Consider the following 72089-nt stretch of genomic DNA (forward strand, 5'->3'; position numbering starts at 1 on the left):
AGGCTCTAGCCTGGCCCTGGCCCGAGACGCTCAGGCCCTAACCCGACCCGTGTCCGACAGCTCATCAGGATTCTCAGCCTGAATCTGACTGGAGCCCTTTTTTTTCTTCCATTACACAGCCTACCCTATGTTCCACCCCAGTAAACTATGACGTGAAAATTGGCCCGAAGCCCGGCCCTAGGAGCGTAAATAAGTCGGGGCCCGTCAGGCTCGGGCTGAAATGTAGGGCTTTAGTACTTCCCCTTTTCTTCTGCCTCATCCACCCACCTCTGATTTTCTGATGGGTTTGTGAGATAGTTGTGAAGGATGCAGGATGCAGGCTGCAGTGACTATAGAGTCGGCATTCTCTGACTTCACATTCATCCTTGTATGGAGTACCCTCCACCTGGATGACAGAATACCAAAGGCACATTCCACCACCATCCTTGCCCGTGACAGTCTGTATAGTCCAGTCATTTTAAGCTAAAATGGGGGTCAACCTAGAGCAAATTGCAACAGAAGCAAACTCAACTGATTTTGTATCCTCAATATGTCCTGAGTAAGGAAAAACAAAACCCAGAAGAATCCCATAAGGGGAAAGTTTCGAAAAAGACACAAATATAGCCTATTCATACACCTATTCATTTTTTTTTTCTCACGTAAATAGGGTAGATATCACCATGAAAATTACTGACTTGATTACTTGCATCAAGACAAACAAAAATGTATTAAAAGTTTTTATTTTTTATTGTTTGTTAACATGGACAAACAGAGCATAATCTAATTAAGTATGTGCTAATTTGCATGAATACCACTACAGATCTAAACATTGGGTATAACCAGGTGAAAATGTCTGCTGCTCAATTGCTCTACAGGTCATGTGGACAGACTCAGCAACCGTGCGTGCTTATCCCTAGACGGTACTGGAAGGCCAGGCTCGTGAAGCTCTCTCCAGTTCCCAGAAATCTGTTGAAAACATAAATAAATATAACATATGTTTTTTTTTCTATATAACATATATATGGGTAAATTCACATATGTATATACATATTTATAATTTATTTTACAGTGAGTGAATGCAAGCGAAGATGGAAGTTGTTGAGAGATGCTTTTGTCAGAAACAAGAAGCAAAATAATAATAATTTGCCCAGTGGTTCTGCAGGTGGCACAGTCAGGGAATGGAAGTACGACAGAGTAATGTCATTTCTGTTGCCGTACATGCAGCCTAGAAAGTTAGTATGACATTGTTGTTGACCTCATGTTTTACCTTGCTATTTAGTTTCTTATTTTCTTTTATAGACAATTAGTACAAAATATTGTTTCACTGAGCATGAGTATAATATTACTTGTGTGTAATGCACAGCAATACTTATGTATTGGTGCCATATATATTGATATCATATATTGATTAATTTAATTGTAGTTCCAGACACACTTTCCAGAGTGAGCTGGAACCTCTGGACATGACTGTGGCTGAGGAGGAAGTGGAGCCAGAGTTGTCTGAACTCACTACACCTTTCAGTCCCCTTCCTGCCATACAGAGACCTGCAGCACCCTTACTGGCAGACGAAAGATCGGCTACCCTCACACCACTGCCTAGCACCTCCACACTACAAATAGCAGCTCACAGAGCTGACACCCCTACCCCCACCATACATCCCAGGGTTCAGGCACTGATGACTGACAGTCAACAACACAGACTAAAGCGGAGAAGAACTACTCGGTTACTATCGTAACCTCGGTTCCCTGAGATAGGGAACGAGTATTGCGTTGCTATACGCAGTGGGGAAACTCATTTCCTCAGATTTACTGAAGCTTAAAATGTAAAGCGCATTGCAGCTCCACAGCTAGCACAGTGAGAGACTGGCTCACTCATTGGCTGTGCTGCAGCAACTGCACATCCAATGGCGAAGGCGCCTCCAACATATGCACCAATCAGCTAACAACGCTGTTTGCCCCTTCCTTTTGACATTTCAAAAGTGATTGAAGTCACGAAACAGTTAATAAACAAATGCTGTCAGATGCCAACGAAAATGCTGAGGTTTAAATTAGTAAAAACTGAAGAGTTTCTTGAGTGGAGCGTTTGCTTATGCCATGAGGCTTATGCATGTGCTTAACCGTCTCAGAGATTACGGACTGAAGTTGTCTCCCAACAAGTGAATTTTTTTAGAATTTTTCAGACATCTGTCCGTTACCTGTCTCTAGAGAAGGCGTAAGAACAGATCCTGAGAAAATTTGAGCAATTACAACCTGGCCGAGACCCCAGAATTTAAAGGAACTTAGATCATTCCTGGGATTCTCAGGATATTATAGACGCTTCAAAAAAATATTACTCAAAAGTTGTCAAGCCCCTGACTAACCTCATAGCTGGATATCCTCCTCAGCAGAAAGGGGGAATGGTAACAGCTAAAGACAACAAGTATTTAAACACAAAAGAGCCTTTTGCAGAACGCTGGAGCCATGTGTGTCAGACAGCATTCAAAGAGATCCTCAACAAGTTAGTAAGTTGCTTATGCGAGCCAAGAGCTGACTCAGAGGTAATCTAAATACCCTGCCCACAAGCTCGAATTTATGGCTCTTAAGTGGGCCATCATCAGGGAATTCCATGATTATCTATATGGTAGATAACTGATAACAATCCATTAACTTACCGGCTCACGACTGCCAAGCTGCCAACCGTTTGCCTGCTGCTCTATCTACTTTCACATTTTACATCAAGTATAGGGCAGGTAAATGAAGACCCATGGTAACTTAGAAGTTGTTATAGAAAATTAATAATTTTACTTCCAACCCAGGCTCATTAGAAAAACATATTTGTGGCAAAATTTTTGCAAAATGCAAAATACGTTGCATCGTCCACGTTTCGTGACAGTTTCAAAGTAAAATGTCCAGTGAATGGCGCTAAAAGCGCGTTTTTAGAATCCCTCACAACATCACAAATCTGCATAACAGGGCTTCATTAGTTGCACAAGATTTGCTTGAGCTAGAACACATGAAATATCTGAACTGGCTAGGTTTATTGAGTGTCATATTTGACTGCATGTTAGAAATATGGCTAAGTCAAAAGAATGGTCCAAAAAGTTAAGAGAAGATATCATCGCCCTTCACAAACAAGGAACAGGATACAAAAAGATATAAAAGGCGCTAAATATTTCTAGAGACACCATAGGAAGCATATTTTGTTGCATAGGTGGTCCTGGAAGATTCTACAGTGGCCATCAGTCACCTGACTTGAACCCCATAGAAAATCTCTGGTGGGATTCGAAGAAGGCGTTTGCAGCAAGCAAACCCAAGAATATTACTGAACTGGAGGCTATTGCTCATGAGGAATGGGCTCAGATTCCTCAGAAGCTGGTGCCTGGTTATACATCATGTTTGCAGCAGGTCATAAAAGCAAAAAGGTGTTCTACTAAGTACTAAAGATGCTTGTCATGAAGGGGTTGAATAAATTTGAGACTGCATAAGTCATTAAAATGTACATTTTCAGATGAATTTGGGGAAACCACTTTGTAACATTTGTTGTGTTAAGCTATTTGATTTGATACACTGATTGTGCAACACACTTTATTGATGTTCTTGCTGTAACAATTGTGTTTAAGTGAAATATCTGGTTACATTTAATTACAGTTCATAGTAATCGATTTGTGTGTTTACCAGTGTTTACCAGTTTACCAGTGTGTTTACCAGGTCCGGGACCCCCCCATAAGCATCAAGGGACCCCCCATAAGGCCAAAAAAAATTACCTTGGGGGGTACCCTGGTTTTTCATGAAAACTAAAATAATAGAAACATAATTTATTAGGTAATATATATATATTTTTTAATCAAAGTATTGCGCTGCCGCTCCCATTAGAAAGTAATTCAAATTAGATTTGCGTCTGAAAAGACGCTCAAGTGCGCCACACGCTGTTTTCTGAAGGAATTTACAGACTGTTGAATATATAAACAGATACATTTTATTTATCGTGCCATTTATACACCAAAAATAGTTTTTTTTTTTTTTTTTTTTTTTTTTTGCGTGTAAATGATACGCACTGCAAACCCCTTGGGTAGGATTAGGGGTTTGGAGTACGTGCGTATTACACGCCATAAATCATATCCTGGCTATTTTTGGCGAATAAATGGTACGAGAAATATATTTCGTGCTATAGATAAGCACTTTCACGAGAGTCTGGCAGAGTGGATCCTCATTTTCACCTCACGATGATGGTAATATAAATATAAACAATCATATTTCTTTCTTTTATGATTGTTTGGTAATTTACTGATCTGAATAGAATTTCGACATTAACGCTTGTCCGGGACACGTGCGTGTTTTTTAAGGGACAAGTGAAAGAGAATTGTACTTGCCCAACCGGAGAAATGCCCTGATTAAAACAATTTTCAATATCAAAAAAATTAAATAAGAAATAACGTACTCGGTTACTAACGTAACCTCAGTTCCCTGAGAGTAGGGAAAGAGTATTGGGAGTAAAAATTAGGGAAAGAAATGCCCTTTATAAAGCTAAAAAAATTATTCTGATAAGAGTGCTTTCCAACAGTAATGAAACATTGACAATTTAAGTTTGAAGGGAGTAAAGCCTAGCCTGGTTCTACCAGACTCTCGTACATTTCATTTGTACAGAGAGTCTGGCCTCTCTCCATTGAGAAACGTTTACTTCCTTGTAGGCGGGTTCTCTGTTAAAGTTCAAAACTATTGGATCTGCCCAGAGTCACTCAGGATCTGCCATAGCCAATCGCTAACGTGTGGTCGTGACGTATGTCATGCGCCGAAACTGGCCGGAAACATTTACAAATTCTAAATGTATATTTGACACTAAGGACAGTGATGTATTCAGTCAACTGTCGAAGCTGGGTCTAATCATTAACAATACGCTGCTGCGGTCGTTTTGGATCTGCCGCAAATCCTGTACAGTGATCACCAGGCTACTGCGCGATACGGAAACAACTTTTCTGCCTCCTTCACTTGGTCCTCCGTTAGTGCAACAAGAGGGGAGACGACAACAACTATCGGCTTTGCATCCCTATCGTTCGCCTTAGCTAACTCATTCACCACTAGAACTGCCATATGGCGGTCATTTTGACTGTTTTGAATTTTATATCTGCAATAACTTTGTTGAAAAAATAAATACAATCCTGCTGGTACCTGACTTTTCCTAAAAGTGTCTGTATTTTCATTTAAAATGTTTTTCATATAAATTACACATAAGGCAAAAAAACCAAATTAACATATTTACCTATTTCGGCCATAAACGGTCATATTGACCGCACTGAATTTTGCGGTATTATTATACCAATATACGCAACAATAAAATGTGGTAAAAAATACACTAAACATATTCAACAACAAATCATTTAAATGTAATGATATTAAGAACAGAACAAGAATGAAAAAATAACTAAAGCCAAAATGAAATGCTTTATAAGCGAAAGTGAAAGTAAGCGGCGTTGGGCTCACGTAACTCTCTAATTAGAATCAAAATGTTTCAACATTTGCGATGTATTTGGATGCTAAACTATTCTTTATCATAGGCTTTGAACTTCACTCACGTTCCAATATCGACGTAAAAAATCATCCTCTTCACACGCATAAAATGGTACGAATTGTAGCCTACCAATACTGAGAAACAGAGCAGTGGAATTTTTATATGTTAGCTTGACTATTTTATTATTATATTTTATTATGGCTATAATGAACAGGCTGCAATGCTGGAATATGGTGTGTGTGTGTGTGTGTGTGTGTGTGTGTGTGTGTGTGTGTGTGTGTGTCGGCGGGCGCGATCAAACAGTGGAAACATGAAAACATAGGCTACTATTTTGTTCAGGGCATCTACGAATATTATTTATTTATAAATTATAATTAAACTTGTTTAAATGTACAGTTTGGTGTTGTTTTGTTTTTAAAAGACATCCTAATACAATAAATGCATTAATCTCTTGTAAGAACTGATTTTCCTGTTAAAACAAAACTCACCCTGCAATAACGCTATAAAATGCACCCTGGACAGCAGATAACAAAGGCAGAGCACAGAACCTTGTCCTGCCCAAACTTATCTCATTGTCCCCTTGTTTGACTTCAACTCATCCCCCCTCTCCCTCCTCAAGGAATGTCTATTTAACACATATGGTGTATCTTATGAATATGTTGTTTTTCCTTTTCATGTTTGGTGTCATTTTAATGGTCGCAGTGCGATTGGTAAAATGGTCTTAATTTCATTGCAGTCATTGGTTTAATGAGAAAGATTGAGAACTTAGGAGAATCCTGTATCTCCTCTCTGGCTGATATCTCTTTAAGATATCTCAAGAAACCAGGTGCTACCCCCCTGGGGTACATGGATTGGCCCAACCAACTCTAAACAACATTTGTTTAACCCCTTTTGTTCTGGTGTGGTATTTAAGGCGAGGGAATAGAACACACTTTGGGACTCTTTACCAGGATCATCCCCCATAGTGATGTTTCAGTGCTTTTCATTTGGAAAGCCCTGACACATTACTATGTCTTTGTCAGGGAAACATTACTTACTTTTAGAGTCATCTTTGAGTAAATGATGTTATGTATTTTCTGAATTGGCTTTTAATCATTTACTTCTGTAATTGGCATGATACATTTTTACCTGACAAATAAATGTTACATCTTGAATTATTCTGAAGTTTTAGAAATCATTCATTTTAGTAGATTAATGTGTAGTCTGGTGTTTCCGCAAATCTTTGTCCAGGATAGATCAAACTGAAGGCACTTTGAATGGACCATGGGGCACATCTTAGAAAAACCTTCTGATTTCTGACTATCTCCTGACTTAGCATGTTGTACGCTGCAAGTATTATAAAAAAATTACACCTATGGGTCTGTAGTGCGCGACTGCATAGGGTAAAATACTTGCACTGCACCCTCTGACTATTTCAGGACTGGCTAGTTTGTGATCGTGAGCGCGCAGTCGCGACGTGACGTCTCAAAGCGACACTAGGTCCGTAATGAACGAATATTGAAAGTATGGGATAATCAGAATAATCAAAGATCTAAATTAATTCATAATCAATATTTATGATTATTTTCTAATCAGAAATACGATCTAAATTTGATTATCATTTGAAATTGGAATCAGATTAAGCGTAGAGCTGAAGTAATACTAAAACTAAATTCCAATAAATTAAGTGAACTTCACTGGATCGCTGAAAAGACATACATGCTTTAAACCTTCGCCAGGCCGTTGGATTCCGTCATTGGGCCAATGGGTGGTCCTTACACTCTCAATTGGGGATTTATCATTAAAGATATAGAGTTTTGAATAGCGATCAAAATGACCGCTTGCGGCAGTTCTAGTAGTTATGGAATTCTGGCACTTCTAGTGCTAGCGGAGTGAGCTGGAAAATCAAACTTTTTCCGAACCCCGTGGGGAGGAGGGCCACAACATCATGGCCACCAACAAAACTTAGCAAACATTGTTCTTGCTCCGGCTTTAACTTCTGTATATTCGGCAGTTTTGCAACAACGGACCGAATAGCTTTTCTCACATCTTTCTCCGCTGCCATTACTCCAACTCAAACTGAGGCACTACATCAACGTCATCGTTCTCAGCCACTCCCTCTGTTCGCTGATTGGTCCTACAAAAAATTGGTTTCTGGAAACCTAAGAATATACAGCAGTCCCAGACGTAGTACTGAAGGAAAATGAAATTGAGCGGAAGTACGTAGGAGGGCGGAGCCAGGCTAAGTAAAGCCTCTGTTTAGGCTGGAAATGTAATTTTGACAAAAGAAGAACTTTTATTTTACATAAATCTTAATTTTAAATCAGCCTACTTCAGTTTGATATTTTATCATATTATCATGCTTAACACTGAGAATTTGAATAATTGAAATGTGATGATCAGATGCAGATATCTAAATCAGAGAATATCATATAGGTTCGGGAGGTTGGCGGGTGGGTTATTTATTTTTATCAGCAGATTCGGGTGACTCAAAGTGCACCAGATTAATGAATTTATCTTTAAAATGTAAAAAAAATTCTTCCGGGGGGGGGGGGGGGTCGGGGGAAGAATTTTTTTTACATTTTACGTTTTGGCACATTTTACGTTTTGGCATGCCCCCGGACCCCCCTAGACCCCCCACAATTGCGAGCTTTGACACAATTCGAACACTGTCCACTGGCCTTTAGAGGAGGGTTACTTTATAATATAATATAATATATTCATTTATTTTTATAATATAATAATACTATTTATTTATTTATTTATTTATTTCTCTCTCTCTCTCTTATACACACATGTGTGATCCCAATATAGGCCTAGTTTTTGGGAAAATAAAAAACTGAGTGACGACTAGCCTAATAATTAGCCTATGTAGCTCAACTTCTGCAATCATGTTACAGTGCATAATAAACACCAAATGAGATGATATTTTTTTCTGGTAAACTTACCTGACATGTTGACCAGTTGCAGATTTTCTTAGAGGAAACACTGGTGTGGTTTCTTTGCTCTTTAATGTTTTTTTTAGAGTATAAAGATGTGAATTAATGTAGTGATTAAATATTCATTTTCAATAGCAAAACATATCCAAGTTGTCAAGACCCAAGTCTTGTGGTCATTCTGTCATGATGACAATTCTATCAATTCATTCTAATAGTGCTTTTATTTGGAAGTGTAGCACCACAGGATGGATTTGGGGAGGGAAATGGGTGTAATCGCAAATCTTTTAATTGAATTAGAGAGCTCTGCAGAGGTCTGCCATTGCAATCTACTTGTAAGAATTAAATCGTAGAGCTCCGTATCTGGAATTCTTACAAGTAAGAATCGAATTAAAGAGCTCTCCAATTCAATTGTTGCTTGTAGGAACTGATTTAGAGAGCTCTAATTTAATTCTTACGAGTAAGAATGCAATTGCAGAGCTCTCTAATTCAATTATTATTAAGGCCATGTGTCCAAAGCGCTTAGCACTCAGCGTGAAATAGACGCTCAGCACCTCGTCAAGCTGCTGCAGTTTTAAAAATGTGGCGCTCCCATTAAAAACTTTCTTTTCTTTTTTTTAAACGCTTTGGTAGACACATTGTTACGGTATGGAGACACAGGAGAGGAAGAATTGATAATGAACAGTGATTTATTGAAATACAAAGGTGCAGGGATGAGGTGAGCAGGGTAGTGGAGTCCAAAGGGTGATCTTGGTGGAGACACAGAGGGAAGACGCTGGAGATAGTCCACATACAACAAACAAGGTTGGACAATGAACTGTGGTGAGGAGTGTGGCTTTGTAGTGGCAGTGATGAGGGTGATGATGACGTGCAGATGTGTGTGATTGGAAATGACGTGCAGCTGGGAACCAAGGAGAGTGGGGGGGGGGGGGGGGTTATATTCTTATTATAGGATTTAAAGTATTACAATTCACTGTAGTAATGTTTCCAATGAGACAAACAACCTCCTGGCATTTGGATTGAGAAGCTCCCATTACGCCCCTTGGCAGAAGACTACTCCTTGGCTTTGCCATCCAGTTACACTACTTGACCACACGAGGGAGCACACCAAGATTTCTAAATAAAGAAAGGTTATATTTGATTCTCTTTTACAGTTCCAGCCAAAAGTTCTGATACACTGCATGTTTCTAATAATCTGACCCTTTGATCTAAAGATGTATACCTGAGTGCTTGAAATTTAGACTATTTAGATATTACAAATTTAGATATTACAAATTTCAAATTAATTTAAGTAATATTTAAATAGTTAATTTGGACAAGAGTGAAGAAAAAGCACTCATAACAGACCCATTACTTTAAAGAATCTAGTTTTGTGATTTTAATACACTGCATAATAGCTATTTTTTTGTCTTTACTATTATACTAAAGTGTGGTCTAAATGTATCATTCAACAGGATGACTGGTTTTTGTTTCCCATTGGAGTCTACCATTAACATTTCTTTAACATTTTCATGTTAAAGTGAAAAAATAAAAATTGCATTCAAAATATAGAATAATAGTCTAAAATATAGACTGACATTTGTTAGGAATTCATTCACCCTTGTTATATAAAAAATCAAATGACCCATGAGTCCTAATCAGTAATTAATTAACACTGCAGGATAGATATAGAAACTATGAAAAGAAGAGTGATCTTTAAAGTCCTCCACTAGAGAGGTTTACTCTTAAGCAATTCAGCAACATATGATTCTGATTAATTCAATACACAAACAAGAAGCTACCATTCAATTAAACTATACGTTACCTTTAGGTTGGTTATCAAGAAAGTGAATTTATGAAGGCCTCAGACCTAATTTGTCATTACATGTGTTGCTATAATTAATTAATTTGAAATAAATAATTTAATATACAAATATACAAAGCTCAGGACTGCAGTTAACTAAATTATGCCAGGGAATTAGTTGGTGCTGATCTAAGCTTGCAGCTGTTTGCTCAAACTCCATATGGTCCGTGTTAGCAGTTGGCATGGTCAGAAATAAATGTAGCTTTGACAGCAGAAACCAGATAGATGAATGTGGGTGTCCGGTTCAGACGCTTTTCACGTGTCAGGACAGGAGTCGTATGATTGGGGTCACTGTACCCAAGTGTCATAATTCAGGACCTTGTATGGAACACGACCAATAAAAGAAAACTTTGGATGTCTTGATAAAAAGGCATTAAACATTTTTTGTAGATAATTTAAAATGTTAACTTTGATTAAAAAAGTTAGAAATGTTAACAAAGCAAAATAATGTATACGTATCAACTCTAAATGAGGGAGGTTCAGTGAGTTTTTACATTTCATGTGTTAAAACATTTAATGCACTTTTCTTTAATTTGCAAAAAAATAAATAAATTTGGACCTCAAAACACAATATGTGACCCTGGATCACAAAACCAGTCACAAGTCGCACGGGTATATTTGTGGCAATAGCCAACAATACATTGTATGGGTCAAAATTATCGATTGTCAAAAATCATTAGGACATTAAGTAAAAATCATGTTCCATGAAGATATTTTATAAATTTCCTACTGTAAATATATACAACATTTATTTTTGTGAGTGAATGCAGCACAATCATGAACATAAATGGACAACTTTAAAGGAGATTTTCTCAATGTTTCGATTTTTTTGCACCCTCAAATTCCAGATTTTCAAATAGTTGTATCTCGGCCAAATATTGTCCTATCATAGCAAACCACACATCAATGTAAAGCGTATTTATTAAGCTTTCAGATGATGTATAAATCTTAATTTAAAAAAAATGACCCATGTGACTGGTTTTGTGGTCCAGGGTCACATATATGCTGTGTGTAAATCATGTTCTGCTTTATCTGTTTATTTCTGAGCTAAACTCTATATCCCCTGAAGGTATTTAGGGTTGTGAGTGATGAGAAGCTTGATAGTTGTTGGCTGTTAGTGGCTGTAGAGAAGCCTCGATGAACTGCTGAACTCAGACTATTTACACAATGAGAACTATTCCAAAACAGTTAAGTTTTAAATGTTAAAGAGTCTATGAAGCCAAGCTGCCTGACTGCATACTTCTCTGATACGTTTTGGCATGTTACTTGTAGTACTTTCATACAGTTCATTACAGTAGACTGTGAACACACTCTGAGGACATTGAAATTCAGGCCTGAATGTACTTTACATACACATCTATGTGATGGTCATTCAAAATACTGCCCCTTACAAACATCTTGCCACTACCATACCTTGAAAATGTTGTATATACAGTGCCCGACCAAAAAAAGTCGCTGGTGTCCTGGAGTGCAGAGTGCTTGACTCTTGCGTTGTCAATACAAGATCTTGACCAAAAATGTTTGCACCTCTTGATGGAAATAAATGTTGTGTTATTTCCATCAAGAGGTGCATCAATACTCCAGCACATCCCAGAGACTTTCAATGAATTTAGGTCTGGACTCAGAGATGCCAATTCATGTGTGAAAATTATTGTTCATGCGCCCTTCCAACCATTTTGTTACAGGTTGAGCTTGATGAATCTTGGCATCGTCATCCTGGAATACGGCCATGATGTGTCTTCCTATATGGTTGTTTGAGAAATTAAAAGTTATACACTCCATCAATTAGGGTTAGAAGAACTGTTGCCAAACATGTAACATGCTAGAAACATTATAAATCACTGCAATAATGATTCAACTATAGACTCTTAAGCATTTGCCTATTTAAATCCAAACAGCGACTCTTTTTTATTTTTTTGGCCCGGCAGTGTATTTTTCCACTTTTTTGTCTCAGATATATTTAAAAAAAAAAAAAATGTTTTATTTAGTTTCAGGCAAGGTTGTAACCATCAATGACATTGACAACATTCTGAATAGAAGTTGATTTTTAAATGGATGTTTTTCTTATATATATATTTTTTATAGGATTTTTTACCATAATTGAACAAGTATTGACCCCACCCTCTGATTTTTTTTGAGCCACTTGCATCACACAGGCACATATTATGTCCTTTAAGAGAAATGCCCAAGAGAGCAAGTATATATATATATATATATATATATATATATATATATATATATATATATATGTATATATATAGTACATGTTTCTGTAGACTGTTTGGCTCGTACAAGACTGAGCTGCAGGGCACAACAGGGCAGTCGTCACCGTTGGCATTTGGCAACATTTGCAGGAACAGGCAAATAGGATGCAAAGCAAGTTTTGAAACATTAAGGAAATGGCTTTGAATGCGGTAAAGACCTTAATATATATATAGATATATTATTATTATTTTATTATTGTACTAATTGGAAGTCAATTTTGAATATTTATCTAACTCTACTTACTGGGGTGGACTTCCATTAATATGTCTTGTCTCAGTCCTTACTGGTTGTACATAGGGCCTACATTATGTAGGAATTATTATAGGATTTAAAGTATTACAATTCACGGTAGTAATGTTTCCAATGAGACAAACAACCTCCTGATATTTGGATCGAGAATGTTGCTATTTAAGCTCCCATTACGCCCCTTGGCAGAAGACTACTCTGTCTTCCCATTAGAAATGGTTGCTAGCGAGTAACATTCGCCATCCAGTTACACTACTTGACCACACGAAGGAGCACGCTAAGATTTCTAAATAAAGAAAGGTTATATTTGATTCTCTTTTACAGTTCCAGCCAAAAGTTCTGATACACGGAATGTTCCTAATAATCTGACGCTTTAATAATCTGCTTGAAATTTAGACTTATTACAAATATAAAATTAATTTAAGAAATAATTAAATAGTTAATTTGGACAAGAGAGAAGAAAAATCACTCATAACGGACCCATTACTTTAAATAATCTAGTTTTGTGATTTTAATACACTGCATAATAGACATACTTCTATTTTTTTTGTCTTTACCATTATCCTAAAATGTGGTCTAAATGTATCATTCAACAGGATGACTGGTTTTTGTTTCCCCTTGGAGTCTACCATTAATATTTCTGTAACATTTTCATGTTAAAGTGAAAAAATAAAAATTGCATTCAAAATATAGAATAATAGTCTAAAATATAGACTGACATTTGTTAGGAATTCATTCACCCTTGTTATATAAAAAATCGCATGACCCATGAGTCCTAATCAGTAATTCATTTACACTGCAGGATAGATATAGAAACTATGAAAAGAAGAGTGATCTTTAAAGTCCTCCACTAGAGAGGTTTACTCTTAAGCAATTCAGCAACATATGTTTCTGATTAATTCAATACACAAAAAAGAAGCTACCATTAAATTAAACTATACGTTACCTTTAGGTTGGTTATCAAGAAAGTGAATTTATGAAGGACTCAGACCTAATTTGTCATAACATGTGTTACTATTAATAATTTATTTGAAATAAATGATTTAATACAAATGTACAAAGCTCAGGACTGCAGTTAACTAAATTATGCCAGGGAATTAGTTGGTGCTGATCTAAGCTTGCAGCTGTTTGCTCAAACTCCATATGGTCCATGTTAGCAGTTGGCATGGTCAGAAATAAATGTAGCTTTGACAGCAGAAACCAGATAGAGGAATGTGGGTGTCCGGTTCAGACGCTTTTCACGTGTCAGGACAGGAGTCGTATGATTGGGGTCACTGTACCCAAGTGTCATAATTCAGGACCTTGAATGGAACACGACCAATAAAAGAAAACTGTTGATGTCTTGATGACTGTCTTGATAAAAAGGTATTAAACATCTTTCCTTCAAACATAATAAACTAAATATTCAAACATTTAAGCCTTAAAGAAAATGTAGATTGCAAAGATTGTTCTTTCTACTGCAACCTTATGCAGCTGAATTATTTAGTTTATGGATAATTTAAAATGTTAACTTTGATTTAAAACGTTAGAAATGATAACAAAGCAAAATAATTTATATGTATCAACTCTAAATGAGGGCGGTTCAGTGAGTTTTGACATTTCACGTGTTAAACATTTAATGCACTTTTCTTTAATTTGCACAAAAACAAAATGTGGACCTCAAAACACAGTATATGCTGTGTGTAAATCATGTTCTGCTTTATCCGTTTATTTCTGAGCTAAACACTATATCCCCTGAAGGTATTTAGGGTTGTGAGTGATGAGAAGCTTGATAGTTGTTGGCTGTTAGTGGCTGTAGAGAAGTCTTGTTGAGCTGCTGAACTCAGACTATTTACACAATGAGAACTATTCCAAAACAATTAAAAACACAGCAGGTGTGAAGTTGTCAACCTCTCATCTTAATGTGTTTAAAATTTTATAGAGTCTATGAAGCCAAGCTGACTGCATACTTCTCTGATATGTTTTGGCATGTTACTGACAGTACTTTCATACAGTTCATTCACTCTGAGGGCATTGCAATTTAGGCCTGAATGTACTTTACATGCACATCATAACACAGGTCATTCCCAATTCAGTCCCTTACAAACATCTTGCCACTACCATACCTTGAAAATGTCTCACATATTTCTCCACTTTTTGTCTCAGATGAAGAAAAAAAGTGACTACATTTTAATTTAGTTTCAGGCAGGGTTGGAACCATCACTGAGATTGACAACATTCAAAATAGCGTTTAATTTTTAAACCTATGTTTTCCCTTATATTTTTTTATACGATTATTTACCATAATTGAACAAGGATTGACCCCACCTTCTGAATTCCTTTTGAGCCACTTGCATCACACAGGGACATATTACACGTCCTTTAAGAGAAATGACCAAGACAGCAAGTTTATATATATAAGTACATGTTTCTGTAGACTGTTTGGCTCGTACAAGACTGAGCTGCAGGGCTCAACAGGGCAGTCGTCACCGTTGGCATTTGGCAACATTTTCAGGAACGTGCAAACAGGATGCCAAGCAAGTTTTGAAAAACATTAAGGAAATGGCTTTGAATGCGGTAAAGACCTTAACACATAGCAGATTTAATTTCTTCAATAACATCTGACTTTTGCATGGAATGACAAATGTAATTTATTACTCAAAGCCAATTAGTATTTAATGCATGATGGTAAAAAATATATTTTTTTGACTACTAATTGGGAGTAAACATATTGAACATTTATCTAACTGTACTAATATATATATATTCTTATTTTTCTATTTCTTTATAGAAACATAACATTGAATACAAACATCATTACTGACCAAGAAAAAAATGTTAATTGTTAATTTTAATTTACAGTTATTTTTTTAAAAATGTTTTTTATTTATAAAATGTTTTAGCAATATTTTAAGCAAGTAAGTTAATTGTGGAAACACATTTTTGCTCAAAAATGGAAAAAGTAACATGCTACTAGAATTTAGGGGAAAAATGTCAGTTGTGCATTCGAAATTGTTCTGTAAAAAATCCAACTTGCAAATTGTTAACTCAGTTTAAAATTTTAAGTTGAGTGGGCACATTTTTGAGTGCAATGCTGACTTTACTTATAAAAACTATTTAACTGCAAGTGTACTAATATTTTTTCCAATGAACACAAGCAATTAAGTTGAGCAAACGTATTATTCTGATTTTATAGTTTAACTTCCCGTCATCGCGCATGCGCAGTCTGTCTCGCTGTACGTTACTCGGGGTTTCCTCCTTCAACCACGCTATGGAAGGGACTTGATTTCATCTGATTGCGGTAAGTTTTCTTTAAGCTTTATGAATGAAAATAGGCTTTAAATCGCACACATATGTTGATAAAATATTGTATCATGATATATTTCGTGGTGACGATAAGTTTCTTGTTAGTGATTATCCGCGTAGCATATTGCTACTTATCATTATTGTTACCTAGACTAGAGTGAGGAAACGTGCTTGAATGAGAAAAGAAGAACAAGAACTTGCATGGTGTTCAAAAGATGTTAAAAATGTTATGCTCAGTAAGTCGTGAATAAAGACTAAAATGTCTTTTGTGGCTTATTGTGATTTAATAGTGAAATACACATACAAGTATGTCAACAACAAACAAACAAACAAAAAACACAGTGTGTATAGTATTCAAGTAAACACAGTCGGCAATGTCTTAAGTGAACATAACCAATTTGGTGAAACCCAGATGTTCCAGTATAGGATCCATGCATGAGCTCTTAAAGTGACCGCAGTCCGTTCAATTCAATTTAATTTCAAGTTTATTTGTCATGTATACAAACGTCAGTTACAATTTGTACATGCTTAGGTTGAGGCTCAGGCATTCTACAGTAGTGCAATATAATTAAATATGTATATTTAATAATAGAATGGGTAGTATGTGTGCAGTATGTTTTAAAGTGAATATTGGATAAGAATATTGGGTATCCTTAAACAGATATTAGGCTAAATCCTTAAAGTTAATCAATTAACAAAAGACAAAATTGCTCACTGCTCTTACAATAACTTTTGTATCTTTAAGAAAAAATATTTATCAATAGAAAAAAACAGAAATAATTCACTTTAGAAAACCTTTAACTACTCGCAGCACCTATAATTTTAAAATTGGGTCACACAAGCTGAACTTTGCAGACTCATATAAATATCTAGGTTTCTATATTGATGAACATATGAATTTCAGAAAAGGTATTTAGGTTCTTGCTGATTCAGCACGTAGAGCTTTGGGAGGAATTATTGGTAAAAGCAAGAGTCTGAAAGATCACAAGTTTTCAAACTTATTCTAAACTGTTTCAAGCTTGTGTGTGCCCTATACTTGATTATATTGTGGGGGTTAGAGGACTTAGAAAGATATCTAATTGTGAATTAGTGCAAAATAGTGCCTTAAGATATTTTCTGGGTGTACACAAATATGCTCCAACATTGGCGATAGTGGGAGACATGGGATGGGAATCATGTGAGGTTTGTTGGAAGATATGTATGGCCAAGATATGGAATCGTTTTTTAGATATGGACGCAAATAGGTTGACAAGGAAAATATCTCTTTGGTATAAACATATTCTTGGTCCTTGGTCTAAAGATATATGCAAACTGTTTTGTAAATATGGGTTTGGTGAGTTGTTTTCTAATAATGAAAAGCTGAATATTGGTTTGTTTAAAGAATCTGTGTTTGTTAAAGACAAAAAGCAGTGGGCCGACGATATATGGGCTAAGCCAAAATTGCGTATTTTTGTGATGGTGAAACCGGAATATGGCACAGAGAATTATGTTGTATATAATTTGTCAAAAAGGCAAAGATCTCTGTGTGCTCAATTGAGATCTGGTGTTTTTTTACCTTTGACTGCTGAAACAGACCAATATGTAAATTTAAAAGAGGAAAACCGGATCTGTCCCATGTGTTGTTTGAATGATATAGAAAATGAGTTCCATTTTGTTTTCTATTGTCCATTTTATTGTGAACATCGTGATTTTTTGTTTTTGTAAGATAAAATCAGAGATTGATTTGGTAAATATGGATGATGCTCAGAGACTGAGATGGCTGTTCACATGTGAAACATAAATTAGCCAATTATTCTGTTTTCACCTCACACCAGTCTAAACTAAAAGATTGTTTTGGTAATTGTTCTACACTGTCATATAAATAACCTGAAAATACAGTAGTTTATTAAGGTTAAATCTTGCTAACCACTCTTACTAAAAGAACACTTACATTCTCATTTTAAGAGGTGTTAAATGTCGTTTGATTTGTTTACATTAGTTAACGTATTAGCGCTAACTAACATGAACCATGAGCAATACATTTGTTACTGTATTTATTAATCTTTGTTAATCTTAGTTTAACAAACAATGAACAGCTGTATTTTTATTATGTTACTTCACACAGTACATTAGGCTAACTAATGTTAACAAACACAACTTCTGATTTAAATAATGTAGGCTACTAGTAAATGGTGAAATTAACATGAATAAAGATTAATAAATGCTGTAGAAGTGCAGTTTATTAATAGTTAATGTTAACTAATGTAGTTAACTAGAGTTTATTAAATGGAACCTTATTGTAAAGTGTTACCGATTTGTTGACTCAGTGATTGAGTTGTTGATTACCGATTCAGTGTTGGACAGTTAACCATTCATTAAATGGAATCGGTTCAAAGGAGTCATTAGTTCGTGAATCGGACGTGTCATTAGCGGACTTGTACGCGTTGTGTGATTATCCCGGCAGTTTAGGACATTGCACAAGATCTGTCAACACAGAAAACATTTCATCACTGGATAGTTTTTTTTTTTTTTTTGAATGAGCGGAACGCTTTTCAGAGAAGATAAGGCAACGTAAAAACGTTTTTATTTTATTTATTTTTTAGCACAATTCACACCCAGCGGTTATTCAGGAAAAAAATATCCGAATGCTCCACGTGAAACTTCGGTCTTCCGATATTTTACCATTGTGTTAATTCTCAATTGATTTTGGGAGCGAGAGAGAGCGCGTGCGCGACCGGGGCTCTCTCTCTGCTCGTTCTTTGGCTTTGGCACCATAAAAGTTTAAATGCAGGAAAAACCTACCCTGGTAATCCAGAGTTCTCGCGAGAGCACAAGTTGAATTTACTCAGCGAGTTACTCTGGTGTCGAGTAAAAATGCTCATTAAATATGCCCCTCGAACTGAGCTGCACCAATCACATCGGGTTATCTGATATAGGCGGGCCAGAGGCGAGCTAAACAGATGACGACAGCGCTGTGACGTCAAAGTCATTAGTAAACATTGCAAGATGGCTATGGATGAACACCAGTTGTTTGAAACGGCTTTGGCCGCTACAATGATCGAGTTAGACTTGGCTTTTTATCTAAAACAGGAACAGAAGACGCCGCTCGAATCGTTCCTTTGTAAGAAGGACGTTTTTGCTGTTTTATCCGACCGGACACAGTAAGAGTATAATCCACCAGTTATCTCCGCTGGTAGCTAAGCGTATGGGGTTTATTGTTGTGATTGGTCGTAGTGTTATCCAATTGTGTGCAGTGAGATTTTCAAATGCATGCTTGGTGCCGCCCCTCGAGCTGGGCGAGTTTCATTAGTCGACGCCAGACCATTAATCTTTTAGATTTAGGTCTGGATTTCCAGGCTAGGAAAAACCCTTACCAAATAGGCTTCCAGGAATGATCTCGTTTTCATGGAGACAGACGCATGCGGTGTGCACGGTGGGGAGGGGCTGTGCGTGTGTGTGTGAGAGAGTGAGACGCGTGAGTGACAGAGAGACTGAGGGAGAGCAAGGAAAGGAAATGCAGCTGAATGAATACGCTGCGTGTTTTAAACAGTGTAAAAAAATTTTTTTTATAACAAAATGCAATATGTGGCGGCTGGTGTTGATTCTGTGGCGCACCGCCACGAATTAGTCTATGTGTGGGAAACACTGGTATATGTATGTGTATGTATACATGTGTGTATGTATATATTTGCATTCATGTATTTCCCCGAATGATTTGTAGATGTGACCGGAAGATGTTTGCTAAATACGTTTTTGGTGTCTTGTAATCCCATGTGGGATGGGCTAAATGTTTGGCATGACACAGAAATAAAATGTAATTAACTAACTAACTATCTGTTGCTTTGTTTAATATATATCTTTGTTCTGTTGTATTTGTCCCTTTTAGACTAAAGAACATCAGTACAGTGACAAGATCCTTGGAAGTGCTAAAACAGTGGCCTTTGTTTTTTTAAAAGATCAGGTGAGTTTATCATTTTTAATTAGCTGAACTGAATTTACTTGGTCTACACTTAATTCTTACTGTTTTAACAATGTTTTCTTTTTCAGTGTCTCTGCTGAGTATTACAGGATCATGCAAACTAATCCGAAGAGAACCTTTCTCTTTGTTAGATGAATACACATCTAGTTGTGCAGAGCAAGTGGTGGAGCGTATGGAGATGAGATGAAGATCCTCCTAGACCAACTTGATCATCAGGTAATTATTTTGCACGTGATCATATCTCTCTGGTTAAAGGCTGAATGGTGCCATCTCTTTGTCAAGGTAATTCTCACGCTTCTCTTTGGATATAACTTGTTCCATATTTGTTTTTCTGTCTTTCAGACTCAGAAACTCCACTGTGCTTGCTCAAAGAAAGGCTACAACTCTTAAAGGTCTGCCTTTGTTTATGAGGGAAAAGTCTGGAAACATCCTTAAGACTTGCCTGGTAAGAAAATGTGTCATCATCATATACACTCACACCTGTTCCCTTTCGAGAATGGTCACTTCGTATTGCATAGCTATACGCAGCGGAGAAACTCCTTTTTCTCAAAATACTAAAGCCTAAAATGTAAAACACATTTGCTGCTGCACAGCTAGCACGATGAGTGTCTGGGTCACTCATTGGCTGTGCTGCGGCAACTGCACATCCAATGGCGAGGTGCCCCTGGCATGTATGCCTATGAGCTAACAGCACACCAGCACACGTCAGAGACTGCCAAAATGGGCGTGGCTACGTCTATAATAGCGCCCGAAATCACTATTTTATCAGATTTATCCCCTTCAGCGATACACTTCATGTCTCTGTCTCCTCTGAAAGCCTTCACCGTCGAAACAAGCCTTAAACAGCCTGAACGAGCCATTCCACAGCAGTCAGCACCCTCACTCACTGGAAGCAGCTTCTCTCCTGTTGCCGTTCTCCTGTGGCCACTTTTTTCTGCTATTGCTACTGTGTGCTCGCCACTCACATAGTCTAAAAGAGCAAGCGAGTGTTGTTTCAAATGCCTCGCTCTACATGTGCCACGTGCGGATGCCATCTGCACCAAGTGACGGGCACACGAAGTGCATCTTATACCTGGGAGCTGCCCATGCTGAAGCTGCACTCTCTGCCAGTGTCGCTGCTCTGTCTGCGAGAGCCTTATGGCCTATTAGGAACACTTTGTGGTCTAATGTAATTCAATAAAAAAAATGTGACCCTGATTTTATGCTGATTTATTTTTTTACTGCAGGACACGGAGCCAGAAGAAATTCACAAGGGGAGAAGATGAGGATCTTAAACTATCGTTGAAGATGATGTTCCCACTATCCACTTAAACCCAAATATAAGGTGCCTCTCTATAGCACTATAAGAGCAGATTGGGCCGGATAATGTGGAAGACCTTTGCCACAGCTGTTACTCTCCTCTTTGGCTTGATTTATGCCCTCAACGTGAACTATCCTAAAGTATTAAAATACACTTTTGAAAAAATGTAAAAGTGTTTATTTATCTTGACATAAAGTGCTCCGCAAGGCTGATTTTTTGCATAGTCCTTCAAAAAATTGTCCATGTAGCTGCAATCCATATGGATAATTGTAAGGTTGAGCATTTATTTATTCCAGTTTGTACTTTAATTTTGTGCATAGTCTTTTGTTTTAAATAAATCTTGAAGAGTGGAATAGAACTTCATCACCTTCTAATATGTGTACCTAATGCAGATAGAAAATGTGCTGTTTTGCAGAATTGTCAATAAATAAGTTCTGTAATGATAGCAATGTCTTTTGTATTGTGTTGTAGTTACAGTATGGTTTACTCCCAGCATTTGGATTCTTAATGTGAAGGCTATATAAGTGTCTGGGTGAGATATTTGAAGAAGTTGAATCAACTTAAAAAAGTTGTCATGGTTCATGGATCCGTGTGTTCATTTTGCGTATCTGTCTGGTGTGGCTGTAGGTGTTGGGTCTGTGTATGTGTGGTGGCTTGTTTGTTGCCTAATAACCAGCTGATCACTCAATCATTCATTCAGCTGCAGCTAGTCAGCTGCCTATATGTAGCTGGAGTGAGATATGCTTGGTGTTGGTTCGTCACTCTTGTTTTGTTCTCTTACCCAGTGTCGGTATCTGAGTTCCCAGCGGAGTTTCCTCCATCTCGTCAGTGCTTCCTTGCAGCTTGGAGAGCATCTTGAGTTTTTCTTCAACCAGCCGTCCGGACTGAGTTTCCACGCTGTGTTTGATTCCTGTCTCTTCATCTCTCTCCCTTGGATTGTGCATTGAGTGTTTGCCAGCCATAGTCTGTGCTGTTATGAGTATTTTCCTGCTGTCCTGTCTGTCATAATAAACTTCTCACTTGCAATTGGATCTACGACTCTCACTCTGACAGAACGAACCTACCACAGATAGATCAAGCAAGCACGGCGGAATTACAGCAACAGGAGGAGCAGACTATGGCCACGGGTCGTGCTGTTCAGGCGCTAGTCACCCAAGTCTCTGAACTGACGAAACAGGTACAGCAATTAAGAATGGAGGCTGCTGCTTCTCAACAACAGGCCGCGGCTAAACCACCAGCTCCGGTGATCCAGACCATCCGTTCCACTGAACCTTGTCTTCCGCCTCCCGCGTTCTAGTCCCAGTTGTGTCGTCCTTTTTTGGCCAATTGCTCATTATACATCTCGCTTCAACCTTCTGCGTTTCCCACGGAGGAGTCCAAGGTGGCTTTTGTGATCATTTTACTCGCGGGAAGAGCGGGCAGCTGGAGAACGACTGTTTGGGAGCAGAGACTTCCATGTTGTGCGTCCTTTCAAGCTTTCTCTAATGAGCTCAGAAAGGTTTTTGATTGTGCTGCTTCTGGCAGAGACGCGGCGCGTCTTCTTGCAGAACTCCGATAGGGGGAATGAACGGTAACAGACTATTCAATTGAATTTCGTATGTTGGCTGCAGAGTGTGGCTGGAATGCCGAAGCACAATGGGACATGTTTTTATACGGACTTTTCTGAGTACATAAAGGACGAGATTTACGCGTTGGAATTACCCGCCGGGGTGGATAAACTGATTGATCTGGCGATTCAAGTGGATACCAGATCACGTCGAGGAGGTCGTCGGTCACCGTAAGGCTACGTTACTTATGCACCAAATCCTACTTTTAATTCTCCTGACGGAACTACAGCATTTCTTCCTGATCCTGAGCCCATGCAACTGGGCAGGTCTCGTTTATCATCACGGGAGAAACAGAGGAGGCAAGAGAGGGGATTATGTTTATATTGTGGAACTGCCAGTCACATTGCTCTGCAGTGTCCAGTAAAAGCCAGCACCCGTTAGTAGATAAGAGGTTACTGACGGGTGGGATTGCACGTACTGAATCCTCTTTTTCTGCCACTCATCTTCCAGTGAGTTTAGGACTACAGACTCAGAATTTCGACTGTGAGGCTCTAGTAGACTCAGGAGCAGAGGGTAATTTTTTGGATATTGATCTAGTACACAGACTCCAGATACTAGTGGTGGCGCTCTCCCAGCCCATTTCTGTGGTTGCACTTAATGGTCAACTCTTAACCTCCGTCACACACTCTACCGTCACCTTAAGATCGGTCACTTCTGGTAATCATTCAGAGAACATTGACTTTCTATTGATTGACACTCCTTCTGCTCCTGTGGTGCTTGGTCATCCCTGGCTGGTACTCCATAACCCGCATATTAACTGGCGCAGGAATTCTGTTTTTTCCTGGAGTGAATGTTGTCATGCTTCTTGTTTAATGTCTGCGTGTTCTTCTGTGTCTTGTTCTGTGTTTCAGGATGAACACACAGATTTATCTAATGTGCCACGTGAGTATCTTGACCTGAAGGAAGTGTTCAGTAAGTCCCGGGCTGCTTCTCTCCCTCCGCATCGTCCCTATGACTGTGCTATAGATTTACTGCCAGGTATGTCTCCGCCTAAGGGCAAGTTATACTCACTTTCTGCTCCAGAAAGGGAGGCCATGGAGAAATACATTTCTGATTCCGGACTGAGTTTCCACGCTGTGTTTGATTCCTGTCTCTTCATCTCTCTCCCTTGGATTGTGCATTGAATGTTTGCCAGCCTTAAGGGGGTCGCACACCGGACGCGCCGCGTCACGTCTAGGACAACTCGAGGTATCACACACCGGATGCGCACTTTCTCAATTTATGGCCAACAATATTGTCATGTTTAAGGACATTATGGAATTAAGATAATGTCTGTACTATGTTATGATTGTACTGTACAATTAAATAGAATCGTTGCTGAGTCTGCAGTCTGAACACTTTACCTCAGAGCGTCTGTTAACTGAATGAAAATATCACCTGAAAATTCGATAACATCATCCATTTTCATTCAAGCAGCTGATTTCTGTAAATTAATGTAAAACTAAATGTATATTGCAGCACAGGGTGAAGTCAGTATATACATTATCAACGATTTGAGACAAATAAATGTACATTTAATGTAAAACTATGTAAATGGCGCTCTGTGGCGCAGCAGGATTTTGAACAAGGTCCTGAGCTGTAGCTGGGCGCCGCGGACAGACGCCGAAAGGCGCTGCCGGTGTGTCTACACTCATAGAGAATAATGTGTTGGAATTTAAAAGACGCGACGGTGCTACCCCCTTTAGTTTGTGCTGTTATGAGTATTTTCCTTCTGTCCTGTCTGTCATAATAAACTGTTCACTAGCAATTGGATCTACAACTCTCACTCTGACAAAAGTAAAGCAACCAGCTGCAAAGCTTTTTTGAGTTTACTGAACTTCAGGACCTCTGTAGTTGTGCTTACTTGTTTCTTTGAGTTGGACTGGTAGTTGGAAGAACTTACTGAGGAAGGTATAAGTAACTTAATCAAATAAGTTTAGTGAACTTTAAAAAATTATTTGGCACAACTTCGACCACTGAGTTGAGTAAATTCAAACATGCTTTGCAGCTGGTTGCTTTATTTTTTTAAGTTACTCAACTTTTTATTTTTTACAGTTCAGTGGTTGTAAGCATATTGCTATGCTGTTTCAAGAGTGTGCTGGGTGATTGCTATGTGATTAAGTACTGGCCAAAGTCAAATGAGCCTACCCCAAAGTCTCTATATGAGATTCATTAGATCTGGCTCTGACCCCTCATTCATGGCAGGTTTCTGGAGTATATTGTACTGTTTTATTTATTTTGAAAAGTTTTAAATATGAGCCATTGTTTTGGACTTCAAAAATTGTAGTTATTGATATGGATAAAATTACAACATGTACAGTACAACAGAAACAAATTTGTCTGTATATTTATGTGTGAGTATGAGAAATTAATGTGACATACGAACTAGGGGTGGCACGGTACACGAAAAAACATCCGAACCGTTCGGTTCGCTTGTCTCGGTTCGGAGCGTGTGTGCGTCCCCCCCGTGCTAATACAATGCTAAATCATAAATCAGATGTATGTAGAATAACATTATGATGTCCAGCAATCGATTTAAGTAGTACACTGGGTTTACTTAGACATTTAATGAGATCTACTCCACTATATGTATCTTTCCACGTGAATAAATACATAAATCGACTGTTTCACGTATGTACTTAAATGGTCCAGTGGCAGAACTTGGCAGAACCAAGCGTGTCATAGGTTCTGAGTTCTAATCCGCACTCGTATATATATTTATTCTTTTTCATCAAAACCGATAATTTTATCAGTGGTTGTATATCAAGCAGGGACAGATTTGTGTGGATTTTGTTTTGTGATTTCACCAGAACGAATAGACAGTCTCCTCAACGGATTGAAGCGCGTGTCCGAGTGAAGACTATGCGGCGTGTGCGCAAGCCACAAGAGAACACTGTATCAGCGCCACTGACCGCAGCGGCAACGAGCACTTTGATCACTTGATTAAAAAAAAAAAACATTTCAGCGCTAGATTGCTTATTATTTCACAAACGAACGAAACGAATGCTAGTTAACTGGAGATGTTTTATTTATTTGTATTGGTACATCCGTGCCGTGAGATATTTCAAAAGTGGTGGGGACAATATCGACCCTGGCAAAAAGTGGTGGGGACATGTCCCACTCGCAAATTACGCCTATGCTGACGAGACACGAGGAGAAATTGACAAAGAACTGTCGGACAGCCCACGTAGCTCTCACTACAGATGGATGGACCTCCAGGGCCACTGAAAGTTTCCTCACGGTGGCCGCTCACTATATTATTTTGGAATGGGAAATGAGAAGCTGCTTTTTGCAAACACGCCCCATTTATGAAATAAATAATTTAATAATTAGATAATTAAGCTATATATCATATGCTAAAGTAAATTTTTTGTGTTAAAGATTAAAAGAAAAAATAACAACAAGAAACGTACAGAACCGAAAACCGTGACCCTAAAACCGTGATACGAACCGAACCGTGAGTTTTGTGAACCGTGCCACCCCTAGTACGAAAAGTTTTTTCTGTTAAACTTTTCAGGTCAGTGATATAGTTAAGCATTGCCTTAAGTTTCCAGGCCTTTAGGCAAGTTTACTCAATGACTGATACAAAAGAAAAAAATATTAAAGAGATGTTTAAATGTGGCAAAAAGGTGTTTGAAACCAACATAGCCAACATTGCTAGACAAAAAGCTTTTATGCAGTTGGGCTTGTTCAAGAATGTATCCACCCTTTTCCTCCGTCCCATGACTCTGCTCAAAATTATGGGAGTAACTTCTGTTAAACTGTAAACAATCAGCAAAAGGTATGCTCTGTGAATGCAATAATATCCATTTTCAAAAAGTGGGTACAATGAGATGATATTATTCTACTCACCCTTCAAACATCGAACATTAAAAGTAAATGTAAAATATTTCACTGTTGTAATATACTGTATCTCTGTATTGTGTAACATATGTTGCCTTAATCAAAATATGTTATTATTCATTAACTGGATAATGTTATAATATTCATTAACTGGAACATTAAGTGATAATACTGCGATAATACGTTTTTCTGCTTTAGAAGCATTCCAGTAAACACTTCTCATAAAAATCAATATTATGTTTTGTATTATTATTATTATATTATCAATACAATTACATTTTAATGTATTTGTGAAAACAAATCTGGAAGGAGTTGTGAGGATTTGTGGAGAAAAACAAAAGATTCTTAGTGCATTTCAGTGAATTATTCATGGATATTTCATAAATCGGGGGAGCAGACCACAAATGCAAAAAAAAAAAGTCTTTATTCATACTGTTATACAGTGAAATACAAAAGAAAAAAGAGCTCTTGCCATAGATATTCTTGTTGTACCATGTCATCCTCAACTGACAGATTATTTGTAGCACAACCTTATGATTTGAAATTATTTGTTTCAGTGTTTATTTGAAATTAACCGTAAGTGCCTCCCATAATCTAAAAAGTAGTAGGCTCATTAGGAAAAAAGGTGCATAGCCTTTGTGACAACTAGCCACTGCCATAGGAATAAACACACATGCATCCACTAGTAGTCTATATGGCCATTAGTATGTTCACTCTTAAGAAAAATAGTTTTAAACACTGTTCTAAATTCACTGTAAATCACAGCTTCAATGGGCTTAATGCCTTTATAAAACGGTTATTTTGCACACCTGGCAAGGTTTCATAAAATAAACACGCAGACACAAAAATGTAAAGCTATTGATAAACAAAATATTCTTCCGCCAAGCAATGTGGTTCTTCAGAAGTGGAATGGTTGCCAAGCAACTGACAGATGCTGCAACACAAAACACAAGACTCAGTGGTGCAGTAATACTGATGTAATGAGGCCACAGGTATGTTTGTAGATTAATTTACAACGGCTTTGAAAGTTGCTCAACCAATTATAATCGATATTGATATTATTTATTGCTAATGTTTTGATATCTTCAAAATCCTCAATAATGTCTTTACATCCTTCATTATGCGTGTATTTTGGTATAATTGAGTGCAGATGATAAGGTTGTTGGTCATCTCTCTGGGTAGAAATACACCTTTTTGAGTATTTGCACCTCTTCAAATAAGACCAGTTATTGTTATGAAAGCCTGAAGAAGCAATTGTAAAATGACAGTATGTGAACCCTTCATGCTGAAATATCCCAAACAGTTCCCTCAAAGTTGAAAACACCAAAATACTCTGGAATGTTATGCTGTAGCATTTAGATTAGCATTTTTTTTATTACTAGCCAAACCCGATATTTATAAGAGGATGTCCATTTATTTCTGATCAAGTGTACATTTTCCAGGCTTGCATCTTGTCTTCTTTTTGTGAAGTTTTGCTGCTACAACACTGTACTTTTCCCACCCACAGAAATGAATAAAGGCGAACCCCACTCACTTACATTTCCAATGAAAGTGTGCGTTAATGGTTTTCATTATTTGTAACTTCACCATTATAACACAAGTAGATATATTCAAGCTGTATTTATATACAGTACCTGGTAGACAGACAGAAAGTCCACTGGAGAGTTCCTAGTCACTGCAGTACCCAGTCAGATCAAGAATGTCTGTTTTAACCTGTTTGAGGATTCTGTTGCGTTTTATTTGAAATGTTCACAAAAATACACAACATAATAAACGGATTAGAAATTACTCCATCCAAATCATAACTAAGCTTTTAATTTAGGCAAACTAATTCATTCCCCTGATCATGTTCAATGTGTGTATATCAACTGATTGTATAAGCTGAAATTTGTTCAACAATGTACACAAAATCCTGAAGCATTATTTTGCCTTAGAAAACAATGAATGAAAAAATGTATGAGTAAACAAAACACCAACATGAGTATCTTCCTGTATGTCTAAAGAGACATAAGTGTTTTCCAAGCACATGTTTTTGCTAGAGTGGTAGATGAGCTAAAAACACTTTACCCCTCTTTACGCTTTACCATTTACCCTTTACCCTGGCCTCAAGTAACATCAGGTCATGTTTACCAGCATGCAAGTCCATCATCATGCAAGTCCAATGTCCCCTTAAGTCCTACTGATTACATTTCTTTCACATTGTTAATTTAGCTATTTAAAGATCCCCTGAATATTTACATGACCCTTGATATTGTAATTACGAACAATAACTTAGAATTGATATTGATACTTATTTTGTTTCAGTCGCATTAAGGTCCTTGCACACTGAGTCAGAAATTCTCGTCCGAAATTTTTGCACATAAAAAAACCCCTCCGAAACGTTCATCCGTCATAAAATATTTTTAATCGGATTCGATTTTCTGCGTTTTTCGCATCCGTAGCAAGTATTTTGAGGTGTTTAGACAATTCAGAGCCACCGAATGCCATATACGAAAAAACGCATATGAAAATTTTGGACTCAGTGTGCAAGGACCTCTGAAATTTTCATATGCATTTTTTAGGTCCACCTTAGCCTTGCAGTTCAGTGAAAACTCACTAAGGGTCTGTGTGCAGAGTTATTTACACCATGCCTATTCCTTGTAACATTCAGCATTTGTGCATGAAGGTACAGTGTTAAAAAAAAATAATCCTGTAAAAAAACGGTAAAAGTCTGGCAGAAGAGTTTCCAGATGGATTCCAAAGTGACTTACCAATTAAGAGAACAATAGCAGCAACACGTGCAGTGACAAGTCCTAGTTAGTCTAGCACAGTACATATAGTTTTTATTAAAACAAAGGTTAAGTAAATTTGGGTCAAGTGTTTACGAAAAAGATGGATCTTTAGCAGTTTCTTGAAAATGAAGGAAACAGTCAAGGTAAAGGTCAGTGAAAGTGATTTTGTGTCTCTTTGGGATGATGGCACCACAATGCACCTTCCACTTGCAGAACACAAGCTTCTGGAGGACACATGGATCTGAAGTAGTGAGTTTAGGTATAGGGCTACCTTTAAAGACCACTCTTGCTCCAGCATCTGGATCAGTTGTAGAGGTTTGACTGATGCTGTAAGGCCCGCCAAGAGAGCATTACAATAGTCCAGTCTGGATAGAACAAGAGCTTAGACAAGGAGTTGTGTAGCTCCGATAGGAAGGGCCGGATCTTTCTGATGTTGTATAAGGCAAATCAGCAGGATCACACAGCAAGGATGGTTTGGCTGAAACCATAAGCAGTTCTGTCTTGGCAAGGTTGAGTTGAAGGTGAAGGTCATTCATCCATCAAGAATTTTTCATCAGGTAGGCTGAGATGCGAGCAGCTACCGTCAGATCATCTGTCTGGAATGAAAGGTAGAGATATTAGTTGGGTCATCTATAGAAGTTCTGTGACTGTGGAGAGCGAAGGTTTGTTTCTCACTGGATTTGTCATCTATAAAGGTTAAAGAAAAAATTAGCCGGGGTGCCCCTCACAAAAATGTGGGAAAGTTTTGTGAGCCCCCTATATCCAAAATGGCTGCAGTCAGGCAAACTGGAAATTAACTTTTTAATGGTTTTGCCCACAGTGCTGCATAATACATGGTTTCTGAGACCATTTGGGCCAATAAATTCATAAATGATGTAGATTTATTGATTTAACCTATTTTTTGCCTTCAAATTCAAGATGGCCGCCAATTTTTGGTTCTTTAAATGTCAATTTTCCAAAATTGTCATACAGCCTTAATGTTAGGCTCAAATGAAAGCTCTACTCATACTGAGTTCAGTTATGGACAGTAAAATTACAACATAAACATAGGTCATCAGATGTCTGGGGTGGAACCAATGAAAGCAGTGAGACAGATGAGATTATTTAGCTTGGAGTTGTTTTTATTAACAATTTATTAACAAAAATACTCTTAATCTGAATCTGTTGAATCTCCACACTGACTCCTCTCATCATCACTGCTACTCTCATTTGAGCAGGCATGAGGTGTGAGCTGCTGGGGCAAGGGGGGCAGGGTATGATGCACTGGTCAACACTTTCCGTTCACTAGTTCCCAGCCGTAACCAATGGGAGAAGGATGCTCTTGCAGGTTGTAATGGAGTTGGCAATATGTAAGGTAGGTGTCCTTTCAATATGAAGATTCAAAGAGTCATCATCTGGTGGGAGATGGATTGTATACTTATTCTTCAGTTTGTGCCATTTGGAAACTCTGGCCTGCCCACAGCTCACATCTGCACTCTCAGCATAAATGATGGAGAGGACAAATGCCTTCATATCCACTCTGACTTAATGTTTTAATTCCAGACTCTCACCCAGGAGCTCTCTCTTCAGAATTTATCTTCACCTTCTCCAACACCTTCTTCTTCCCATGCCCATAGAACCCTGAGGTGTGGTCCCTGCCAGTGATCACATGGAGAGGTATGATGATATCTGCAACCTCTTCCGAGAGCATGGCATGGCAGTTGATTCAGCAGATCACCTCTGACTTGCTGCGAGACGTAAGCTGCTTGGACATACACATCTGTGTCCTCGCAGTCTAGAACAACAGGTCCAGTGTACTTACTGGCTCTCACCTTTGCAGCATTGCATCTGCTTCCCTTAGCCACGCCAGTGCTCAGGTTGGTTGACGTTTCTCCCTCGCAGTATATGATGTCACCCTGCACCTGACCCACTTGTCTTTTCAGCTGATCTTTTACAAGTTTCTGTAGTCTGACCTTGTTTCCAGAATTAACCATGAGTTGGTTGAACTCAGTGGCACCTGGGAACCTGTCTTCGGGCTTGGGGAAAACATTTGGTCCTTTTGGATGTTTTGCTGCCCGACGATTGTGCTCATCATCCTTGATGCTGAAAGATGACATCCTTGATGTCATAGATGTAATTGAAAAGGATGATGAGGTATGCTTTGGTGTGGCGTGAGAAGATCATAGCACAGATTTTATCCAAGTAGTCACGCCAGTGGTGCTCTGAACCGTACTGCTTCCGAGACTCACGGTCTTCAGGTGTGGGGGTGGCAAGCTGCCAGATCAGCCCCATGTCCACAAGGCTAACGTGGTCTCTTGGTTTTTCACTTACTGGGTCTAGCTTGAAGAGCTCCAACAACCATTTTGGATATAGGGGGATCACAAAATTTCCCCACATTTTTGCGAGGGGCACCCCGGAATTTTTTTTAACCTTTTTTAACCTTTATAGATGTCAAATCCAGTTAGAAACAAACCTTCACTCTCCATGGTCATGGAACTGCTATAGATGAACCAACTATATGTATCATTAGGATAGTAGTGATAGGAAAAGCAATGTTTCTAAATGACAGAGCCTAGTTACAAAAAAACAAAAACAATAGATGGGTGGAATCTAACACAATCGTGTTCTTACTGTAGCAAAACCAAAGTTTGTGCAGCCACAGTGGCCTCACAAGGATCAAATGAATATTCACATGGGAAAATATACAGTATGAAACGGATTAACTTTTTTGTCACTTTTAGTGCAATCATATGTAATCAGAAGAATCAGCTATTTCGATTTTTTTCGATTTTCCAATTCCTTGTTTGCCATGGTCATCTGCTTTCCACATGACCTGAAATCACACAAAAAATATGTTTTTTTTAAAACTCAGTATTAGGCTACATTTACACACGTCAGAATATGTTCCACTGGGACAATGCAGAACCTCAACTGACTATGATCTGAAAGCTGAGCAGAAAAGGCTTACAGTTATGTTTTGAGCTGCCATGTAATTTTATCTATACATTTATAGAAAGTAAATGTATATGATTTACTGTGACTTAACTGCATCAGTTACACCTAGGTCATCAGTGTCCGTTTATCTGGATCAATGTAATTTTCATATCCAATGATCAGAAGTATCCTATGAAAAAGGCTGCCTATGATGACCCCCAGGTGATCCAAAAATGTAGATAAGTTAATTTCTTCATCAGAACACAAACTATCAATTTTTCATTTTATAAGCCTAATATATGCAACTATATGCATTTTATAGCTACGTGTTGGCAAGCAGATGCGGCCAGAATATGCAATTCATTGTGTTCATATTCTAGTCTCATGTGCTTTCCTGTATCATTATTAACAAATACAGTAGTTTACTGAAATCCGATTTTTTTAAAGCTACAATATGTAATTTTTTTCACCGCTAGGGGTCGCTAACCTCTTACAAAAACAAAGGCATTGGTTGATGATGCATAAGCAGATACATTGATGTTTTTTAACATGACTGTGGAATGAAGCAGGTCGCGATTGCTAATGAGAGACGGATATCAGCGCCACACGCGAATCCCGCGAATATAAAGGAAAAGTAGTGGTGGGTAGATCGAGGCTTCGTGGAACACTGAAACAATTGAAGCAAATGTGCCATATTGTGTCGAGGCTTCGAAACAATCCAAAACCCGTCTCCACGGTGACCCCTAGTGGTCAGAACAATACAACAGAAACCCGTGCCAAACATGCATAAAAAAACCTTTTTCAAATCTATTGCAAATTTTTTATTGAAAGTAAAATTGTTCAAATGCAATTATTTAATCATCTAATTTGATTATAAAGTGTATATATGTTATTTTATCAATTGTCAGGGTTTAACAATCAATATAGTTTTTTCTATGAATGGCTCAGCTAAACAGGCCAATTTGACTATTAACTACCATCTACCACCTCATTTTAATTATAATAATGTCTAATTTAAACATCTTCAAATGTATAAAACTGATCATAGATCAGGTAAAACCCACAGACACTTATTCATTGGTTCTCAGTGACTCCTCATGATTTATGGGTTGACAGTGTTTCGAAACAGTTATGACGTAATGAAGCCTCGTGTACTGAAATCACGTGGCTGGCAGTTTGATACATACTCCGAACCACTTATTAGGAACAAAAGATTCAAAAAGGCTTCGAAGCTTCATTAAGCAGTGTTTTGAAATTGCCATCATTAGGAATAAGAACATTTCATTCTACTGAACTACCTGAAAGTACTGAATTACTACTCACACAGGTCAGTTTATTTGACGAATTAAACTTGTGAGGTAATACAGCGCTGTTTCACTTGGTCTACTACACTATAATACTACACTGCATTTGAGTGTGTTGAAAGTTATATGTTATTCTATGTGATAGTTTGTTGTAGTGTTGCACGGTGCACCGATACTTCAAAAGTATCGCAATTCTCGGAAATTAAAAACGTCACGATTTCTAAATTTATTAGTATCGATACTTCTAAGAATGACCGCGTTCCAGATTTGTAAGGCCGGCGACACACTGGATGCGTTGCGTGAGCGTCTCAGCTGCGTGGCGTGTCCGTTTTTATTTCGGCTCCCATGTTAACAGGTTATAGCTAGCACACTGCCTGCGTGACATGCGTGCCCGAGCCGCGCAGAAAACGCGTGCATGCTAGAAATAGATCCGACACCTATTTTTCACGCTACACGCAAGCATGTTGTAAGCGTTTTCAGGCAAAATAGAATAGGAAAAGATGTTTCTATGTCATTTTGACACGAATACATATTAATAAATGATATTTTGATGTTTGAAAGTCTAGGTTTTGACATAAATGCAGATATAAATGTAATTAAAAAAATATTATCGATTTTCAAATATTGCACCTGTCAATACAGAACAAAACATTCTGTAGCCTATTTTGCCATCAACACTGCCGACGTTGTCTTTGCTGCTATATATTTATGTTTAACATGAAGTAGGCCTTCCACAACTCTCTCCCCATATGTCGAATATATCACTAATGAGGCTTATCACATGTTACCTAGCAGCAGCAGCGCCGCGTCAGACACGTATCTGGTGTGCAAAGACATTTGGCTTGTTCGACTTGAACCGGCGCTGCACAGACCGATTGGTTTATGAAGTCAAAGTACCGCGAGAGTGATTCAAAAGCATATGAGCCGTGCTGCTCTCTAATCGCTCTCGCATTACTTTGATGCGCTTTGATGTCATAAACCGATCGGTCTGTGCAGTGCCAGTTCAAGTCGAACAAGCCTATAAACGCCACACAGCTGACACGCAACAGAAACGGCACGCTCACGCCACGCAGCCAGTGTGTCGCTGGCCTAAGAGACGTATTTCATGTTGGTGTGTTCAACGCACGCTTCCAGTGTCTCCCTATGGACGTCTGTGTTTTTTCTCCTCACGCACGCAGCAAAGAAGCTGCAGCTGTCATGTGACAAACACTACAGCGAGATGGCTGCATGTGCGAGCACAAGTGATACTGTGGCCGCCGGTCCACGACTGGTAGAAAAATATTAGAAAGATATTATTTATATTTTGATATTTAATCTTCTGAGTTCAAAAACATTGTTTAATATAATTGCTGTTCATATTTTTATTCAAAGTTCATAATCAAGATAAAGTTATTACCGGTAACTCTTATGTTTCTTATGATAACTGAGCTAATGCTGCTAAATGTATAATTTTTTTACCTTGAATGTCATTGCTCTAATTTATTTTTAATATTTTGATATTTCATATTTTGTTCAAATGTTTAATAAATCTGCTGTTCATATGTTCATTTATTAGTGTGTTATATGATTAGAATGTTGTCCCGGTTTTAAAATAAAGCACAGCAATGATATTTGAGAGTGTTTCTCCCTTTTCAGGAAAAGTATCGAAAAAGTATCGAAATCGCAATTCTTGACTTGGTATTGGTATCGATTGATCCTTTTGTCCCAAAGTATGCTTGCCATGATCCATAATATTGGAACGAAACAACAACAGCATGAGCGTGCCGCTAGACATTATGCAGTTGTCTGTCGCCATGGTTACTATGGCAGTACAAGCGGAAACCAGGGATAACGCGGATATTACGTCATTGACAGGCGACAATGACCAGGGACGAGCCATTATTTAAAATTGGAATTTCTCTGAAATTAAAAATCTTTAGGAACGTTTGGAATATTGTAAGTACACAAGTGCAGAAAATCACACTGTGCAAGTGATTTTTGGATATTTTATTACAAAAATCTTACATATTGTACCTTTAACATTCTTGATAGAGTTAGCCATGTTAACCCTTACAAAAATTAACCATGGTTTAAAGGGACACTTCACCCATTTGCATTAAGCTTTGTATCGTTAGAAACCTAGTCATATATTTGAATGGTCGTGCATTATTCCCTCATTTTCCCTGAGACGGGAGAAATAAGGATTTCAGTGTTGCAGTTCCTGCTTATAATGATGTAAAAATCGTCATTTCGTGTCATTCTAAGCAGGAAGTCCCATATCTTTGTAGAGGGGTTGAGACTACAAACACTCGTACCTCATCTTTCCCAGGGGGTGGGACCCACTCACGCTACAGACCTATTACAGATCAGTGAGTGGGACTTCACTTTCTGAAAATAAAAGCAATATCCTCCATCTTGTTTGGAAGCTAAGCTAACAGGCGCTGTGGGGCCATATGTGAAGTTACGACAATGGCGGAAGGTACTCAATATGATATGGAAGAAGAGGATTTCGAAAGTTCGTGGCTACTTTTAGAAGCCGCAATATAGCAAAGAGCAGCTGAGGCTGATGGAGGAACAGGAGGACCTGCCTGTCGCGGACGAGGAGCCCGGACTGGCTTGAGCTGGGGCGGATTGGTGGTGCCTGTGCTCTCACTGTGCGCCTACGGACACAGAGATAGAGATATCAATTTAGAGAGTTTATTAACACTAAATAATAAATATATTTTGCTAAAAAAAATTGTTGTTGAATATTTGTTGTTGTTGGTGAACATAAATGTGCTAAAGAATTTCAAACCTACAAGTGAATTTTTATTATATCAGTTTTGATTTTATTTTATATTTCATTTTAAGTTTAGTCAATTTAACTACTTCTTTAAAAAGCATTATTTTGTTTTTAGATTGTAATGTTGCTATGTTAGAATGTAATGTGATTTGACCCCTTTTTTGGATAGACTGCAAGGTTATACATTCACTATGTTTGTTTTCATAGCCTTCAATTTGAACATTGTTTGTAGGACAATATTGATCAGGATATGAAATAAGAAAATATGAAAAAAAAAAAAAATTTTATAAAAGAAAAATGTAATTACTGAGATTATACCATTCATCGCCATTTAGGCCAAAAAATCAGATTTATTTGGCAATTGGCTATTGCCCAATCCTACCTTTTTCCCATTTTTAGCTAAGCAGTAGGCTAATGATACATTATTATCACTGTTAAATGGTTATTTAACAATTAGCCTACATTCAGTTCTGCAATAATAATTCTGTTTGTTTGCTGAATTATTATTATCTCCCTTTCTTTCCAAACCGTGACAAATACCAGTCTCCCTTCTCTGCAGAATGTGATACATCCGCTCAACCAATCACAGCGCACCATTCCACACATTGTAAACAGTCACGGCGCTTTAAAATACACCCAGCATCCTAGTTTTCCTAATCTACTTTGTACTTTGTGATCAACAAACAAACAAAAAAAAAAGAATAATTTTGAACCTGTGGTAGTTTCTGCGGTGGGGAGGAAGCGTAAGCCATCGAAATCTAATCATTTACATGAGGAGATTAAGAAGATGAGGCACTCGGAAGGAGGAAAAATGTGACTGTTGCTTGTTCTCACACAACAGCATCCAACGTCTGTCATGCTGACACATTGTACCAGAGGATCTTTTGAAAAACTTTCAATTGTTTTACTCAAAGTCAATGAAAACCGAGCAGGACCAAGCCATTTTACAAATTGGCATCAAAAAAGTTCAGTGGCGATGTCCCAAGGTTGACAACAGCGATCAAACGATCAAGCGATCAAACAATAGCTCGTGGTAACCTTGCTAAACAGGGCTATGGGTTTAATACAATCTTTTAAAAAATCTCTTAGGCCAACAAGTGATATAAAATTGATACTATAATATGTGAATATTTTTTTCTTTCTTTAAAGTAATTTGACAAAGTAGGCTACGTGTTTTTATTAATGTCAATAATGTTTTTGTTAATAGCCTACAGCGTATAGCACTAGTCAACTAAATGAATGTAACATGCCAAAGATGAATGCACTTTTCATTTCATTTGGGAATTTATGTGATCTAATGAGATGTTGTTTCATTTATTGTTGTAATTAATTTAGCATTAACAAGATGACCCGTCACTACCCGAATTCATTTAAGGAGCGATGGCTGATTGAATGTATTTTTAGTCTAGTGCCTGTAAAAGGGATGATTATCAGCCCATGACCTAGACACACATGAAAGACAATACTTATTACACTCAAGAGAACCGCCAAAGAGAAAATGTCAACAAAACTACTTCTCACTGGCAACAAGCTTACTACTTGTTTGATAGGTTGTCTTGATGACACCCAGATCAGTACAACCAACCCTTGTCTTTGCTCATAAATACTTTCCGTATACACAGTTACACAACATTAAACTTCAGGCTAAATGATGCAACTTGGGTGAAAAAATAAATAACCTACAGTATGTGGCACACATAATGTATGTGGGAAACAGCTGATAACACATTAAAGCAGAGATAATCTCTAAATAATTTTTTATTAGGTTAAAGGGCACACTGTGGGTTAAAGCAGTCCAAAAAGACCATGTGTGTTTCATTGGCTGGAATAGAAATGGGATTTTCCAGCATCTAAACTCATGTTTCCATTTAAGAAAGTTCTAATAGAAAATAACTAAAAAGATATAAATACCAGACATGAATCTTAAGATGTGGAAAAGCATATTGAGGAGGCTGAAATTACAGCTTGGTCAACTGAAAGGTCAGGCTAAGGGGAATGACTCTGAGTACTTTCATGAGGTAAGCTTGCCAGCAGGATCAGGGGAAGGTACAGTATCTGTTGGTGTAGAGTGTTATTAGACAACATATTTTTGTTTTGAAAAGCAGTTTAGATCAGGTCATTAAATGAAATCGTTATTCATACATGTGAAGGTCACGGATTGACCGCACATTTAATATGGACTTGAGTTATTAAATGCGCGCGCACACACACAAGCACACACACACACACACACACACACACACACACACACACACACACACACACAGAGAGACTGTTTACTGACATAAGAGTTTATTATGATTATTGATCTTTGGTTCCCTTTCAGTCGAGAACGTCAGACGTAGTCGACGTCGACTGAATAGGCTCCCTAGCGTGATCCCATTCAGTCGATGTCGACTACGTCCTCCGTTCCCTGGGTTGAATACGCAACCAGGACGTTCCCTTTCAGTCGAGAACGTCAGACGTAGTCGACTGAATGGGATCACGCTAGGGAGCCTATTCAGTCGACGTCGACTACGTCCTCCGTTCCCTCCTTCAGGGAACGGTGGGTTGCATACGCAACCAGGACATTCCACTAATGATTGGAATCTACCATTTATTAATTAAGCATGGGTGTTTCAGAGACAACGCGGCCGAGTTGCTTCTGTTACTTCCTATTCAGTGAATTGTAAATGATATAAACTGTTGCATAAGAGAGAAAATTATCTATTTTGAACAGTATGACAAAATGTTTCTTCTAGACTCTATATTTATGGGAAACGCCATCAGCGTTCTCACAGGTTCGCGTTTAAAGTCTGTGTAGAGAGAACTTAAGAGTTTCCTTTTAAAACGGTGTTGTCTTAGAGGCCACTAAGTTAATGGGCCCTATCTTGCACCCAGTGCAATTGACTTTTTGTACACCGACGCATGTATCATTCCTATTTTGCACCCATGAAAAGCGGACTTTTCCCTCCACAGACGCACAAAGAGGAGGAGTGTTCCGGCGCAAACGTTCCCTCATGCTATTTTGCAGGTTTAGAAAACAATTCCGCCAGTGACCAGGAAAAACCTAGTCTAAAGTCAGTGGCGCGCATACACTTTGATTATCTCATCTACACAGAAGCAGCAGTTTTCATTTTTGCAAATCATACATTATTACTAGGAAAAATATTAGGTCTTGTAGGTCTTGATAAGCCTAGGGCTTCTACCTATCCCTTTTCGAACAGTGTGATTATTATGCTAAAAAAAAAATTGTTTTTTGTTTTTCTTGATTTTGTTTTATTTTTATTGGTGGATATTTTATGTGTTGCTGTCTTTGATTTAATTTATTTTTTAATTGTTCGAAATAAAGTTTGTTTGTTTCTCCATCCCCAATGTCACTCCTCTGTTTTCCGGTCGTGACGAGAACGTCGGTCTCCTCGGCTGTGAACCACTCCTGGCAAATCCGCCGTTACAATAGCAATCTGCCATGGAAAAAGCCCGTCTGCTCTTAAAGGGAATGTGAGATGTCGCTCTGATTGGTTTATTTCACGTTACGCCCAAACCACACCTATGAATAATGAAGCTACTTCAGACCAACCCATTTTAGATTTGCATCGGGCACAAGAGTCATTTATCCCGCCGGTATAATAGCAACAGCGCCCAAGACCCGCCCACAAAGTTACTTGCGTTTCGCGCTTGATACTTGCGTTTCAGATCGTTAAAATAGGGCCCAATAACTAATGATCGTTGCGACGGAAGTGAATCAATCAAAAATAACTTTAGCTGGAAAATAACTTTATTCATGAACTGCTATGAAACTAAAACAATCTCTGTTACTTTATTAAATTATTGTTGCTTTGTTAAAAGCGCTATATAAATGAAGATGACTTGACTTGACTATAAATGTGCTCGTCTGTGTTTAATGGGGTTAGTCTGTATTGGATGCTGCAGTGGAGTGTGTGGCCTGAGTGTTATTTTTGAGGAAGTTATTTTTTGGAAACTTTTCGTTTGGGATTATTGCTTTTGAATCTAATGTGGATGTTTTTGGATAAGATTTTTCCCTTTTTTGTTTATTTTTTTCCATTAATGTTATATATTTGGATTTTTTCATGATTTTGCACGTTTGAATAAATATTTATTAATACTTCAATCTTTTCGTATTCACTCTGCCTCTGTTTAATTGGGCCACCAATTTTTTTGGTGCCCAGTACTGGGTTCCTATTACAATTGGTGTCAGAAGTGGGATGGCCAGAAGAGTGCAGTAGTGATTAGTAAAAATTTACTCTCCACTGCAGGCAACAGTGTTGGCCCGGAATGGCTCCTAAAAAGGCGCTGGCGGTGCAAGCAGAGGCTGAGGAACCTGTTAGAGCTGAGATGGAGGGAGATGATGGTGAATCAGATGCTGAGTTGGGGAGCGTCTCTGAGGATGACTCACTGGCGGAGTTGAGAGACATGTTCCAATCACATCTCGCACTGCAGCAGGCTCGAGACCGCTGCATGGAGCAAGAGGCTGGCCGACAGGAGGCTCAATGGAGAGGAATGCAGCATCAGTTCTCTCTTCTACAGCATGAAGTGCACGTGAGAACGACACTAGATCCAAGGCCCGACATTGATATCCAGTATGGCCTTCCATCAAAACCAACAGTCTAGCGAGTACCCTCAGTTCTACAGGATGGTCCAAGCAGCAGACAGATGGCATCACCAGCAGCATCTCCTCTGGAAAGTCAAGGCCAGAGTCAGCTGAGAATTGAGAGGGAGCCACATCTGCAACGATAGAGTGAGACAGACGATGTAGAACATTATTTAGCTACATTTGAAAGAATCGCTATGGCGTGTCGGTGGCCAACAACCGACTGGGCAGTTAGGTTAGTGCCCCTCCTGACGGGCAAAGCTAGGGCTGCATATGTGCACATGGACATGGTAGACTCCCTTGATTATGAAAAGGTCAAGGCAGCAATTCTTGCCAAGTATGATATCAACTCATTTTCAGTTCCGGTCTACCGAAGTGAAGGAGGATGAAACCCGAAGGAGTTGTATGCCAGACTTAACATTATTCCAAGTGGGTGCAGCCACAGCATCATACTAAGGAGGAGATTGGACAGATAATTGTTTTGGAGCAGTTTTTGCGCATGCTGGCACCTGACCTTCAAGTCTGGATTAGGGAATGAGATCCTGGCTCTGCTGCTGAAGCTGCAAGCTTAGCAGACACCTTTGTGGCAGCTCGACACAAGACTCAGCCATGGACATTCAAGTGATGGAAGGGGAGTAAAGACTCAAACAAGCTCCAGCACTCCTTCCCAACTACAGTTCGAGCCATCAATGAAGGCAAGTCTGCGAGTAATAAGGTTGGTTCGGTCAAACAAAGCCCTGATTTTAAAGTTGGTGTGCGTAGGAGTCTTATATGTTATCATTGTGGACAGGAAGGTCACAAACAGTCAAGGTGCCCTGGTGTGTACCGTTCCAAGACCTAGCTGTTTGGCAACTCAATTGGTATTGCCGTATGTGGATGTAGTTATTAATGGACAAAAGGTTAGGGCACTGGTAGACACAGGAAATATGCGATCACTGGTGCGTTCTGACTTGGTACCTGTAGTTTTAAGTAGTACAGATTTGTTGTGTTCATGGAGAGGAAAGGCAGTACCCCACTGCAAATATTGAGGTTAATGTACAGGGGCAGGCCTATTTATTGAAAGTAGGTGTAGTAGATGGTTTGCCATATCCAATGAGTTGGGGCCGAGACTTACCGGGGTTAGTAGATCTACTCACTGATGGCAATGAAAGCATTGGTAAGGAATGTAGTGTAGCTCTGACCCGGGCTAGGGCTCAGAAACAAAAGGAAGATGTTGAGGACCTGAGTATGTTACCTTAATTTGGGGCAGATTTGAAAGCTCAGCCAGGTAAACCTAGGAAATCTAAGAGACTAGAAAAACTCGTAGAACGTTTGCAGCGGCACCTGGTGAGGAACCTCTTGTAGAAGAGTGTGTAGGCCCAGAAGAAATCCCTCGGGAGATTGGGTTGTTGCAGCAAGATGATTCAGTGATTGGTCCCCTATATAGGCAGGCTCAGGAAGAAATACAAGACAAACACTCAACATCAGGTAGTTCGGGGAATCTGATGTTTATTAAAGATGGTGCTGTATAAGGGGAAGGGAATAGATGCCCGAATAGTGGTCCCCTGGAAGGCAAGGGATATTGTGCTTGAGTTGGGTCATTTCATTCCCTGGGCCGGTCATTTAGGAAGGCAAAAGACGTCAGCTCGGATTGGCACTTTCAGAATTTTGTAGAACTTGTCCTCAGTGCCAGAAGACTGCCAGTAGAGGTCCTCCTAGAGCCCCGTTAGTGTCACTCCCAGTAATTGGTGTGCCATTTGAACAGTTAGCGATGGATGTAGTAGGGCCATTAGAACGAAGTAAAGCTGGAAATCGCTTTATGCTGGTAATCACATATTACGCAACCAGATATCCTGAGGTTTTTCCTCTCAAGACAGTAAAGGCCAGGACAGTTGCAATTTGTCTTATGCAGTTGTTCTCGAGAGTATTCACTGATCAAGTATCAAACTTCATGTTTGGCATGAACACTTTCAGAACATGTTGAGTCTCTGGAGCCTCAGCAGCCTTAACCGACTTGACACGAAAGAACTGTCCCGTCCAAATTCAGTGGATTGAGGAGGCTAAGAATGCCTTCCAGGACATCATAAATGCCCTTGAGTTACTAAATGCGCGCACACACACACACACACAGAGACTGTTTACTGACATAAGAGTTTATTATGATTATCGATCGAAATGAGTAAATTAAATACCTGTTGACTTTATGCAGTATTGTTTGTCCCATAATTTTAGAGGTCCGACGGGGAAACTGTGGCGGGTATCTTTGGTTCCGCTAAGGATTGGAATCTACCACTTATTAATTAAGCATGGGTGTTTCAGGGACAATGCGGCCGAGTTGCTTCTGTTACTTCCTGTTCAATGTATTGTAAATTATATAAACGGTTGCATAAGAGAGTAGATTATCTATTTTGAACAGTACAACAAAATGTTTCTTTTAGACTCTATATTTATGGGAAAATGTGTAAAGTGTTGTATGTGAGTTTGTCCCTCCCCATAGGGTAATGGTGCTAGCCGCCAGTATAAATGTGCTCGTCTGTGTTTAATGGAGTATTGGTTGCTGCAGTGGAGAGTTTGGCAGGTATTTTGTACTTTGTTGATTTGTTTTTTTTTGTGTGTGTTATTTTTGAGGAAGTTATTTTTTGTAAGCTTTGCGTTTGGCATTATTGCTTTTGAATCTAATTTGGATGTTTTTGGATAAGATTTTTTCCTTTTTTGTTTATTTTTTCCATTAATGTTATATATTTGGATTAGGTTTTTTTTTTAATAAAATTTTGCACGTTTGAATAAATATTCATTAATACTTCAATCTTTTTGTATTCACTCTGCCACTGTTTAATTGTGCCACCCATTTTTTTGGTTTCCATTACTGGGTTCCTATTACAATATATGCTTAAATGATTGGAAAATCTGGTAACACTTTATTTTACAGTGTCATTGTTACACATGTTGTAATAACTATAAATTATGTATAATTACATGCAACTAACCCTACACCAAACACTAATCCTAACCCAAAGTACATTTTCCTAACCCTAACAGTTAATTAGTATTACTCTTTACTTAAAAGTATAATTATACAGTAACAAGGACACCTTAAAATAAAATGTAACTTAAAATCCACCTCCAGTAGGCTTTTAGCTGTGGCTGGAAATGGTCATAACAACTGTCAGGAGATTGGTATGGTAATAGAGATTGGCATGGTAATGGATATGGCAATGTTACGCTGCTGCTGCAGAGCAAGTACCGAGACTTGCTACTGCAAACACCTTCATGAATGTTTATGTGAGCATGTAAGACATGCTTTTGCTGCTGCACATGCAACATACATGAATTAACCCTGTAGCAGATTTATACAGGCGAAGCTGCGGAGGGGGGAGGGTTCTGAAAGTTCTCTGCAGACTGTAACAGCAAACAATGCCAACTATTTGAATGTTTGAGCAGCAAGCTCATTGCCCGCTGATACAACAGCAACCAATCAGCTGTACTATGTAAATAACGACATGATTGCTACCAATTAGTTAAAGACCTATCAGCCTGCACCATTCAGACTTTCATGCCAGAACTACGTAATTAGTAGTCACAGAGGAAGGCAAAGAGTGTTGCCAGTGAGAGGATGGTTGTGGTCACCCTCTGACCCTTGGTACTTTTAATTGAGTCTAATGGGCTTCTGGGTGTTTAAATTAGAATTTTAACAGCAATGGCTCACTTGAACATTCCATCAATGTAAGTCTATGGGATTTTTCAGAGTATTTATCATCATTTTAGGAAAACCGAAAGTTCAATCAGTTAAAAATGATATAGCAACCCGAGTCAGAACAGTCTGAAGGTCTGAGCCGAGTTTGGTGAATGTATCTATAAACCTTCTAGAAGGAAGCTCTAAGGCCACGTACATATTGCAGCTAAATTCAGTTGTCCGTTCACCTTTTAGTGCTTAATCCTGTTCTGCACACATACAGTTCAGTAATTTAAGGTAGTGACAACTGCATTTACAAACATTATACAAAAACTGAACATCTAGTGACGTACAACGAGAGATATGAGAGACGGCAGACTAGATATTCTGTTTACACTTTACAGCATGGTAATTAGCATTGTTTGCTGGCTTTGACCACTCAAGGGTGAACATATTGTGGTTTTGAATAATTCTAGAATAAAGTCTCCATGTGGCTGAGGTTTAGACTGTAGCTGTTGAAGACCAAGTCCAAATGTCTACAATCTTTGAATATTTGCAGAAATTATAAAGGATTTATTATAAGGGAAAGAAATTAAGGGATTTTTGCAGGATGGGAATGTGCCATTTTTATCACTACTGGCTTTCTTCTACAAAGAAAAACGTCTTGATTACTTGTGTAACCCTCATTCCCTTAAGGAGGGAATGGAGATGTAGTCGATCATGTCGACTGAATGGGATCACGACAGGGAGCCAGTCATCTTTGAGTAGTATACAAACGAGCCAATGGACATTGGCCTGTGTGAATTGCATCACATGCTCCACCCCGCAGCGCGAGTATAAATACAGAAGTGGATGCACGCATAAGTTGTTTTTCGCTGAGGAGCCGAGCGGAACCCGGTCAGCGGTGGTCCAGTATTAAAGGCAAGGGGATTACGATCGTGTCGACTGAATCGTGCCCCCCCCACCCCCCCCCCCCCAAAAAAAAAAAAAAACACCAAAAACAAACAACCTAATAATATACATATTTTCATTTATTTATTTCAAATAATACTATAATTTCATTTACTTTACTTTTTGTGTTTCAGAACATGTTTTTGCATAATTGTTGAACAAAGACTTTCCTCCACAAAACAATCTATTTAATAATCAGGGTTTTTCCTGGCTCAAAGTGAGGTGGTAAAATCCTGATCATGTATTTTAATCATAAGATAATTAAATGAGTATTTTTCATTGAGACCATCATAAAGCAACTGTGTATCCCACAGTGTTTTGTGGGTGGACCTTGGTACCTCTAAGGGGGTCCGGGGGCATGCCCCCCCAGAAGAAAATTTTGTACATTTTAAAGATAAATTCATTAATCTGGTGCACTTTGAGTCACCCAAATCCCCTGTTACAAATAAATAATTCACCCGCCAACCGCCCGAACCTATGATATTCTGATTTAGATATCTGAATCTGATCATCACATTACAATTATTCAAATTATCAGTGTTAAGCATGATAATATGGTAACATATTACACTGAAGTAGGCTGATTTAAAATTAAGATTTATTTAAAATAAAAAGTTCTTCTTTTGGTAAAATTACATTTCTGTCACACCACGGTCTGTCCAGCAGGGGGAAACTGAGAGCACAAGGCCTTCCACATCTTCCTCCTAATTCTCTGCTCATTATTGGTTCAATGAAATCGCCTGTGCCTTGCTAGTTAGTGTTAACCTGTGTATATTTAAAGACTACCATTTGCTTGTATCTTAGCTCAGTCTTGAAGGTCTCTTGCCTAGCCCATGCTTTTGTGTTTTCCTGTTTAGTCTACCCTGAAAGACTTTTTGTCAGACCTTTTTGAACAGCTTCTTGGGTAAACATTGTTTTATGTTTTTTTGACTCTTTTTGCCTGCATCATCCAGTGTGAATTTTGTACCTTGCTCAACCCAGCTCTTATGCTGGATCCTTTGTGTTGGCTCTGGAAGAATACTAGTAAAGACTATATTTTTTCCCTTCTAACCTGCCTCTTGTGATCTGCCTCAATTATCTGCCAATTGAGTCCACACTGTCCCATAGAACAGTGGTTAAGACCTTGGGTTACCAGCAACACACTCTGGGTTCGAATTCCGGACCTGACAATTTCCTTAATAGCCTCAACAGAGGCTTTACTCCCTTCAAACTTAAATTGTCAATGTTTAATTACGTCACTGTTGGAAAACACTTATCAGATTTTTTTTTTAACCTTTATAAAGGGCATTTTTTCCCTCTAATTGTATTAAATGTATGCTCCATCTTTCATTTCAAATTCTTAAATTTGATCAATACATTCAATTAGAGAAAGACACTATAGGGCTGTATCTTAACTGTATAATATGTTATAAATAAATGTTTGAGCCTCAACAGCGCAACTTTGTTACCGTCAGTAGGCCTACATTAGGTAGGCCTATATTATTATCAACTATAGGCTATTAATCACCCCTTACATTAAATGAAATAAAATCAGATTCATCCTCACGGTTTCAGTGATTCCCTAGTTATTTCTTATTTTATTTTTTGATATTGAAAATTGTTTTAATCAGGGCATTTGTCCAGTTGGGCAAGTACAATTCTCTTTCACTTGTGCCTTAATAAACACACACACACGTGTCCCGGACAAGCGTTAATGTCGAGCCCTGATATGTTTTCCTTGATTGGTTTTCCCTGAAGAGAATTACATTTAAATTAACGTAATTACTAAATTAAAAGAGTGACGTTTGTCCATTGCGTTTTACCGTGATGAGAGTTCCTAATCCTACCCAGGGGGTTTACAGTGCATATTATTTGCACGCAAAAAATAAAGTGTTGGCCAGTCACACGTGACATCGTGGTCTGTAAATTCCTTCAGAAAACAGCGTTTGGCGCACTTGAGCGTCTTCTCAGACGCAAATTTGAAGTAGCTTCTAATGGGAGCCGCAGCGCAATACTTTGATAAAAAATATATACATATTACCTATTAAATGATTTTTCTAGTATTTTAGTTTTAATGAAAAACCAGGGGGACCTTTTTGGGGCCTTATGGGGGGTCCCTTGATGCTTATGGGAGGTATATATATGCTTTTTTTTTTTTTTTATAAAGTGTCAGAACAATAAATCATTTATAAAAAAAATAAAGAAAAATACAAATCAGAAAACAGGATTTGTTTGAACGTAAGAACTTGTTCTCTTCACTACACTCAGACACACACACTCACAAACTCTCACACTCACAGATGCACACACTCAGAAACTCACACACTCACAAACTCACCCACAGACGCACACTCACAAACTCTTACACTCACAGATGCACACACTCACAAATCCTCACATTCAGACACACACACACACACACACACAAACACAGACACACACGCACTCACTCACTCTCTCTCACTCCCTTTGTTCAGACACTTTGCACTGCGCACTGCAATGCAAAAATGTGAGCATGTTCACATGCTCCTGGCTCAGGCTCGCTCTTTTCTTGGAGGCTATGTTTCCTGCTGCAGAAAACAGCCGCTCAGATGGCGTTGCGGTGGCAGGGATGCATAGGTAAGACTTGGCTAGCCTGGCCAACATGGGAAATCTGTCATTGTTAGCCTTCCACCACAGTAATGGGTTTTCTTCCTTGGCAAGGCTCTTTTCTCCAAAGTATGTGAGGACTTCGTTCCTCACTTGGGTGTGGACATCCTCAGCTTCGCCTGCTCTATCCTCTTCTTCACCATCAGAACCAAGAAGTGAGTCAAGTAGAGTGGCTAAAGGTGTTGATTCAGTAGCTGTAGTATCAGTGGAGGTAACACTGCAACTGCCATGCTGCCGCACATCCATCTTCCTTCTCTCTTCAAGTGCCATTGTTTGCACTTTAGTTTGAACATGTAGGACTTCATCAGGTGAAAGAAACTTCTGTTTCCTAAACCTTGGGTCAAGGACCATCGCAAGAATCACTGTGTTTGGTGCTCTATCTGAGAAAGCAGTCTCCCTTTTCCATCTCTCCTGCAACTGCTGCACAGCAGTGAGTTGGAAAGCCTGCAGCGGGGCTGACTCGTAGGCAGCACTCTGGGTGGACTTCAACAGCCCCTTCACAAGTGGAGGTATTGCAGATATTGTTGCATATTTCTGTCCACTCATGAATACAGTGACACATTCAAAAGGCCTGAGGACAGTTGAAAGCTCTTCCAGCAGGCTCCACTGGTCTGGTTTCAGATCCAGGTACCTTTTGCCTCTCTGTGTGACAGAGCTGTCGGACAGTGTTGCTGTTACAGGCCACCTTTGCTCAAGCAGTCGGCTTATCATATAGAATGTTCTATTCCACCTTGTGCTTATGTCTTGAACAAGGCTGTGCTCTGGTGTGGCCATTTGTTGCTGTTTCTCTCTGAGCTTACTGCTGGCTAGCTCACTTTTCTTAAAATGTTCTACTAGACATCTTGCAGCCCCAACAGCTTTTTCAATGCTTGGATGCTTCAACACAGCATTGATCACAAGTTGCAAAGTATGGCCAGTGCAACGGACAGAGGACCACCCATGCTTCTCTTCCAGGATATTTGCCGCAGCCACAATATTAGCACCATTGTCATGGACTATGGCAATGATTTTGCTAGGAGGAATTTCAAATCTGGCCACTACCTGCTCTAACCACTCTGCAATGTTAGATGCAGTATGTCTGTCCTGCAGTGGAAGGGTGGTGAGGCAGATTGACTGAATTTCCCAGTCATCTGTGATGTAGTGGCATGTAACGCCAAGGTAGGGTTCAGTTGCTACTTGTCCATACATCAGTGGTGAGAGCAAGTTTGCTGTTGTTGGCGTTTATTGCAGTCTTCACTTCCTTGAATGTCTCTTCATATTTTCTCTCCATGAGCTTTGTGAAGTGGGTCCTGGAGGGCAGAGTGTAACCAGGGTTCAAGGTGTGGATCATTTTAGTGAAGCCGTTATCTTAAACCATCGACAGAGGCCTCATGTCAGTGACAGGCATGTTGAGGATACTATCTGTCAAGATAGCGGCTTGCTGTGGTGTACGTGATGCATTTCCCATCAAGAAGCCTCTCATGGTTTGCTGTTTTTTTCTGGTATCAAAAAGATATTATGAGTATGTGTAATAGCACAATTTACATTAACTAAATACATACTTGCATACATACTTGTTGTTTTAGTTACTAGTTGTGTAAAGGTAAGTAACCCCAAGAGCAATTACAGACAAGACACACACACACACACACACACACACACACACAGTTCACTTGAAGCTTATTCATTCATCATTGTAGTAAGTGCAAGTTAAGTTAATTTACAGTACTGTATACACCACATTTAAACACAGCTTAAGATGACCAAGTGCTATGAAAGAACTTTAAAATGAAATTAAAAAGTAGCGTTACAACACACACAAATATATTTGTCAACAATAACCGATATGGGACAAAGCACAGAATATATACATGACAACAGATTGAAAAATTAATGGGCCAAAAAAGGCGAGTGAATAAAGACGTGTCTTGCAAACTATACCACCCCTGCTTTACTACTGTTATTAACGAGCTAATGCTAACTTGTCATGCTTGTCAAGCTGGATAACGAGTAAACACCAGCACCAGAAGAGCTACTGGAGGGACATTACGTTCCTCACTTCAAACCGGAACAAAAGTAGGATTCTGTAGTGACTTACCCTGCTGTTGGACTCCCTTCCTCCTCACCCATGATTCCAACATGTTTATGTTTTAGGTGCTGAATCATCGCAGAGGTGCTCCTGTGCCATGCCATGTCGATTTTGCATATCTTGCAATTAACACACTTTTTCGGTTTATTTAGTGTGAAATGCTCCCACACCGTGGATGACTTGGGTCGTACTGATTTCTCTGCCTCTGCCATGTTTTTCAGAACAACGTTACGGGTCTCACCGATGGTCTTTCCTCTACCCCCGCTCTTCTCTGCTCTTTTTTTATTTTTATTTTTGCTCCGCTCTGCTCTGCTCTGTCTATGAGGTGCCGGACTGGACAAATTTGAACTCCGCGAGTGAGTGACAGTGCACGAGAAAGACCGAGTGTGTCAACAACATATGGCATGTCACTGAGGTGGCTCCAACCAGAAGAGGGGGAGGTGCAACCGGTCAGTGACGGCAGAGCGGGCTCTGCCAAGGAAGACATGGGCTCGCCGCAGGGAGTAAACCGTGGAAGAAACACATATGGGATCACCGTAGGGATCACAACATATGGGCCCCACCTAACACAAGTTACACAAGCATACAAGTGATAGGCCTAGTATCAGACGCTCTGCCACGTCCAACACCAAAGGGGGTGAGGAGGAACTCAACAGGGTTCAGAAGGGGAACTCACTCCAGCCCATAGGAGGGGAATGGCATAGCAAGCCGACCGGGCTAAGGTTAATTTGGCTTCAAGTGAAAGGAGCCTCCTAAGCAACCAGCCTAAACACATCATGTTCGGTGTCGCCCAGCCCACAACTCTTAATCTGTCAGTGAGGCACTCATGTCAACGCCCAGGAAGGAGCTTCACTCTTTTAATGGAGGAGCTCCATGGGCAGCGGTTGCAGGCTCACCACCTGGTCCCATTTAAAGGAGAGGTAGGAACCTTGGGCACATATCCAGGCCAGGGTCTAATTAGTGAGAGTTAGCCAGCCCGAAACCAGGCATGATTCGTTGACCGAACATTTGTGCAGGTCCCCCACTTTCTAGATAGAGCAATCAAATTGGAGAACTGTTTCTTACAACAGATTTTTAACTCAACTACCTGAAGTACTCAGGGGAGGTCTCAGAGTGCAGTAGCACTGGAGATAAGTTCCAAGAAGGTAAGAGGGGACGCAAGGAAGATTCCTCTCCTTGCACCATTTAGGAACCTGACGACCAAGTCGTACTCCCTATATCTCAACTGCATCCTGATGTGCTTTAAGGGCAACATCAGTTGAGCGTGAAGCAGAGCAGCCACACTCCGACCCCTCTTCTGCAGGAAGGAAGCACAGAAATGATCAAACACTCTCGGGGGTCCTTAATAGAAGAACACCAACAATGAACAGGTTCTACTTCAGACCATAAGCAAGCCTCATTTAAGAGGGAGCTCTCGCAGAACTAATAGAATCTTGGCTCTATCAGAGGTAGATAGCTGAACCACCACAACGGAACCTGAATTTCTCCAGTTCGGTGCGGGTGCCAACGGTGCCCATCCCTGAGGAGTCTCAGAGGAATGGGTCAGGAAGGCTGTCTAGGGGACAAAGGTCCTAGTTGGGCCATGACGGTGCAACTAAAGAATCTGTTCCTCTTACCTGTACTTAACACAGTGATGTGCAAAAGGGCTCAGTAGGGTTTTATTTAACGCACTTTGCGCAGACCCTGGCTTCAGCTGTGAGCCAGTGTCTTCATGTTTAAGGGAGTAACAACTGGCAAGGGAACAAATCAGAGCGGCAACAGATATAACTGTGCGGCCCCGAAGATATCCTGGCCAGCTGGAACGCCTGGGGATGGAGTCTCCACTCTCCTAGTTAACAGGCTGTCGTGAAGCCACCTGGGCTGCACGATTAAGCAGGCTGGAATTTTAAGTGGAAGAAGCGACCTAAGGAGCTTCTGACCCCAAAGGAGGAGATGGCGGGCGAGTTGTGACATGCGAGGGAAGCGTTGTGACCAACGGTCGCTGTACTGGGCAGTGCATCTTGCTGAGCAGTGGCATCAAGCAAGTAAACTGCTAACAACTCGAGGCAATTGAATGCCAATGCAGTGTGAGGTATGCCCAAGCCCTCCTGACTGCATGCCGTTATACGTGGCCCCTGTTAGCTAGTGTTAATAGACATTTGTTCTAGGGACAATTAGCCCGGAGAAGCAAAAAGTCTGCACACTGCTGAGAGTTTGGCAGCACACCAGCTGTTGTTAATACACACGGAGCTTGCTGCTCTGCCATGGCCATCTAGGAACTTGGTTACAAAGTCAGTGTTGAATCGGTCATCATATGGAGGAAGCTGTATATATATGGCTGCGTCTCACATATGCCCCAGGAGCCTCTGAAATTTATTCAGTGGGACCCTTTCTCAACTCTAGCACTGACCGGACACATTTCATGAGAAACGTGAAAACCAAGTCCACCTCTGTACTGGCAAAAAGCTTCTCAGTCCGTAGACGAGTTACTTTTCCCAGTTGACCTGAAGACCCAATTGGCTATGTAGCACTCGAAGGGAGGGGACCAGTACTGAGATTTCGACCCCCTCAACGCAAGACACAGGATGGCCCATGTTTACGGAGGAGTGGATATCTGAAATACGTGTCCTTCAGGTCCCACGCTGCAGACCATTCACAGGAATGGTATTAGTAATGCGTACAGTGTAGTAACCTGAACGGTGGCTTAGAAAAAGGGCCCGAAACAAGCACACAGATCCCTGATGGTCGAACTCACTATATATTGAGTACAATGAAAAATAGGCCTCACTTAGAAGCATATTTTCATATTGGCTGGAGGAACGGCTCTATCGTAACCCTCACCAGTAGGAAGTGATGACCGCACATACGGCAGCACTATCTGCACACAGATGTGTAACAAACAGTCCTGCACATAGGTGGGTGCCGGACGAACTGAATCGCCTCAGCCAAATCTGATGACACAAGAACCGGCTGAGTCGGTCGGGAGCACTCTCGGTGCTACAACATACCAACACAGGGGGCTAATGTATCAGAGATGTACTCAGAGTGAGGCAGCGGGTTAGAGACAGGGACCCAGCTCGGAAGGCCCGAAGGCGGCCCGAAGCGGGTTCTAAGTTGTAAAACACCTGTCTCTAGGTAGCGGCAGAGAATACGTGAGAAGGTGTAAACGGGTCTTCGAACGCACTCAAAACCAGCTCATGAAGCCGAATCTGTAGTTACGGGGGAAACACTGGATCAGCCAGGAACAACATGTAGTGCTACAACTGGGCAAAACAGCAGAACCGCGGACACCACAGACTCTAGGCAACAAACAGGGCCCAGCTTGAAATGTCCGAAGGCGGCCCGAGACAGGGTCTGAGTGTGTTTAGTGCAACTCTTAACTGTTTCTAGAAGACCCCAGCGAAGCATGAGAAGGTGAAACCAGGTCCTCAAACTGCCGTCACTGTAGGCTGGTGAATCAGAGGTAGCTGAAGGATGTCAGGGTCGCACACCACTAGCTAACTTCTCTGGGCTCAGGAACAGAGGAAATTGCTCTTTCTTTGAAAATGTAGGTACCGCTATAGGTACCATCCACTTTTACAGGAGCCAGTAGCGGAACAGACATACACAACAAAGACTCCCTCCGGTCCTCCACCGAAGGAAGGGAGTGGATCGGTGACCATCTCCAAGAACTCTCACTCCATCCCTGAGTGGCCCGCTTCAGAAGCGCTTGCACTTACCACCTGGCTTGGCAGCGCCTGGAGTGGGCGGGGCATCACGTCTGCGCCCAGGTCCACGCTGAGATCTGGGTGGAGGCTGCTGCGATGACTCAGCGGGAGCAGAGGCAGATGCAGACGGATGCCCTCGGCAACGAGCAGGCGGAGGATCTGCCCCAGGCCGCCAGGGCAGGATGAGCCAGATGGCCTCCGTCTGCTTTTGGACAGCAGAGAACTGTTGGGCAAAGCTGAATAACCCAACCTGGGAAATGGGGGAGTCCAGGAATCAAACCTTGTCCGCTTCCTTCATATCCACCAGGTTGAGCCAGAGATGGCGCTCTTGGACCACTAATGTGGACATCGCCAGACCAACTGCATGCCCCATAAAACCTTCTTGCCCCATAGGGCAAGATCGGTTGCAGTGCAAAACTCACCCATGAGCTCACGGTCTGAGCTACCCTCGTGCATATCCATGAGTGCTTGGGCCTGGTGGACCTGAAGCAGCACCATAGCATGCAGTGAAGATGCAGCCTGCCCACAAGCCGGACACAGTTGCATCGCGACAGACCGCTCCACTGGAGGGATCGCCTTGTAACCCTTAGCTGCACTTCCATCAAGGGTTGTGAGGGAGGAGGAACTAACAAGGCGGTTTCGGGCAGAGAAAGGTGCCGTCCACCCCCTAGTAAGCTCCTCATACACTTCAAAGAAGAAAGGCACGAGGGCGTTGGGTCGAGAACCAGCCCTGGGAAACCAATCATCCAACCGAGACAGTTCAGGACATGATGGAGAATTCCAGACGAGCACTACCGCCTCGGCGGCCCTTTTCAGCATAGCTGACATCTCAGGATCTGGCTTGGGCAGCGTTGCCTTCCCAGAGGGAGGCAACGGAGCTGAGTCGCTATGTCCAGAGCACAGCTCTCCCTCCGATGCTGCAATGGACATCCTGTCCTCTGGAAGAGCCCCAAATGAAACGACTGGTCAGTCCACTACAGAGGGACCAGCACGTTCCTCGGGGAGCTCCACCGGCTGCAGTGTAAGAGAGGAGGGAGGGATCCACGGGGCTTTGCCGGGCGGATTTCCCCTCACCGTAATCCTCAGATCACTCACATCCTGCGGCGCTCCATGCTTGACCCAGAGGATGTTCTAGAGCGGGGCATACGTGTGGGGACTGCGCCCTTCCTTTTAACAAAGGCGAGTCTCGATCTCAACACCGAGATGATCATGTCCACACAATGAGAACATGAATCATCCACGAAAGCTGCTTCAGCATGCTGTAAGCCCAAACACATGATGCATTTATCGTGACTGTCAGAGGGGGACAGAGCCCTACCGCACCCAGAAACACACGGATGGAATGGCATCTTTAAAAAGACGCAAACACACCTGTGATGCTCTTTTAGAAATGTGATCCGTCACCAGTGCCGGAGCACACATGGGAATTACCACGGCAACACTTTTCAGTGAAGCACTCACCACTTCCGCCCTCAACCGGCCGTCAACAAAACAATCTTTAGAAAAAATACGGAGCGTGTGATGCAATTCATGCAGGCCAATGTCCATTGGCTCATTTGTATACTACTCGAAGATGACTGGCTCCCTGGCGTGATCCCATTCAGTCGACATGATCGACTACGTCAAACGTGACTGACTGAAAGGGAACTGACACTTGTTGTGTGTTTTCACTGTATTAGACATATTTTACAGTATTTTTCTATATTCTTCTATATTCTTGAACTATATATCTTGTCAGATCTGTAACATATTTGATTGTTTAGCCCAATTGCTGCCCTATTAGCCTGCTACAATAACTTCCATGGGTGAAAAGGTGAAATGTTTTCCGATTCAAAAAAGGGAGAGGGGTGGCTGAATGTACCCTCATCCCAAAAAAGGATTTATTTACTTCAGTGTGTGTCATATGTCAAAGTAAGATAGTAATAGACTAATAATAGACTAAAAATAAATAATTATAATACACATGAACTTTGAGATGGAAGCTGTGACCTATATATTTTGAAGCATTAAATGTTTGATTTATAACTGATTTCATTAGGTAGGATGTCTGTGAGTCTGTCCATAAATTTCTTGTGTCAAGAAAGCTCATGGGTCAAAAAAATGGGTCAAGAAAGCTCAAGGTTGCCCATGAATAGATTCTGCTTCGTGTGCATGATCAAAATCTATAAAAGCCAAGAGGGTAGACCAGAAGAGATGCAGAGAAGACCTCAGAAGTTCCATCAAGTGGTAAGATCCAATGCTGACTGTGAATGAAAGGAATTTAACATCATCACTTATGCGTCTGTACTCAAAGTAATTGTGTTTTTATTTATATTAATACATTTTAATGAATTGATCTTTTTAATCCAAGGGTAGTGAACATTTCATCAGGTCTCAAGGACAAAAGGCAAGTGAGCTTAAGATTCAGTGTGTGGATTAGGGTAGATGAAAACAGTTGTTATAGTCTGTATTATAGACGAAAACTGGAGAAGCATGCTGTTTTTAAAAAACGTATGTAATTTATTTACAAAGAAATGTATTTAAAATGTATTAGTAAGATGAATTTAAGGAAGGGGTCCCATTGACCCTTTATTTATGTGTCAAACATAGGCACCTATTTGTATTGAATTCTGTTTTTCTTCTTCCACTTTTGAGTCTATGAGAGCCCATAAAAACCCTTGTGGGAAAGTTATTGGCCCAAATATAGAGAACATTCGACACATTTCTGTGCAGACTCAGTTTGTGGAAACAGAAAAAGAAGCGGGAAAGGGCCAATTGATGATGCTATAATAGATCGAAACATGAAATTGGCTCTAACTACAGAACTGTTGGTCTGATTAAATTCAAAATTGGGATGCAGTGTTGCTATAATAATCCATGATGACATTTGCATAACCATAAATCATTAGAAATGTCTTAAGTTTTATCATAAAATATTGAATTAATAATAAAAAAAAATCTGTCACAGAAATTTCTTAATATTTTTTAGAAAAATCTTATGCATCCATTGAGAGAAAAAAATTAAAGTACACTTATCTACAGAGGAGAAAAACTTCTCTTTAGCTCTCTTTGTGAGCATTAGTGAGTACACACATGCAATGTAATGTCCGTTTCGTTCATACTCGCAGCAGGAGGATGCACTCGGGCTGAGAGTCCACAAGTAAGACTAATAGTCGGCAGTGAAAATCTCTGTATTGTCCTGAAACCGTCCCCTGATACCAGCATTTCAATTTCATCACCAGAAAAACATATTCAATCGACATTTTTGCCATTAATGGGCCCCTTACCTGCTTCTTGCTTGCTATCTAAATGTCTATCTAGTATTGTTTTATGTGTCTGTATTCATGTGTAAGCCTAAACTTAGTAGTATGCCTCTTTCCTAACACAATTCATGTGTGTTTATATTTTATGTGTCTTGCCTTTGTTGAATATTTATGAAATTTGTAATGGATAAGTTGATATTTTCTCTCTTTAGTAAGCCGCCACCATGAGTACGGACGCAGAGATGGCCGCTTATGGCAAAGCTGCCATTTACCTTCGTAAGCCTGAGAGGGAGAGAATGGAGGCTCAGGCCAAACCATTTGATGGCAAGGCTGCCTGCTATGTGGCTGATGTCAAAGAGTTGTACCTCAAGGGAACAATCAAGAGCAAAGACGGTGGCAAAGTCACAGTTGTTTTGCTTGATACTCAGGAGGTAAATTTGAATTTCCATTTCATGTTAGATGGTCATTAAATTACTTATTACATTGTTTTCTTTTATATCTAATATTTAATTTATCAAATTTATAGGAGAGAGTTGTTAAGGAACAAGATGTCTACCCAATGAATCCTCCCAAGTATGACAAGATTGAGGACATGGCCATGATGACCCATCTCAATGAAGCTTCTGTGCTGTATAACCTCAAAGAGCGTTATGCTGCGTGGATGATCTACGTAAGTTCTGAAACGACATAAAAAGCATTTAAGTTAATTTTTTCTGTGTTGTTGGAATCTGACCATGTCTCTGCTCATTTCAGACCTACTCTGGACTGTTCTGCGCAACTGTGAACCCCTACAAGTGGCTCCCAGTGTATGATGCAGAAGTGGTGACTGCCTACAGAGGCAAAAAGCGTATGGAGGCCCCACCCCACATCTTCTCTGTCTCTGACAATGCCTATCAGTTCATGCAGACTGGTAAGACATTATGGAATTGAATTCTATAGAATTCATTAAGATGAATTAGATGTTGCTTTTAATATAATAAATATTTACCGGATATGTTACAAATTTCAATCGACAGATAGAGAAAATCAGTCCATCCTAATCACGTAAGTATTTTAATTTAATTTCAGACCATGACAAAAATGAAAAGTATAACATAGATGGAACATTTATGGAGATATTTACAAAATAGATTTTAAGATTGAACAAAGATTGAATATACTTTGAAAAGTCCACATGTCTTTCAATCTTCGGTCTTCTAATCTCTTATAAACCAGTGGAGAATCTGGTGCTGGAAAGACTGTGAACACGAAACGTGTCATCCAGTACTTTGCCACAGTTGCAGTGTCAGGTGTCAAGAAAGAGGCCAGTAAAATAAAGGTACGAGATACAAAACTATGTCATGTATATTATTTTAAAAGATGATGATTTACACTCATCTCACAAACTATACGATATGTAAATTTGTGAAATGCCTATAAATTGTGTTTAGTCATGAAATAGAAAAACAATTGAAAATAAATGAAAACCCTTCAAACATCACAGGGCTCTCTTGAGGACCAGATCATTGCTGCCAACCCTCTGCTTGAGTCTTATGGTAATGCCAAGACTGTGAGAAATGACAACTCCTCTCGTTTTGTAAGTTAACTACTGTTTATTTACAGTACAGGTGGTCAGTTGTTACATTTTACTGTACAGAGTTTTCTATAAATAGATTATAATAATTATTATTTATGTATTATGCTATTATGATTTAAACAGGGTAAATTCATCAGAATTCATTTCGGCACCACTGGAAAACTGGCTAGTGCTGACATTGAGACATGTAGGTGGACATGATTTCATTGATCCATCCTGAACATTTGTCTTTATCTGTCACTCTTCAGATGATTGTGCCTCAAGTATATTCTCTCAACAGATCTGCTGGAGAAGTCTAGAGTGTCATTCCAGCTTCCAGATGAGAGAGGCTACCACATCTTCTACCAAATGATGACCAACCATAAGCCTGAGATTGTTGGTAGGTGCACATATTTCATAAAATGTTTCAGATAATATTGCAAGATGCTCTTTCATAAATGCTCTGTATTTCACAGAAATGACGCTCATCACCACCAACCCCTATGACTTCCCCATGTGCAGTCAGGGTCAGATCACAGTGGCCAGCATTGATGATAAAGTTGAGCTGGATGCTACTGATGTGAGTCATTGCTATTTGAATATTGACATTCTATTTAAATATGGCAAATCATATATTTTATTATTCTCTGTAATTTACAGGACGCTATTGACATTCTTGGTTTCACAAGTGAGGATAAAGTGTGCATCTACAAGTTCACTGGAGCTGTGCTTCATCATGGTAACATGAAGTTCAAGCAGAAGCAGCGTGAGGAGCAGGCTGAGCCTGATGGCAATGAGGGTGAGACTTGTGTTATCCTGTATATCAATAAATCTGAAAATAAAATGAAGAGTACCTGGTGCCTGATTTATTATAATATTACACAAAAGACTCTATAGAGCAAAGATCATTTATTTTAAAATGTATTTAACAGAGGCTGACAAAATCGCCTACCTTCTGGGTTTGAACTCTTCTGAAATGCTGAAGGCTTTGTGCTACCCCAGAGTCAAGGTCGGAAATGAGTATGTGACCAAAGGCCAGACCGTGGCACAGGTATAGTAACATTTCCAGCATGCCATGTGTTTAACCTAAAATTCTGGCTAATTATTGCAGAAGCAGAATAAAATGTCCACTCTATTCTACTTACAGGTGTACAACTCTGTTAGCGCCTTGGCCAAATCTATCTATGAGAGGATGTTCTTGTGGATGGTCATTCGTATCAACCAGATGTTGGACACAAAACAACAAAGAAATTTCTACATTGGCGTGCTGGATATTGCTGGCTTTGAGATCTTTGATGTAAGAATGATTATTTTATCTCTTTTTATGTCAAAATGAATGATATTCTGAAGGTAGTAAATGTTTCTGTCATTTTTTGTCCTCCAGTACAACAGCATGGAGCAACTGTGCATCAACTTCACCAATGAGAAACTGCAACAGTTTTTCAACCACACCATGTTTGTGCTGGAGCAAGAGGAGTACAAGAAGGAGGGCATTGTTTGGGACTTCATTGACTTCGGCATGGACTTGGCTTCTTGCATTGAGCTCATTGAGAAGGTTATCAATGGTTTATGAATTTATTAATTTCCATTGATCCTATTCTCAAAATCTCCTATTTTTGATAATAAACAACATTCTTTTATAAACAGCCCATGGGTATCTTCTCCATCCTTGAAGAGGAGTGCATGTTCCCCAAGGCTTCAGATGCTTCCTTCAAGAACAAGCTATATGATCAGCATCTTGGCAAGAGCAAAGCTTTCGAGAAACCAAAACCTGCCAAAGGCAAGGCTGAAGCCCACTTCTCCCTGGTTCACTACGCTGGAACTGTGGACTACAATGTCACTGGCTGGTTGGAAAAGAACAAGGATCCACTGAATGATTCTGTTGTGCAGCTGTACCAGAAGTCTTCTGTCAAACTGCTGGCTTCTCTCTACCCAGTTGATGTTGAGGGTAAAGAAAAAATCTATTTAACAAAACTTTGATTCAGTTTTAAACTTTCTTTCTTGTTTTTGCATTTATACATGTTCCTTTGTATGTTTATCTCAATAGATACTACTAAAAAGGGAGGCAAGAAGAAGGGTGGCTCCATGCAGACTGTGTCCTCCCAGTTCAGGGTATGTATAGAGATGACATCACAGCAATATTGCTTTATTTAAAAAAAATTAATAAAAAAAGAAATACAAAGCATGCCAACCTTTTTCTATTCTCCACAGGAGAACTTGGGCAAACTCATGACCAACTTAAGGGCCACTCACCCTCACTTTGTGCGTTGCCTGATTCCTAATGAGACCAAGACTCCAGGTAAAGTTTTTTTTTTGCTTTTTTTTACGTATATATCAATATTTTAGTTCTCAATATATATGATGAAGTTAAATTACCAAGTGCATGGTGTAAACTGTTCGTTATAGGTCTCATGCAGAACTTCCTGGTTATCCACCAGCTGAGGTGTAACGGTGTTCTGGAGGGTATCAGAATTTGCACAAAGGGCTTCCCCAGCAGAATCCAATATGGTGACTTTAAGCAGAGGTAAATTGGGACCACATGAAAACAACATTTCCGAGGAGGCTCCTAATTAAAAGATATGAAGTATTTTGATACATTTTCCACAGATACAAGGTGCTGAATGCTGGTGTTATCCCAGACGGACAGTTTATGGATAACAAGAAGGCCAGTGAGAAACTTCTGGGATCCATCGACGTTAATCATGACGACTACAGATTTGGACATACAAAGGTTTATATTTAGCTTTACAAATTTCAAGATTCAGTGATCATGGTCATTTAGCTTAGACAGTTTAAATCAATATATTTTGATTTACTGTTTTACATAAATTCAGGTGTTCTTCAAAGCTGGTCTTCTGGGTGCTCTTGAGGAGATGCGAGATGAGAAACTGGCTGCTCTGGTCACAATGACTCAGGCTCTCTGTCGTGGTTTCCTGACAAGGAAGGAGTATGTGAAAATGATGGAGAGGAGGTGATTATTGTCATGAGTAAAGATGACATCAATGATAACTGTGCAAACTTAATGATGATTATGCCATTTAATGATGAATTATTCACAGGGAGTCGGTTTACACCATCCAATACAACATCCGTTCATTCATGAATGTCAAACACTGGCCATGGATGAAGGTTTATTACAAGATTAAGCCTCTGCTTCAGAGTGCAGAGACTGAGAAGGAGCTGGCAACCATGAAAGAGGACTTTACAAAATGCAAAGAGGCTTTGGTTAAGGCTGAAGCCAAAAAGAAGGAGCTTGAAGAGAAGATGGTATCACTGCTGCAAGAGAAAAATGATCTGCAGCTGCAAGTAGCATCTGTGAGTATATTTTATAATTAACTGAATTTTGGCTACATTAAAAATGAGCAAGGTTGTTTCCAATGAAATAGCAATCTATTTTACTAACAGGAATCTGAGGGTCTCTCAGATGCTGAGGAGAGGTGTGAGGGTCTGATTAAAAGCAAAATCCAGCTTGAAGCTAAACTCAAGGAGACAACTGAGAGACTGGAGGATGAGGAAGAAATCAATGCTGAACTGACAGCCAAGAAGAGGAAACTGGAGGATGAGTGCTCTGAGCTGAAGAAAGACATTGATGACCTGGAGCTCACCTTGGCTAAAGTGGAGAAGGAGAAACATGCCACTGAGAATAAGGTTAGAAATTGAGTTGGTTTAAGATTAGATTTAATCTCTGTCTTATAAATTGATATAGAATATGAATTGTCATATTTAAGCTTATTTGGAACAAAAAATCATACAGGTCAAGAACTTGACTGAGGAAATGACAGCTCAGGATGAGAGCATTGCTAAGCTTACGAAAGAGAAGAAAGCCCTCCAAGAGGCACATCAGCAGACACTGGATGATCTTCAGGCCGAGGAGGACAAAGTCAACACCCTGACCAAAGCCAAGACAAAGCTTGAGCAACAAGTTGATGATGTGAGTTGATTATGTAAACTAAGTATATTAATTCATCAAATCAACTGTTTTCTGCTGTGAACATATTTTATATATCATTGTCCTGTAGCTTGAGGGTTCCCTTGAACAAGAGAAGAAGCTCCGCATGGACCTGGAGAGAGCTAAGAGAAAGCTTGAAGGAGACCTGAAATTATCCCAAGAGTCCGTCATGGACCTGGAAAATGACAAGCAGCAATCTGATGAGAAAATAAAAAAGTAAATAAAGCAGGAAATCTTGTATTTCTTTTATTTTTAAAAATGTTGTTGTTGTGTTATGTTTTTTTTTTTTTACAACTACTTATTGTTGAACACCAACAGGAGAGACTTTGAAACAAGCCAGCTGCTCAGCAAGATAGAAGATGAACAATCTCTGGGTGCTCAACTCCAGAAGAAGATCAAGGAGCTTCAGGTATTTTGAGATTTTTTCAAACATTACATCATTATGATCAAATGCAGATCACCAAAAATCTAATTAATTACTTTCCACCATAGGCCCGCATTGAGGAACTGGAGGAAGAGATCGAGGCTGAGCGCGCTGCTCGTGCCAAGGTTGAGAAGCAGAGAGCTGATCTCTCCAGGGAACTTGAGGAGATCAGTGAGAGGCTTGAGGAGGCTGGAGGAGCCACTTCTGCTCAGATTGAGATGAATAAGAAGCGTGAAGCTGAATTCCAGAAGCTGCGTCGTGATCTTGAAGAGTCCACCCTCCAGCATGAATCTACTGCTGCTGCCCTCCGCAAGAAGCAGGCAGACACTGTGGCCGAGTTGGGAGAGCAAATCGACAACCTGCAGCGTGTCAAGCAGAAGCTTGAGAAAGAGAAGAGTGAATTCAAAATGGAGATTGATGATCTTTCCAGCAACATGGAAGCTGTTGCCAAAGCAAAGGTTGGGGAATATTCTAAAGCATGTATGTGATCCATGCTGGCAAAATGAGTCGAATATGCATGTGCTAATTTCGAGCTACAGGCAAATGTAAATTTTGGTCGAATTTAATTTTTTATTTTTTATTTAGAAGCCCAGGGCTAGTCATCCCAGGGCTCCAAGTAGTAATTAAACATCTATAATTATCTTTATTTTTACGTTTTCTGAGAGGTAAAATGTAAAATGTTCCTAAATCTTTCCTTTGTTTTAATAATCCATGAAAAATTTCCATTTTTCTTTGCTCGCTTCTCAACGACTGGTGCTTCCCCTCACCACAAGTTTTAATATTCATAGCGAATTCTCGATGGCATAAGTCTGAACCAATGAAATATGATTTTTAAACTCATGCTGATGTAAACAAAACGATCTTACTCGCACTGACTGACAGATCAACACAAAGTGCGCACAAAGACGCCTCTCAGACAGCACGTAATCCCGATATACACATATACACAGAATTGCAGTATTTCAAAATATCTGTCTTGGCGAATATTCATGCAAACATTATCTGTTATGCCTTAAGTGAACGTTTGGTTAACTGTTGGGAAAAAACATCTGATATATAACATTATATTAAATACGTGAATTACAGTAGGTCTCAGTAGGTTGCTGCTGTCTCATTAATGTTAATCAAACTATTGTGGTATCATGGAAAAAAAATGTATATATATTTTTCCTATAGATATTTGGTTTTGATTTGGTGTGTGCCAAATTTGGTGGTATTACCAGGAATTTTAAGGTATGGTTGCAAGGTGATTTTGTTTTGGATCCTGAAAACTGATTCCAGCAAATCATACATCATCATACATGAAGGTTTTTATTAATAACAATAAAAGTAAATAACTAACTAATTTTTGAAAATGTGCTCATTGTGACTGATTTTGCCAGCATGGGTCACATACAACAAGTCTTGAAGTTCTTTCAAATATCTAATGACTTTTGTATTTGCAGGGCAATCTTGAGAAGATGTGCCGCACACTTGAGGACCAACTTAGTGAAACTAAGTCCAAGAATGACGAGAACGTTCGTCAGTTAAATGATCTCAGTACTCAAAGTGCAAGATTTCAAACTGAAAATGGTAACTCATGAACAAATTAATATTATATCAAAAGTAATTAATGTCAATAATTAACAATAATTATTAACAAAAATCAATCAAAAATAATAGTGTATTAAGATTATTCAGCTGTACATTTATGACTGTAACACTGATAAAATCTTACATCCATTTGTTTTGAAATAAACTGATAGAGACATAGAAAAGTCTGACACAGTGAATCTAAATCTATACAGGTGAGTTTGGCCGTCAGCTGGAGGAGAAGGAGGCTCTGGTTTCTCAGCTCACCAGAGGCAAACAAGCTTCCACTCAGCAAATTGAGGAGCTTAAGAGGCACATTGAAGAGGAGGTTAAGGTAATACAGCATAATCAATTCATGCACATATTTGTCAATTACTTTACTGTAGAGACAAGCTAATATTATGCGACTTTGTCCCTTAGGCTAAGAACGCACTGGCCCATGCTGTGCAATCAGCCCGTCATGACTGCGACCTGCTCCGTGAGCAGTTTGAGGAAGAGCAGGAGGCAAAGTCTGAGCTGCAGCGGGGAATGTCAAAGGCCAACAGTGAGGTTGCTCAATGGAGAACCAAATATGAAACTGATGCCATCCAGCGCACTGAGGAGCTTGAAGAGTCCAAGTATGTATATTATTGTATAATATTCCCAATTCTCACAGCTATTTTATAGATTAGAATTCAAAATAATGTGTATTATTTAACAGAAAGAAGCTGGCTCAGCGTCTGCAAGAGGCAGAGGAACAAGTTGAGGCCGTAAACTCCAAATGTGCATCTCTGGAGAAGACCAAACAGAGACTCCAGGGTGAGGTGGAGGACCTCATGATTGATGTGGAGAGAGCCAATGGTTTGGCTGCCAACCTTGACAAGAAGCAGAGAAACTTCGACAAGGTAAACAGTTTTAATCATATTATATTCTCTTTGTTAAAGTATTGCTGGAATGGGCTTTGTTCAACTTTTTTTAAACAAACTCTATCCTAAAATATCTCCACCAAAGGTCCTGGCAGAATGGAAGCAGAAATATGAGGAAGGTCAGGCAGAGCTGGAAGGTGCTCAGAAAGAGGCTCGTTCACTCAGCACTGAACTGTTCAAGATGAAGAACTCCTATGAGGAGAGCCTGGATCATCTGGAGACCCTCAAGAGAGAGAACAAGAATCTGCAGCGTAAGAATGAAGCCGTTAAATTAGAAAAAACTCAAAGGGATTATTCACCCAAAATGAAAATTCTTTTACTAAATACTCAGCCTCATGTTTTGTTCCAAACTCGTGAGACTTTTGTTCATCTTCGGAACACAAATCAAGATCTTTTTGATGAAATCTGAGAGCTCAATTCATATGGATTAATTTTATGATCTCTTTGTAACCTTTTTGAAGCGTCAAATAATCAATTGTGTAGCTGTCTATGGAGGGACAGAAAGCTTTCAAATTTCATCAAAAAGATCTTCACTTGTGTTCCAAAGATGAACGAAAGTCTTATGGGTTTTTTAATGACATGAGGGTGAGTAATTAATTAATGATAACATTTTAATTTTTGGGTGAACTATCCCTTTAAATGTTCTAATTCTCAGTGAGCATTAAAAAGTAAGCACATATGATTAATGAATGTGCATTATGATAAATATTATATGTTTTTCTTTCTATAGAGGAAATTTCAGATCTGACAGAGCAGTTAGGTGAGACTGGTAAGAGCATCCATGAGCTGGAAAAGGCCAAGAAGACAGTGGAGACTGAGAAGGCAGAGATTCAGACTGCCCTGGAAGAGGCTGAAGTGAGTATCTGGAGATCAATATGGAATTCTTGCTAGAACCATCATACTGTGTTGTTGTATTCATCAATACACTGTGTGCATTTTCATTCTTATGTTTAAATGTTGCTTTATTTGTCATAGGGTACACTGGAGCATGAGGAGTCCAAGATTCTACGTATCCAGCTTGAGCTAAACCAGATCAAGGGAGAGATTGACCGGAAGCTTGCAGAGAAGGATGAGGAGATGGAGCAGATCAAGAGGAACAGCCAGAGAATCATTGAATCCATGCAGGGCACTCTGGACTCTGAAATCAGGAGCAGGAATGATGCCCTGAGAATCAAGAAGAAGATGGAGGGTGACCTTAATGAGATGGAGATTCAGCTTAGCCACTCCAATCGCCAGGCTGCTGAGGCCCAGAAACAGCTCAGGAATGTACAGGGACAACTTAAGGTATGCATAGGAATTATTCTTTTCGACTTTGGGATGCATTCATATATTTTTTTTAAATAATCGAACATATGGTCAGGACAGCCTAGCAGAAACCACATCAAAAGCTCATTCTAAAGCTATTGTTATGTTCAGGATGCCCAACTGCACCTTGATGATGCCCAGAGAGGACAGGAAGACATGAAGGAGCAGGTGGCCATGGTGGAGCGCAGAAACAATCTGATGCAGGCTGAGATTGAGGAGCTGAGAGCTGCTCTGGAGCAGACAGAGAGAAGCCGCAAAGTGGCTGAACAAGAGCTAGTGGATATCAGTGAGCGTGTTGGGCTGTTGCACTCTCAGGTAAGGGCATATTGTTTCCCTGAAATTAAGGGAATTGAGAGCATCATTCAAAATGTTCAAACTGTTGCTTTCCATTTTGCAGAACACAAGTCTCATTAACACCAAAAAGAAGCTTGAGGCTGACCTTATTCATGTCCAGAGTGAAGTTGATGACACTGTACAGGAAGCCAGAAATGCAGAGGAGAAGGCCAAGAAGGCCATCACTGATGTGAGCAACAGTAGCTGCCAAATGTTTCATAAGACGCTTACGTACTTAAAAAAATGTGGATCTAATGACTTTCTGTATTAATGCAAAAGGCTGCAATGATGGCAGAAGAGCTGAAGAAGGAGCAGGACACCAGTTCTCACCTTGAGAGGATGAAGAAGAATCTGGAGATCACAGTGAAGGACCTGCAGCACCGTCTGGATGAGGCTGAGAATCTGGCCATGAAAGGAGGAAAGAAACAACTCCAGAAGTTGGAGTCCCGAGTAAGCCTCTTTATAGTTATGATATGGGCAAAGTGAAGTATGATATATTATGATTTGTTTGAATAAAAATAATATTTTCTTTAGGTCCGTGAGCTTGAAGCTGAAGTTGAAGCTGAGCAGAGACGTGGAGCTGATGCTATTAAAGGTGTCCGCAAATATGAGAGGCGAGTGAAAGAGCTCACTTATCAGGTATGACCATATTCCTCACAAGTCTGTTCAGACAAAAGAGTCTGTAGTGTATACTAGTGTATGTACTGACAATGCCTATTTTTAGTAAAGGATCAATGCTTAATTTTTGTAAATGTGTATTTTTTGAAGACTGACGAGGACAAGAAGAACATCACCAGACTCCAGGATTTGGTTGACAAACTGCAGCTGAAGGTCAAAGTCTACAAGAGGCAGTCTGAAGAAGTGGTATGTAAAATCTAATAGAACATTTTGACACCGTAATTATTTATATTGGAATGCTAATTTGATGAAACATGATACATGAACCATATAAAAAACCTTTAGGAGGAGCAAGCCAATGCTCACCTGTCCAAGTTGAGGAAGGTGCAGCATGAGCTTGAGGAGGCTGAGGAGCGTGCTGACATTTCTGAGTCTCAGGTCAACAAGCTCAGAGTTAAGAGCCGTGATTCTGGAAAGGTTAGACTAAGTAGATGATTTTTTTCCCCATTATTTATTCAACTTGTTTATCCAAATGCATGAACATTTCAGCAGATGTAATGGAACTATAATAATTGCATTTTGCTGATGTTACATATCCTGTATGACATTTGCACATCTGTATTCTATTCATTATGTAAAGTGAAGAACATTTTTGTTAATAAGACTAATGTTTGCCTCTTCCTTCTTTCCCAGGTTAAAGAAGAATGAATCTTTAACACTTGAAAGGAGCATTTACTGAAGTCATATAATATGAATGTTCATTGTAAAAGTACCTTTCTTAATAAACCTGTTTATTTCAGCAAATAATTAGCCTTTGTGTGATTTTTCAACAAGATACACTATTACAACACTAATATCTGATCTCTATGATTCAAAAGGTTTCATAAAATTGAATTCTCATGTTTACTGAATGCATTCGCTCAAACATTTCTGCTATAAAGTTTCCACCCTGGATTGATGTTATTGACTATTGCAATATTCTTTGAACTAGCCTTCCAGTTAGCACAATTAACCCTCTACAGATGATCCAGAGATCAAAAAAGTAAATATAATACCTGGAAAAAAGCTATAGTTACCTATAACATTTATCATTTTCATTAAAGTATATTATAATATATATTTTATATATTTATTATATTTAATATAATTTAATTTACTTAATTTATAATATAATGCATGCATTTATAATATAATACCCTATAATGAGCAAGCAACAAGGTGTTTTTCTGAAATACAAAAATGAGTGAATGACACATGTGGAGTGTACTGTGAAGTAACCGGACAGTACTGATCAAGGCCAAAAATTGTACATAGATACAATTTATAATAACACTTAAGTGCATAAATTAAGATTGATATGTTAGACGCACATGTGTCAAACTCCAGTTCTGGAGGGCCACTGTCCTGCATAGTTTAGCTCCAACCAGCTCCAAAAACACCTGCCTGGAAGTTTCTAGTAATCCTGAAGACCTTGAATAGCTGGATCAGGTGTGTTTAATTAGGGTTGAAGCTAAACTCTGCAGGGTTGTGGCCAGGAACTGAGTTTGACATCTCACCTTAACAGTCTTGAATCAGCGTAAATGATCATCTCAACAAAATGGTGGTTTATACTTTTTTTGAACTAATAGCAACCTTGTTAATTACCATGCCAACGTATCACCTGATCCATGAACAAGGAACGCCCATTAATTTGATTTGCCCCGTCCACTTTTAAAATAATTTGTAAAATAATTTTTTTATATATATATTTTTTTTAATTTTCTTCATTAATTTTTTATATATATATATATATATATATATATATATATATTTTTTTTTTTTTTTTTTTTTAAATGTTTATGCATTTTTTTGCATCCAAAAAGACAAGACAATAGGAACTTTTCAAACATTTATTATAAAAAAACAGATCGCTTTGCTGGGCTCGGCTCCTCCTGCAAAGAGCGAGAAAGGCAAAGAGTCAGTGAATACGCCCACTCGTCAGTCAAATGGTTAAACAGACCCACCAAAAGATGGACTAACCGAAGCGGAGGGGGGCGGAGGGATGGCGGTGTGGGTCGGCCGCTTACGGGTCCTCCTGGCCCCCTTTGGCCCGGAGGAGGTGGTGGGGTGCTTCGGGGGCCCCGGGGGGGCTTTATCACCCACCACGGCTGCCCCAAACAGGCAGCGTTGTTCTGCCGCCTGCTTGGCGTCCAAATTCAGGACGTAGAAGTGTCGTGGCACATAAACTGTAGTGCCGGTCCCCGGGGCTGTGGGTGTTCTTGGTCTGTACAGAGAGAGGAAAGCATAGTTAGAAACAAACACACGCAAGTCAGAAATTCACAAGGCAGAAACACGTGCGGGAACGCTCATGTAGGTGGCGATAGAGGTCGGTGAAGTTCCTGGCAGGCGCATCCCAGCCCATGCCTCCTGAAAGTACTGGGCTTTGATGAAAAAAAAAAAAAATAGTGGGCGTCTCCCTTCTCGGGGGAGCGGAGAGCGGACAGGAGTCTACTGGTGACCTGGGCGACCTGGGCGGAGGGGGTGGGCCTTGACCTCCTCCTCAACAGGCGGTAGCGGCGGGTCACATCTCTGAGGGCCTGGCTCGTCCCTGACCTTCAGGCAGCCAGGGTTGCCGCAGGCCTAAATTGCGTGTTAACGCGTAATTACGTTTACACGACAGTTTCACACGTTTTGGCCCTTCTGGCCTTCCATACTATAACGTCGCCATGGCGATTATGGGAATCACGAAGTTACGTCGCTGGAACATTATTTGGTACGTCACACCGACTAATATGGTCCTGTGATGTTACGTCCTCGCAACCTGCCAGTTTGATCATTGAGACGTAATTGTTACGTTCTTGCGACATACCACTATAGCGTCACCACAACGATTATGGGAATCACAAAGTTACGTTGCTGGAACGTTATGTGGTACGTCGCTACTACGAATATGGTCCGGTCCGGTTACGTCTTCACAACATAACTGTGTTAGCTGGGTATCTGATCTGAGAAAACGCATGAAGTGGTCAGGTGGAAACAGCCCCGTGCATTCAAGTTCATCGTAATGTACAGGTGCCAATAGATGGCAGTAGCTACATTGGATGTAACACGGGTCTCATTTAGTGCTAGTGTGACTTTTCAACAACTTTATTGAAAACGAACTTGTCTTGAGGAGCATGGAACCCAGACGAAAATGTGATTAAATTAGTTTAAAATAAAGGCCTGCCTCTAACAAAAGCCTGCTTCAAATAAAAGCCTGTTACCTTCTGCAGTTCAGGTAAATAAATGCCCCGGTTTTTATTTGAGGAATTATATTTAATATTATTATTAGAATTATAAATATTTGTTTGTACGTGTTTAAATAAAAATATAATAAAGCAAAATGCACAAATGTGAAAGTTCTGGATTATTCAATTATGAATTAAAGGACAATAGGTTACACTTTATTTTAAGGTGTCACTTTTATTAACTGTCACACCCATTTTGGCGCATAGACATGAAAATGCACTATACAAACTTAAACTTCTGTAATTCATGAATGCTTTGGAATACAGACATAAGGTTGGTCTATTTTGAAAGAAGACACTTGGAGGATTATTGTTGAAGTGGAATAATAATAAAAAATGAATGTTTCTAAAAGTTATTTGTTTATTGTTATGAAAATGTGCTGTAATATTTGTATTATTAATGATATATATATTAATAAATATGTTTCAGACTAAAAATGCTAAAAAGTAAAAGTTTTCAACTAAATGAGTTGTTTAAATTTTCAGCTTGATATCTAAAAAAAAAGGAGAGGTTTCTGTGAGACTTTCAGTTGGCACAACACAAATGGCCACTAGGAGACACACTTGTTCATTGGTGATTCCCAAAGGTCACTTAGTTGCTAGAACTGACATCTGACACCACAGCACAAACACACAGAGAGAGAGAGAGAAAGAGAGAGAGATTTTTATTTTAACTTTTTTTCCAAACTTTTCAAAAACATTTTCACTCTTCTATACAAATTGCAACTGAAACATGAATAAGACTAGTAAATAATGAAAGAAAAGAATAATGAAAAGAAAAATATTCTATTTCCATTTTTTTTTACTATTTACAAACTATTGTACTACTAAATATAAAAAATATATATATACACAACTATATACAATTTTTCACAACTTCTGAACACTAC

The 72089-nt window shown here is 39.5% G+C and overlaps 2 protein-coding genes across 6 annotated transcripts; both read left to right on the top strand.

Moving 5' to 3' along the window:
- The first annotated feature begins 12589 nt into the window (after nt 1-12589).
- On the top strand, nt 12590-43827 carry LOC307156938 (uncharacterized protein). 4 transcript variants are annotated; one of them, XR_013820841.1, is made up of 6 exons: nt 15110-15289; nt 15909-16013; nt 19884-19958; nt 20045-20192; nt 20319-20421; nt 21203-21721. XR_013820841.1 is itself a non-coding variant. In XM_079868655.1 (2 exons), the coding sequence occupies exons 1-2, from the start codon at nt 12632-12634 to the stop codon at nt 41063-41065; spliced, it is 360 nt and encodes a 119-aa protein (XP_079724781.1). In that variant the 5' UTR covers nt 12590-12631; the 3' UTR covers nt 41066-41210. The 4 variants fall into 4 exon arrangements, 2 of the variants coding, with proteins under 2 accessions (XP_079724781.1, XP_079724780.1); XR_013820842.1 differs by having other exon boundaries at nt 15132-15289; nt 20108-20192; XM_079868655.1 differs by lacking the exons at nt 15110-15289; nt 15909-16013; nt 19884-19958; ... (1 more) ...; nt 20319-20421; nt 21203-21721 and adding exons at nt 12590-12636; nt 40711-41210.
- Nucleotides 43828-56141: 12314 nt separating this feature from the next.
- Nucleotides 56142-68740, top strand: LOC307156937 (myosin heavy chain, fast skeletal muscle-like). 2 transcript variants are annotated; one of them, XM_079868652.1, is made up of 41 exons: nt 56142-56256; nt 56381-56420; nt 57489-57703; nt 57799-57942; nt 58026-58182; nt 58289-58316; nt 58488-58590; nt 58756-58848; nt 58972-59035; nt 59129-59227; nt 59304-59407; nt 59488-59626; nt 59760-59878; nt 59975-60124; nt 60212-60382; nt 60475-60775; nt 60875-60939; nt 61039-61126; nt 61234-61351; nt 61435-61558; nt 61662-61798; nt 61887-62142; nt 62233-62475; nt 62582-62758; nt 62847-62992; nt 63095-63185; nt 63269-63658; nt 64646-64772; nt 64988-65106; nt 65193-65389; nt 65473-65656; nt 65763-65928; nt 66408-66532; nt 66653-66961; nt 67094-67297; nt 67380-67505; nt 67595-67765; nt 67850-67954; nt 68084-68179; nt 68279-68410; nt 68627-68740. In XM_079868652.1, the coding sequence occupies exons 1-41, from the start codon at nt 56158-56160 to the stop codon at nt 68639-68641; spliced, it is 5937 nt and encodes a 1978-aa protein (XP_079724778.1). In that variant the 5' UTR covers nt 56142-56157; the 3' UTR covers nt 68642-68740. The 2 variants fall into 2 exon arrangements, with proteins under 2 accessions (XP_079724778.1, XP_079724779.1); XM_079868653.1 differs by having other exon boundaries at nt 56228-56256; nt 56381-56416; nt 57485-57703.
- The last annotated feature ends 3349 nt before the right edge of the window (nt 68741-72089 follow it).

Source organism: Squalius cephalus (genome assembly GCF_949319135.1).
Source record: "Squalius cephalus genome assembly, chromosome: 4".
NCBI classification, from domain to species: domain Eukaryota; kingdom Metazoa; phylum Chordata; class Actinopteri; order Cypriniformes; family Leuciscidae; genus Squalius; species Squalius cephalus.

Excerpts from the sequence above, each read along its gene's own strand:
- LOC307156937 (XM_079868652.1), top strand. The coding sequence starts at position 56,158 with ATGAATAGATTCTGCTTCGTGTGCATGATCAAAATCTATAAAAGCCAA. Across the intron at positions 61,352-61,434 it reads TATGGTGACTTTAAGCAGAG|ATACAAGGTGCTGAATGCTG; the intron begins GTAAATTGGGAC and ends CATTTTCCACAG. Across the intron at positions 63,659-64,645 it reads AAGCTGTTGCCAAAGCAAAG|GGCAATCTTGAGAAGATGTG; the intron begins GTTGGGGAATAT and ends TTGTATTTGCAG.